This window comes from Cnephaeus nilssonii, assembly GCF_951640355.1.
Source record: "Cnephaeus nilssonii genome assembly, chromosome: 6".
NCBI lineage: Eukaryota > Metazoa > Chordata > Mammalia > Chiroptera > Vespertilionidae > Cnephaeus > Cnephaeus nilssonii.
Window position 1 is genome coordinate 28,180,726 of NC_137077.1, and position 72,089 is coordinate 28,252,814.

Consider the following 72,089-nt stretch of genomic DNA (forward strand, 5'->3'; position numbering starts at 1 on the left):
ATAGAGGTGCAAACTGCACCTTGGGACAAAGGAGACAACTGGAAGAGCTCCCAATGACCAAGGCTAAGACAAGTTGGGCTAGTAGCATTAAATTACCATCTAAACTATAAAATAATTACCTGTGAGTCCATATTGATGTAAATAATTGGATAAATCCTATATAATAAAAGGCTAATATGCAAATCGACCAAAGGGTGGAACGACCTGTCACTGTGATGCACACACTGACCACCAGGGGGCAGGAGCTCAACACAGGAGCTGCCCCTTGGTGGTCAGTGCACTCAGCCAAAGCCGGGCTCATGGCTGGCAAGCACAGCGGTGGTGGTGGGAGCCTCTCCCACCTCTGGCAGTGCTAAGGATGTCCGACTGACGGTTTAAGCCCACTCCCCACACAGGGAGCAGGCCTAAGCCATCAGTCAGACATCCCCTGAGGGCTCCCAGACTGTAAGAGGAGCAGGCCAGGCTCAGACCCCCCACCCCTGAGTTTTTGAAAGAAAGACCTTAGTGGTAAAATGCCATTTTAATCCCCTGAGTGCACGAATTTCATGCACCGGGCCTCTAGTAAATAAATAAATTGGGGAAAGACACAAATCTCCAATGCAGAAGAATTCCAAATAAATTATGTAGATGTTGAGCATCTAGAAGATGGAACATAGCTATTTGCTCTTTAGGTGTAGACTAGACATAGTTACTTCATTTCAAAGAGTATGTTATGGAAAGTGTGGAGGGGGGTTTACTTTACAATGGAGAAACTTGACAAACACTATGTCAGTCAAGTAATGAAGATCAATATCAATAGTGAAAAATCATGTTGCTAGTATGTACCTTTGATAAGATTTGATTAAAATGGCATTTTACCATTAAGGTCTTTCTTTCAAAAACTCATAGCTCCAGTTTAATCATGAAGAAAACATCACTCAAATCCCAAGTTGACTTAAATTCTACCAAATGCTTGTCTAGATCATTCTATTGAATGATGTAATGTGTGTTCTAGATGGGAGCAGGGACAGAAAATGGGAAATTGGAGAAAATTTAAATAAAGTACGGACTTTAGTTAAAAATAATGTATCAAGATTGGTTCATTCATTGTAACAAATGCAGCATACTAATATTAGATGTTAATATTTGTGGAGCATGACATCTGCAAAAATGGTGGAGTAGGGAACTCCAAAGGCCCATTCTGCCACAAAAATAAATTGTTAGAACTTTATTGTAACTATAAAAACTAATTAAATTTTACAGCAACAAAATAATGCTTAATCAAGAAAGCAGGTGAATTTTAATAGCAGAGCCTTGTGGCATTTAACTGACCCTGGCCCCATCCCCTGCTCCCCAGTTTGGTGACAGCCTTAAAGGCAATAGCTTTTCAGAACCTGCCTGGCATAGGTTCCTAATATCGAAGGAAATAGATCTTATTCTAAGAGAATTTTGGTTGTTTGTTTTGACCTGTCTGGTGTTTACTGAAGGACAATCTCAAAGGGCTTGTGTTTATTTCACTTAACTCGGAGCTCTCCCATTGTTTAGGGGCTATTCAGGGAGCATTTGTTCAAAACATGTAAGGTGCCCAGCCGGTGTGAACATTGACCTATGAACTAGGAGGTCACAGTCCAATTCCCAGTCAGGGCACATGCTAGAATTATAGGCTCGATCCCCAGTGTGGGGCAGCCCATCAATAATTTTCTCTCATCATTGATGTTTCTATCTCTCTCTCCCTTTCTCTAAAATCAATAAAAATATTTTTAAAAAAAACAAACATTTAAGGCCAACTGTATTAGCCACTACTTCTGGGGACAAGGGAATTTAAGAGAAAAAGAAGTCCATCTATACCCACAAGTTGGGCGAAAAATGGGCTAATTGAAAAGCCTAGGAGGAAAGGCTTGTAAGAACACACACATGCCCATGGCAGGATCATGTTCAGAAAAGATCCCAGAAGGCAAAAAGCTGTTATCTCTGGCTGACCTTCAGGCTTTATTCAAACAAGAAGTGAAGGTTAAGGCAGAGGTTCAAGCTTCCATGCTGAATGTTAAAGGCATTGCCCAACACACTGAACTGAGGCCATATACAAAACTGGAAGATTTTTAGTTTAATGTTTTTTTTGTTTGTGAGTGTGTTTTTTGTTTCAGGAGTTAAGAAATTTTTTTGTGAAATCACTTGTTGAGCACAGAGAATTCAGTGGGTATCTATAATAATAAAAGGGTAATATGCTAATTAGACCAGACAGCCGAACAACCTTCTGGATGACCTTCCGGGTAAAGCCAGGGCTGTGAGGGCCGAGGCAGCCGCCGTGGCTGCAAGGGCCAAGCGCATTGCACGAATTTTGTGCATCAGGCCTCTAGTATATGATAAAAGCACACAGACTCTTAAAAATTAGTTCAGAAAATTCACTAAACAAGCAACTACTATGAGAAGCAACAACAAAGTCCAATGAAGAGGGCAGAAAATAAAATTTCAGAAAGGCTAAGAAATGTCTTTGAGCCCAATAGTCAAACCCAGTTCTGGCTTGACCACCAAGTCCATGCAATTTCTACCACACCATTCTGCCCTAGATGAGGACTCAGCCCAGGGCTCCACCAGATTCTTCTCCTAGTGAACAGAACAGGGTGAAGGGTGGGGTGAAAGGCTGGGGCAAACTATGGATCCTGAGGAAGAATAGAAGAAATGGGAAGATTTTCACTTGAGGGCAACCTCAGGAGATAGTACTGAAAATATGATCAGACTTTTGATGTAGTCAAAAACAATATCCAGTTAGCATCTCTTACTGATAGTTATGCTTAAAGAATCTCTGTCTCTTTCTCAAGCACAACCTATATTATCAGAAGTTCCCCCACCTCTTCTACCTCTTTATTATGCTCTCTTGTATCTCCCAGGGACTAATACAGGAATTTAAGAGAAAAAGAAGTCCATCGATACCCACAATTATGTCCTATATATAATATCACATTAAATATGGTATTTCTTAAGTAGAAACACATCAAGATTTTATAAAATAGATTCATATTCGCCAGGAAGTTCTATACTGATAAAACAGAACTTATGCCTTGAAAAGATGAAGAATCTAATACATCTTTACCATTTCGCCCAGATTACCAGTTTACTAAACTCCTACTGAGGTGATAAAACAAAGAATATTTTTTTAAAGGAAAGCCTTGTTTATCTATTGAAAATCAGATAGAATGCAACCTACACATGCAGCATTCAGATTTCTCAGGTGAGACAGGGACTGAAATGCAGTATTAACATTTCTTGCTGAAGCACCAGGGCTGCAGCCCTGCCGCCCCTGGCCTTCCCCAAGGAGATTATGTCTGCTGCTCAGTCATCATCTGACACACTGATGATAGGACCAACATCCGGGGGAAGCTCACAGATCTTGGTGTGACTCACATCCCTTCTGTAAGGTGTTGCTCATCGCAGGCCAACTCACTACCACTTATTACTCTCTGAGTAGAAGTGCTCATAACTACACTTATTGCTCGGGGATGTGCCTACAGACATATTACAGGCCTGCTCTGCTCTCTGATGCACATCTGCCCACTCATGTAGAAGGAGCTCATTCAGGCAAAAAGTCTGATTTCAATCATAAATGTGAGCAGAAACCCTAAATATCAGTTGATATGTGAGAAAAATAAGAGAATAGAAGAGAAGCTCCAGGTGAGTTCTCAGAGTAACTTCCCCCACTGAGAAATCTAATGCAATAAATGATGAGAATAATATTAGTGATGATAGCGAATATGTTTATGGGATTCATGTTTCAAGCACTGTTCTAAATTATTCATGTGCATTTTTAAGATTCAATCCTTGTAACAATGATTATTAATTCCATTGATGCAAAAACTGAAAAAAAGGAAAGATGAGTATTTTGCCCAAGGCCCCACACTTAGTAGGGAGCAGAGGATATAAGCCTGGGACATCAAGTACTAGCATCCATTCTCTTAACCCCTGGGCTATATTCCCTTTCAATTAGACTTCTGGACTTTTTTTGCATATTTGTTATGTGGCAGGGACAGTAGCAAGCATTTTACATACATTATTTTATTTAATCTTTATAATAAATCTGTTTGGGAGGTATAGTAACTTTATTTTAAATCTAATTCATATTGTCAGTGAAATTCTAGGAGATATTGTCTAAATCAACTCAGACTGCTATAACAAAACACCATAGACTAGATGGCTTAAACAACAGACATTTACTTCTCACAGTTCTGGAGACTAGGAAGTCCAAGATCAAGGTGCCAGCAGATTCAGCCCCTGGTGAGAGATCTCCCCCAGACTTGCAGACAGCTGCCTTCTCACTGCATCCTCACATGGCAGAGAGAAGACACTCTGGTGACTTTTTCCTCTTACTAGAAAAGTACTAATTCCATCCTGGGGACTCATCTTCATGACCTCATCTACACTAATTAGCTCCCAGAAACCCACCTCTTAATACAATTACATTGGGGGTGAAGGTTTTAATATATGAATTTGGGAGGAACACAAACATTCAGTCCATAACAAATATAAAAAATTAAAATAGAAATATGCTACCATGAAACAAGATTAATATAAAATCAACATTTTTAGAAAATAAATATTTCAAGAGTTTTTCTATCTCTGATTGCTACATTTTCCCACAATCACAAAAATTATGCACACATCAATATCAGATTGGGCACTGCCAAAAATCAGATTATTAGTTAGACATCCCAGTTGTCTGTGTCATAGAGAACTGCAAGTGAAAAAAACATTATCTAGTTCAGAAACCTCACTTTTAAAGAGGATTCAGTAAGCAATGAGAGATGAAGGGCCCACCCAAGATATCTTCACTATATGATTTTGAACGCATTACTTAGCTCTTTAATCTTTAGTGTCTTCCTCTGCAAATTCTCATTTTATGACTCTGATGGCTAAACTGGTTCATGCATATAAAGCTCTTAGCACTATGCTTAGAATATGACTAGTAAATAACACATGACTTTATTCCTGCTATTATTATCATTATTGTCACTGGTGGCAGACAGAAGTCTCCTGATGACCAATTCAGTGTCCTTTTCACATTATCACTCTGATGCATTTTGAGAAATTTTTTTTCTAGCCAATCACCAAAATCACCAATGTTTATATTGTCAAAGAGTTTACTTGATCACGCCAGTTAAGCTTTCATTTGGGAAAATCACTTAAGAAAAACATAGCTTATAGTTATATTTAATATGAGAAACTAAATAATGTATATGAAAGTATTTTATAAACTGTTAAGTGCTATACAAGTAAGATGCTATATATTTTATTGTATTCAATCACTAATAGAGTGAAAGGGTTGAGAAGAAATAGACACATCAGAGAAATAGAATATGATCATGACATCTGTGGGTAATAAGGATGATGTGTGAGTGAGCCAGCATAATGGAAAAGCTTAATATTCAGGAACAGAAGAGAGGCCAGCACTCCAGAGAGATACCATCTATAGGGTAGGCACCAGCCCCATGTGGCTACTTGAATTTAAATTAATTTAAATAAAACATGACTTAAAATTCAATTCCTCAGTGGCACTAGCTACTGTACACATTAGTCATTATCACAAGTGGTAAATAATTACATGTAACTAATGTCTACCCTATTGGACAGAGAAGATATATGACAATTCCACCATCGCATACAATTCTATGGTATGCACAGCCTTAAAGAAATGATGTAGGAAAGAGATTTGATGTTTTTCTAAAGAACAAAAAAAATTAAGAGATTATTTTATTTCATGGTTGACCGTGATTTATAGCTTTATAGTTTTTGATACTTCCTAGGTTTGCCGAATTAGCATATATTATTTCAGGAAACTGTTTGGTGTTATTGGTTTTTAATGAGAAAATACAGCTGTCTCCTCATTCTAACTTAATTCTCAGCAACTGTTATTTACTGTCTCTTCTGCAACAACTCAGTCCTAATCCCCCAGGCTCAATCTTCATTGCTCATCTAGCAAAAAATTGCCCTGAATTAAGATGATACTTTTGATTCCATAAAAGTTTCTAGCAAGCTCAGAAGCCTGCACAGGCTAGAATAGCATCTTATGCCTAGCACTCCATTCAATATGTGTGTCCTTCAATTTACAGAGGTTCATATAACCAACTCTGCTTAGAGGGTTGGCTAATTCTGGTCTCAGAAGACATATTGTTATATCTGAGTCAACTAAAAAGCTTTAATGTACAACTGATACAAGTTATTGGTAAGAATGCCCAAAAGAGAGCTGAGACTATACTATTTTATAGGGTTTGTATTTTATCAACTTGAACAACGTCATGTGTTGAAGCATGATTATAGAGTGATTTTACAGAGTGCCCGTGGCCGGTGTTGCTGCTCTGTGAAACTGTTTATGTTCAACAGGAGAACAGCATGGCCTAACCATGAGTGTCAGGCCTGCTCCGAGCAATATCAAAGCCTCCCTGATCCTGAAAAGTCAGTTCTTAGCTGTCACTTTTATCAGTTACTATATGGAAACATCAACCAAGGACTATAACCTAATCCAGGAAATTATGATGGCTTCCCTGAGGAACTGACATTTAAATTGAGAGTATAAAAGTTAAAAAGTCACTCTAGCCGGTTTGGCTCAGTAGACAGAGCCTCGGCCTGCTGATCAAAGGGTCCCGGGTTCAATTCCGGTCAAGGACACGTACCTCGGTTGCAGGCTCCTCCAAGGCAACCAATCAATGTGTTTCTCTCACATCAATATTTCTCTGTGTCTTTCCCTCTCTCTTCCACTCTCTCTAAAAATCAAAAATATCCTCGGGTGAAGGTTAAAAAAATAATAATAATTACCAAAAAAAATAGTTAAAAGGTCTTCTGTTGTCACAGCCCAGTGGTTAACTTAGCCTTTTCTTCTGTTTCCTTCCACTCACCAACACTATTTTTTCCTACAATTGAATTCTGCATAGAAAGCACATACCAAAGCTGGCTTCTTACACCATTCCAAATCTCCTCTAATGTAAGAACATCCCATGATTGTGGAGTTTCTATGGGTAGTATCTGCTAAACGTTCTTGTGAGAGCCCTAGCTGGTTTTGCTCAGTGGGTAGAGCGTCAGCCTGCAGACTGAAGGGTCCCAGGTTTGATTCTGGCCTAGGGCACATGCTTGGGTTTCGGGCTCAATCCCCAGTAGGGGGCGTGCAGGAGGCAGCCAATCAATGATTCTCTCTCCTCATTGATGTTTCTATCTCTCGCTCCCTCTCCCTTCCACTCTGAAATCAATAAAATATATTAAAAAAGAAAGTTCTTGTGAGAAAATGATGATGATGATGATGCCTGTTCAATTTAAAGGGTAAAGTCAGTGGTAAATAATGCACACCAAAAAAAAGATATTTAAACACATTACGGGTTATTGGACAGGAAATAAAATAATCTAATATTTCCTTTCAAAGCTGTGTTTCTCATGTAGAATGTAATGTTAAAAAAAATGAAAGATTTGGTCTTCAAAGTTAATGACTTGAGTTTTATTGATACCTGAGAAAAAGTGAGAAAGAAAATACATCCCTTTTTCTCCCTTATTTTAAATCTTGTTAGTATAAATGATGTTTAAAAAGTGTATCTTGCTGAATTAATTGATCTCTCCTACTAAGCTCATGTGATCAAAATCTTTAAATCTCATAAAATTCCATGTCTTCAAAAGACTTTAGAAAGTTAGAGAAAATTAAAGCCATGGGCCAATGGGGTGAACATCCCACCTACTGTTAGGTTCCACAATAAATGATGTAAATCAAATCCTTCCATAATCTAGCAAAACTGAAGCAGCCCTCTGGCTATGCATCTCCACTGGGAAGAGTGTACCCTGATCTTTGATGCAGAGAGCCCACAAGGGAGAATCTGGATGACTATGCACTGAGTGATTTGGGACATTTCTTACTACTTAGTCTGGATATTTGAATTCCTAGTGGCATTTTTATTTTGAATATTTACTTTCAAGAGTAAACTATGGCAATAGTAAAACAAGACAGATGAGTTATTTTGCATTTTTCTGGCATCAGTGTACATCTCAAGTAGTCATTTTTGTTGTTTTAGTTAATAGTTCAGATTTTAAATCAACAAATACCTATGAGGACCCCATAATTTGTAAAAAATTATGCTGAGTGCTTTCACCTCATTGCCATGCAATAATGTTGTGGGAAAAGTATTAAAAAGTTTGTTTCTTTTAAGAACAGTTAATAAGAAACCATATTCTTCTACATATGCGTTTGTAAAGCAAAGTCTTACTAACAGTAGTAGGTTTAGCATATGAAACAGCACAGGGATCTCATCTGTGATCAAGAAACAATCTTCAGCCCAGCTGGCATGACTCAGTGGTTGAGCATCAATCTACAAACCAGAAGGTCATGGTTCAATTCGCGGGCAGGGCACATGCCCAGGTTTCCTGCTCAATCCCAGGTGTGGGGCGTGCAAGAGGCAGCCTATCAATGATTCTCTCTCATCATTGATGTTTCTATCTTTCTCTCCCTCTCCCTTCCTCTCTGAAATCAATAAAAATATATTTTTTAAAAAAAATAAACAATCTCCAAAGTACATTTAGTACAGATTCAGAATCCTTGAAAATTCATTCAGAGATCCAAAATGTAAATCCACATAACAGATCTCGTGTATAGACATGGAACCTGAATACAGTTGGAACCCAAATCAATTTCATAAACACTCATAAATATGTCTGTGTGATTACTAGGTACCAAAACCAGTGCACAGCATTTGAACACCAGCTTGAGACTGCAGGGGCTAATTGCTCAAGAACACAAAATACTACCTGGAAATTTTATTTCCCAGTACAATATGCAGTAGTGGGTGTCTAGAAGTTAAAGCACTCTTTGATTTCACACTTCTTTTATACTGCCAAATATTTGCCAACGTATCTTGTACACTCAGACATATTTTTAAAGGTTGTAAATTCTACTAATTAACATGATACAAGCCAGTTGGAAGAGCAGCCTCCCCAGCCGAGGGGCAGGAGAAACCGGCTGACAAGAATACCGCACTAAGTCCGGATCCTCTGACCTGTCCATTTCCTTTCCCCACTGCTCTGTTGTGCATATTTACAAGTGAATTTGCTCAGTATTTCTGTTTTTATAAATAATTATGTGGGTGTATGTTGAAAAGAAGAAAAAATATATGTGAACATTTATTTTGGCCATTTTATTGTGATATGTAGCTAACAATGGGTAAGGTACTATTAGTTGCTATCTGATGTACCAAACATAAACAAACAGGGAAGCAGGCTCAAGATCCTCCCCAGTTCTGGAAAAGAGAGGAACGCGACGGTAACCTGCAAAAAAAGAAAAAAAAATCATATCTAATTAGAACAATAAAAAGAAATTAACCAGCCATGGCCCCGATAGTGCTACTGAGAAAGAATATATGTTTACTAAGCATACCATAAAAACTCTGGCTGCATAGTTATATTCATATTGCATATTAATTTTGGACAAAATAAAATAAATTTCTATTCTGATTTTCTCCTGAATTACACTGAGGACACGGCTCAGTGTCTCCCTTCAAAGTGCAACGTCTCCAAAATTAGCCACCACCCTTCTCAGACTCTGTCTCCTAGGGACATCTCAGATGATGTTAGAAAAGTAAGTATATTGAGACGAGGGCATTGGGAGTACATTGTAAATCAGCCTGCAAGGGGATGCAATATAAAGGCAGCCCTGAAAAGAGTCAAAAAAGGATCATCTTGAGCTCCCAGTCTCTTCTCCTGAGGTGGGAAGAATGAGCCACTGCTTCTCCCTTCTCTTTGATTCCCTTCCTTCATTTTCTTATGGTAGCTGTGACTATTCCTAGCTGAAACATAAAGCTATGATCCATGTACAGAAATGCTCATACATGCCAAGTTTGTCTAATCTTTCTATTGATCCCACACCCCAATCCCATATTCCATATGAGAACACATTCCTGTAATTTCACCAAGAGAAAACATGTTGTCAATATATAAAATCTCATTTATATCTGGCTGTCATGGATACCGCTATTTGGTATATCAAAGTCTGTCTTTGGTAAAAAGTTATAATTGTCAGCACAATCATCTAACTTTTAAGCATATTACCTTTGCCCATGCATAAAAGTGGTAAAGTATATTGCCCAAGAAATTCATTTTCAGCTATTACATTTTGACTTTCCACAACAAAACGTATCAATGCCAATTCTGGCACCTGTATAATAAATGTGAACGTTTCATTCCATCTTGGACAAAAAGCTGAAATATAAAGGAATAGATAGAATCAAAAAATCATAGATACTATTTATAGGGAAAATTTCATAACATCTATTCTCCAAAATTTTTTCTCTTCAATACTTTAATAATAATAGCTTGTGTTTTAGATCACTTAAAATTTTAACTCACCCACTGAGAAAATAATAATGACAACAACAACATTTTGAGTATTTATTATTGCTGAGCAATATTCTAAGAGCTTTAAGTAGATACTGTGATTTGATCTTCACAACAACTGCATCAGGGTAACAGTTATCCACATTCACTGATGAAAATACTGATCCAGAAAGATGCTACATAATTTCCTAAGGGTTCAGATTCACAGCCATTAAATGACAGGTCAAGATCTCAAGTAAATGGGGTCTGATTTCAGAGCAGAAATGTTTCATCATTATGCAATATGACTTCTGTGTTTAGGCCTTTCTTTAACAAAGAATTGAGACATGAAGAAGTAACATCGTTTTTCTATAGCAGGTCCTATCATGGGCAGAGCACCGTGGACAGTTGTGGGACTGGAAGCTGGATAGTAAGTGCTCTAAAGCCAGCTCTTGATCTTTTGTTTGACTAAGTGCTCATTTTTGAAGTACAAAGTTGATGAATCATTTATTTTTCTAGCAAAATAGATCATCCCAATCAACAATCTCTTGTCAAAAAAAGAAATCCAATTGTGTCACAACATGACCCAAATCATCCACTATGTAAGCATAATTTAATGGAATCAAGAAATTCACATCCAGATCAAATATAATAAATAGATCACTTAATAAATACTCAGAGGTTCGGAGGAAAATATGTATCATTTTTCATGGACAAAGGCAATGCCATGCCTGCTATGTCAATAGCTTTTGTTCTTTGAGTTACATCTCCAGAAGCATTGAAGAATTTGTCACTAATTATACATTGTCTGTGGTCACAAGTGCGAATTTACTAGACAGTAATACAGGATTCCCACAAAAATATTGAACTAATGGACTCATGTTGGAATATGACTGTATTACCTTTTCCTCAGAGGGGAAATAATCCCATAAAGGGACTGGTTTAAGAATCAGTTTTTTATAGCTATTGCAAATGTCTGCACAAAATTCTTTTTTTTTAATATATTTTATTGATTTTTTTACAGAGAGGAAGGGAGAGGGATAGAGAGCTAGAAACATCAATGAGAGAGAAGCATCGACCAGCTGCCTCCTGCACACCCCCTACCGGGGATATGCCCGCAACCAATGTACATGCCCTTGACCGGAATCGAAACTGGGACCTTTCAGTCAGCAGACCGACGCTCTATCCACTGAGCCAAACTGGTTTTGGCTGCACAAAATTCTTATACTGATTGATTCTACCTCCTCCAACCCTTCTTTAATATAAGCCCTCTCTCTCCCTCTCTCTTTCTCTCTGTCTTTCATAAACACAATCACATGACCATTCCCAATAGAACTTGCTTACTTTATTTCATACTAATCTGTCTTAAGTAACCTGTATTCCACTTATCTTGAACTTCTTTACTTTTCCTCAGTATGTTTGAATTTTTCCTCCATGTTTTATCACTCACATTATTCCTTTTGCCTTAAGTGCTCTTGTCCTTGATCTCTGTAAAAAATTCTACTGATTCTCCATGAACTATCTCCAATTTTGCTTTTTCCACTACAATTCTTTGTACTTTTCTTAAAGCACTAATAATTCTTTACTATAATAGTTTTACTTGTATCTCAATCCCCATACTGAACTGTGAACTATTTGTAATACAGTTAGTTGGGACTGACAAAATAACACACTTAATAAACCAAGATTTTAAGTTTCCTGATACTTAGCATTAGGCTTTTAACATAATGGGCAGATAGTGGGCATCACAGGAGATTATCACCCAAGAAGAAAAAAACTAATATAACTTCACCTGCTTTTCTGTCAGTGTCATTAAGCCTGTAGCATATTTCCAGACTCTGAAGTGAAGTCCACTATACTTTGGGGATATCAACTGAAAGAAGATTCTAGACTCAAATATCAGTTCCAAGGTTTCTTCCAAGGTGATCTGACTAAGAGTCAATCCCAGGACTCTATACTTGTCTAACTTCCTGAATGACTTCAACCTCAGGGAAGAAATGACAATGTCAGTACTGTACTACATAAAATATCACGAGACCCTGGAACACTGAAAATCTTACCAAAGTCATTTCTTCCATTCCTACATTTCCCTTCTGGCAAAAAATGACTGAATTATGAATCCAAATACTGCATGAGTAGGTTTCTATGGCAGCCTTAGCCTGAGTCAGAAGCCACAGACTTTTAAAATAACTCAAGAAGTGAAGTACAAATGCGTAACATGCTCTATCAGAATAATCACAAGTTCTTCATTTTACATGGAGGCTGGAAGCTAAGTAGATTTTCAGCCCTCAAAATGTCTCCCTTACTTCAGTGATATTGGGGAAAACATAAAAAGGAGGTAAAAGTGAAAAAAGTATAATTTTTTCAGATAAATTTTTGTATCTGTAATCTGAAAATATATCTAAATGACATTAAATTATTATCAAATTGCTTTTGCTGCATATAACACTTTCATCATCTTGAACATAATGCAAAACCTTTGCCTTATGAATGTTAGATACCAAAACTGCCAATATATAATTTTTAAGCTTTTCAACAAGAAGTCTAATAGAAGTTCAATGAAATATATTAGGAGCTCACCATTTTTTTTAACTACACGAGTATGCTGTTTAACTTGATCATTTGGAACACCAAAAATTTCTATAATCACTAATGTGTCAGCTTTGTTAGATGATGAATAAATACTGGGAGGCAACTGGATACCACTGATAACCTGTGCAAAAATATTTGAATACAAGAATTTAACACAATACCAAACTGCATCACCACTTAATTTCAAAATAAAATATATATTGTAAAAAAATTGACAGATTTTAAGTTAGTTTCCCTAAAAATATTTTAAGTATAAAATAATGTAAAATTTAAAATGTACTTTTATCCTCAAATACCAATAGTTGAATACCAGAAACATGTCTAAATTATTCCGTTTTGGAGATATGTGATTATAACAGAATCCACATTGTCCAAGGTTTATGGTTCAACATGTGTTTTTATTTTTAAATTATTTGTTTTAATTGTTAGAAAGCAATCTTAAAAGCATTGTTATGATCACCTTCAGTTGTAATTCAGGCTGAGATAATCTGGTAACATGAACTATTTTCAAATTCGTATTTTATATATACAGCAAAAATTAGAAGCAATATCAATATTCTGAAATGTAAGAAAAAGCATCACTATTTCCTAGATAGCATTTTATGGTAGTATAATTTATATGTTTAGATAATTTATCACAAATTTATATTATCTGTTGTTGTCTATATTATCATATGTAACCTAAGTCTGACTAAATTCAGTATTTCATATGCATATTAGGAACCAGGTATCAGAAAAATGCTTAATGAAGTAATTAATAGTTTTACTTAGCCTTTTATTAGTCAAGGTAATTGTGGAAGCAAAAACTTGTTTTATATTGAGGAATAAAGTTTGAACAAAAATCAATATTTGAAGTCTTCTTAATTAATAAAATGTGCTAATGTAAAAATTTAGGTATGACTTCAAATTTTGAGGATTATACTAAAGAGAAACAAATAAAAATTTGTTTGAAAAGAAAAATAAAGAAGAAGGAAGAGAAAGAAAAAGAAACCCCAAAAATGTGTCAATGTGTAATTTGTCCTTTTCTTCATCCATATGTCATGGCATTACCTAGAAACCAGAGTGACTGTGCAAATATTTAACAACCAGTATGGAATGGGCATTGATCAGTCAGCATAATTAGACATTAATGTAATTAGAAAGAAAATTTATCATAAGCAGCTAGTACACCTATATCAGAGCCTACCAGCTGAATATCAGCTCTGCAGATAATAGACCTTTACCAATATGGAGAAGGTTCTCTATTTGTACACCTCAGGTCAAAAAGAAAATTGTCTAACTAACTAAATAATAATAATTGAATATAAGAACTGAAAAAGAATTTAGAGATTATTGTTAAATAATTTATGCACTCTGATTCACAAAACCCTTTAAGGGACAATTGCAGAGGATGGATGTCAAACAGAAACCCTCAGTAGACAGCCAGAGTAGCTCTGCTTTCATCTCTTGGGCTTATGCATGAATTTGGAACTTAAAATAATGGCTTCATAGTTTTTATAAGCTCGAAAATAACTTACATAATTCAAAACTCTTAGTTTGCAGATGACAAAGACTAAACCAAAAATGTTGAATGACATTATCAAGGGCATCAGAAAGCTAATAAAACTAGGTCTTTTGATTCCCAAGTCATGCCCTCCACAATTTGTACAAGTTATAATATAATCACAAATCTCCTTAGAATAATCAAAGCAGGAGGGAAGACCCACATGACTAGGGCAGCAGCTTTGTGGGAAAATTATTAACCCTGTCTGTTCACAACATGTCACTTATTCCCCTACATGAGACCTCTTATAATACAAACAGATGGCTTTTGTAAACATCTGTGCATACTAGCTATTGTCCATCTTTGCTTTCTTAATAAAAGAGCAAATATAGTCTCATTATTAAGCATGAAAAAGAAATCATCCATTCAATTAACCTGCATGTACTGAGCATGCACTTTGTGTCAGGTACTGTGGATAAGGATTGAAAATACAATCCTTGTCCTTAAAAGACCCTCAGTCAAGTGGGGGAGAATGACAAGTACTGTAAGTAAATTAACAACTATAATACAGTGTGGTAAGTGTCTAATATATTCATGCCTAGGGTGTTATGAAAAAACAGAAGGAAATGACAAAATGAAAATGAAACACAATTAAGTGTAGGGGAAAGCTGCCCAAAAGAAGTGACTCTCATGTCTTAAAAAAACGAGTTAGCACAATAAGCATGTGAAAGATGGAACAATAGTTCAGTCAAAGAAAATAGCATATGCGATACATGGAGGTGTCATCATGGACAGAAAAGGAGGCTTCCCTATGGTTAAAGAACAAGGTGAAAGGCTAGAAGTAGTGAGAGATAGGGCTCAGGAAGTATGACAAGGCCTGACTAAGAAAGCAATCAGGAGACACAAACAAATACTAAGTAGGCAAGATAAGGTTAGCATTGTAGCAAAATCTCTCTCTTCAACTTGTGGAAGATGGATCAAGAGAACTACAGTTATCCGAAAACTCCTTAGGAAGCCAAAAGAATAGATGTGATAGAGGCAACAAATTACTAAAGTAGGACAGCAGCAAATAACATCAGATCAGCTGACTGGATAAGGAAGACATTTAAGGAGTAAGATCCATAGAATTTAGAGATGGTTGGACATAGGAAGTGAAGGAGATGTGGAAGAGGAAAATGCCTCCCATTTTTTCAACCTGAGTTAATGGGGTGAACGGGTTCGACTTAATTCACTGAGATTTAAATAAAAGTATATTTGACTAGAAAGGAATGTTCAGGCTTTACTATTTTAAGTTTGACAGAACAGTGATAAAATAGGTATGGATGTTAAGTAGGCTATTAAAAATATGTTTTTATATTTCCAAAATGAGGCCAGATTAAGGATTTGAGTATTGTTGGTGGTTGAAACCATGAATGTATATAAAAGGACACAAGGAGAATGTTTAGTTTGAGGTGAGGATTAAGAAAAAGCCTTAGGTGACATAAATATTTTAGTGGAGGTACAAAAAGAGGAACCCACAAATGAAAGTGAGAAATAATTTTTTAACAGGGAAGAAAAAAAAAAAAAAGGAGACAGAAAAGCCACAGAAGCCCAGCAAGATTTGTGTGCAATAGGAAGGGATCTTAAAGGGTGGCTGATTCATCTATTCTCACTAGAACTAGAACAAATAGACTAGTTGCTTAAAACAACCAGAACAATACAACTATTTGCATTTTTTCATTCATGCCAAAAAGCAACAGAAAGACTATTTTCAGATATGGAAGGATGCTGAAATAGCACCCACCTATATTATCTATAAAGATTAACAGAAATTTAAAAGGTCTTATAGGAATTCAATGGCACTCAAAATATTAATGCATACTATTGAGCTTATATAATAACCAAAAAAAGGAAAAGAAAAAATTATTAATCTTTCTTAGTTTGTATTAAAATTACAAAAGAGATACCAAAGTTATAATAACACTAGGGGCCTGGTGCATGAAATTCGTACACAGGTAGGGTCCCTAGGCATGGCTGGTAATCAGGGCTGATCTGTGGGGTGACCTGGCACCACCAACTCGCCGACCCCGCCCCCTGCCACCGCTGTCAGTCACCTCCCTCTGTGGGGCAACCAGTGGGGCGATCCTGGGGTCCCTACTGGCACCTGCCTTGGCTGGCCTGGGGCCTGTGGGCTGGGGCAGCTCCTGCGTTGAGCATCTGCCCCCTGGTGGTCAGTGCACATCATAGCAACTGGTCATTCTGCCATTTGGTTGATTTGCATATTAGGCTTTTATTATATAGGATTGTAAAGTAAGCTTAATGTATAATGCTTTGTCAGATTCTAGAAGGAATGCCAACTAATTGACCTGGAGCTGTAGGCAATTTCTAGATGTGACTATTCTAGAGTCACAAAATTCCTAAGAACCAGGAGAAAAGTCAACTATATAGTTCACGGGCACCATTTTCTGCTATGGCCAGAATCATTTTTGTCCCATTTATCTTTGATGTGCTTTGTCCCCACATTAATCTCTGGTAAACACCTCTTAAACTTCTACACATTATCAGATGGGACAAATTGGCTAGGGCCTGTAGTGGATGGAAGTGGTCCCCCAAATCCTGTGACCTCACATCAGTAGAAGAGGGAGCTGAGATGGGAAGAATAGAGGGAGATGCACAGACTGGAGGTTCTAGTATTTCCTGCCCCCCTGACATCCAGTAACAGTGGCTGGAGAGCTTTCTCCTCAGCCAGCAGAGCCAGCAGAGAGCTACACTCAGTCTTAACATGAGGCACAATAAAATTGACCAAAGTACCAAAATTCCAGAATAGAATCTGAGATGATTCATATGGTTCTGTGAACAACTACTTAAATAGAGAGAGGGACCAAGGAGACCACACTCACCCCATTTATTTGCAAACAACAGGTACAGATATAATCTAAAATAGAATTGTTTATAATTAAGTTCAGAGAGAAAGCTTGGGATTTTTAAGGTTTGGTGACATTTTTAAAAAAGGAAACAAAAATAGCATTTAAGTTATAGAAGAATAAGAAAGTTTTTGAAAAGACTTTGTGGGGAACAATACATTTTAAACGACTGTTTATGCTCTCCAAAATTACACAGGATGTAATAATACAAAAGATGAGAGGTGGGATAATAAGATAGAAGTTGGGAGAAGGGTGCTGGGTAGAAATATAAAGTAAACAATATGAGGTAAATAAAAATTGGGGGGAAACTAATAATGCAGGTGAAAATTCACATCTACATTTTAATCAGTAAAGAATAAAATCAAATAGAGAGGAAAATCAAATGCAAAGGAAACAGGAAAAATGATGAAGTTGACACAAATTAGTAAACATGAAGATACTCAAGGAAAGCATATTAATACTTTTAGTTTCTAAGTAATCAGGAATATTCAGAAATATAAGGGGGGATTCTGAACTGCAAAAGTCTAATTCTGAGATTAATGAAAAGCAAATAGCTCCTAGCATTTTCTAGTAAAAGTCCTTAAACTTAAAGGGGATGGGGGGGGAGACCCAGCATATCCACAGGTAATAAGTGGGCTGAACTCAGACTTCTCTCTCACAATATTAAATGCCTAAAGACCATGTAATAATATAAAGGAACTTCAGAGAGAAGAAAGTTTTAACCTCAATATTTGTGTTCACATCATTCATGCAAAAAGTCAACAGAAAGACATTTTCTGGATATGGAAGGATGCTAAAATACCAACCACCTGTGATAGCTGAACACATCGACAGAAACTTAAAAGGCATTAAAGGACATCAATGGAACTCAAAATATTAATGTATACTATCTAACATACAATAACCAGAAAAGGAAAAGAAAAAGTTCACCTACCTTTATTGTAAGTGTAACTGGCTTGCTGTTTTCTGGTGTTTTCTTTGGATTAAACTCTGTTTCAGCATCTCTTAGGAATCGTGGTTTCAAAATATATCCAGAACCACCATTATCCAAAAATTTCCCATTTTGAATGTCCATAGGCAGACCAGGGGTCTGGAAATTTAAGGCCACTGTGAAAAAAAAAGTATTTTGACATGGTCAGGAAATAGAATAGCTAAAAAAACAAGTTAATAGATTTACTGAAACCTAATCATGGGTTATATATCTTCAAACATTTTAAGAGCAAGCCTTATTAGTCAAATAACTCAAGATTCATAAACATTTCCTCCTGCCATGTCTATATCAACATCTGAAGGTGAGTTTCAAAGTTTAATCTGTAAATTATTTTATAGTTTTGAGTCAAAGAATCAAAATGACACACAATATAGATTATAGAACAACTATGTACATGTCAGATAACAGCCAGTGAATATGAGAAAAAAGAAAATCAGTACATTGCTCAAGCTGTTTGGCTCAGTGGATAGAGAGTCGGCCTGCGGACTGAAGGGTCCAGGGTTTGATTCTGGTCAAGGGCACATGCCTGGGTTGCCGGCTCGATCCCCAGTAGGAGGTGTGCAGGAGGCAGCTGATCTATGGTTCTCATCATTGATGTTTCTATCTCTCTCTCCCTCTCCCTTCCTCTCTGAAATCAATAAAAAAATATATTTTTTAAAAAAAGAAAATCAGTACATTAAATGCAGGAAGGGAAGACACCAACTCTATCACAAACTTTCAGAGCAATAATGTTGTTAAAATACAGGAATGCAACCATATAAGCTGGTAAATAGCCACTATATGCAGTATCACCTTCCACCATTCCCAACACTCCACCCCCACCATCCTGACCCTTCTCTCCCCGTCTCTCCAAACCTATAGGCCTTGCCACAGTCCAGTACCAAAAGGGTTAATACTTGCCACTGTTAGTACCAGTGCTATACCAGCTGACCAATTTGGATCAGGGAGAGTCTGATAAGGAAAAATAACAAAGCTACGCAATCTCATTCACTTTTCAACTATGAATGCAAAAGTCAGTGTAATGTGTAAAAGGTAGAGGTTACTTAATTTAAAGAGGCCCTTAGTAAATCTTTCAAACAAAAGACTTGGTCTTCACTCTCTTCTTACATCAATTTTGGTTTTCTTTTTTTCTTCCTACACTTCCCTTACTAACTCTTGATGAATTTATTCCATGCCCCCAACTTTCACCTAGACTTACCCTCTCCAACATGTTTAGGAATAACTTCAACTCTTGAAACCAATGATTCATCATTATTGCTTGACTGCAAAACACCCAGAGCCAAAACAAAATCTTCAAAAGAAGCTCTTTTCAAGAATCTTTTATTAATTTATAAAATTCATTTTATCTTTGCAAAAAACTCAATATCCTGTGTAACATACCCATTTGACAACCTATATTCCAAAATTCTTGAGGATTAAAATTAGAAGAGTCTGCTCTTGTTGCTTTGGGATATATTCTGGTAATGAACTTCATGTTGTGAAGAATAAAATCATGGGCTAAAAAATAAATTATTAAAACATTGTGATTTTCAAATAAATTAAATGAACTACTTTATATATATTATATAATTCTGCAATAATTTCAATAATTTCTATATGTGTTATCTTCACAAAAATATTTGCAATTCATGTAAATCAAAATAAATTTATGCCTTTGTATTTGACAGTGTAATTCACCATTATTAAGAAGGTAATAATAATTTATTACACAACTAGAGGCCTGGTGCATGAAATTCGTGCATGGGGGGGGTGTCCCTCAGCCCAGCCTGCACCCTCTTCAATCTGGGACTCCTTGAGGGATGTCCGACCGCCCACTGGGATCGGGCCTAAATGGGCGGTCGGACATCCCTCTCACAATCCAGGACTGCTGACTCCCAACCGATCGCCTGCCTCTGCCTGATTGCCCCTAACCAGTTCTGCCTGCCAGCCTGATCACCCCCTAACCACTCTCTGCCAGCCTGATCAACATCTAACTGCTCCCCAGCCAGCCCGATTGCTCCTAACTGCCCTCCCCTGCCGTCCTGGTCACCCCCACTGCTCTTCCCTTCCAGTCTGGTCAACCCTAACTGTCCTCTCCTACAGGCCTGGTGGCCCCTAACTGTCCTCCCCTGCTGGCCCGGTCACCCCCAACTGCCCTCCCCTGCAAGCCTGGTCCCCCCCAACTGCCCTCCCCTGTAGGCCTGGTCCCCCCCAACTGCCCTCCTCTGCAGGCCTGGGTCCCCCTCAACTGTCCTCCCCTGCAGGCCTGGTCCCCCCCCAACGGCCCTCCACTGCAGGTCTGCCCCCCCCAACTGCCCTCCCCTGCTGGCCTGGTCCCCTGAACTGCCCTCCCCTGCTGGCCTGATCTCCCCCAACTGCCCTCCTCTGTTGGCCCAGTCATCCCTAACTGCCCTCCCTGCTGGCCTGATTGCCCACAACTGCCCTCCCCTTCAGGCCTGGGTCCCCCCGCAACTGTCCTCCCCTGCAGGCCTGGGTACCCCCAACTGTCCTCCCCTGCAGCCTGGTCCCCTTCCCAACTGCCCTTCCCTGCAGTCCTGCCCCCCCAATTGCCCTCCCCTGCTGCCCTGGTCCCCCCGAACTGTCCACCCCTGTAGGCCTGGTCCTCCCCAACTGCCCTCTCCTGCAGTCCTGGTCACCCCCAACTGCCCTCTCCTGCTGGCCTGGTCTCCCCCAACTGCCCTCCTCTGCTGGCCCGGTCACCCCTAACTGCCCTCCCTGCTTGCCTGATTGCCCACAACTGCCCTCCCCTGCAGGTCTGGTCCCCCCAACTGCCCTTCCCTGCAGGCCTGGGTCCCCCCCAACTGCCCTCCCTTGCTGGCCTGGTCTCCCCCAACTGCCCTCCTCTGGTGGCCTGGCCACCCACAACTGCCGACAACTGCCCTCCCCTGCAGGCAATCTTGTGGTGGCCATCTTGTGTCCACATGGGGGCAGCCATCTTTGACCACATAGGGGCAGCCATCTTGTGTCCTGGAGTGATGGTCAATTTGCATATTACTCTTTTATTAGATAGGATTTTATGCACACTAATCATTCACCTGAGAAAAAGTGATTAGATAACATGTTTGGGGGATTTTTTTGGGGGGGTGGTTTACATCCAAATTAATTTCACTTTCACATAAGGATATATAAAATTCCAAAGTAAAATGCATTCATTTTTTTTAAAAAGTAGTATCATTCCAGATTTTGCCTTACTTTGGTTTTCACACTAGGACATAATCACATGTAAGTCATATAAAGCTATATGATGCTATTATTAACTCAGTTGAATATTTAATAGATTCCCAGGGTAGAATGGGACCTTAAAGTTATTCAATTCAGCTGCCAATCCCAACCACCACTACATCTTCCCCCAAAATTCATTCCATTTCTGTTTGCATCCTTACACTGAAAAAAAAAAAAATTGCTATCTCCCAATGTTTCTGATTATTTCAATTGTTTTTCTTACTGAGATAAGGTCTATACTTGTAGTGTACATTAACACACACACATAATTTATTTGAATTTATATATTTTTTGTTTCTACTTATATATTCTTTATGTTTCTATTTTTATTTCTTGACACTTTATTTTTTTATTTCAATCATTTTTTTAATTTTTCAATTTTAGTTGACATGCAATATTATATTAGTTTCAGGTATATACCCCAATGATTGGACATTATATAACTTACTAAGTGATCATCCCGATAAATCTTATATCCACCTGACACCATATTTATTAGAATTTTATTGGCTATATTTCCTATACTGTATTTTACATCTTCATGACTATCCTGTAATAATTAATTTGTACTTCTTAATCCCTTCACCTTCATATATTCTATTTAAATTACTTGTGATGCAAAACTAATTTACACCCTCTACCATTGGACACTTCAATTTTTTTAACACAATTTTTTGTTTCTCTGAGACACCTATTCTTTCTAATATGGTGACCAGTTATGGGATAAATGATTAATGCCTATAGCCAGCCCACTGTGTTTGCTAGTCAACTAGAACAGAACCATTGCCATACTCATCCTGAATATTATTCTTTAGGAAGCACTACCAAGCAAAAAATTAGTTACTAAAGTTAACACTAATTACAGTTAACTTCATCAGCTCTCATTTTTAGAAGTTATACACTCTTTGAGACAAAAGTGTATTTTGAAGCTACTCATATTTAAATGCATGTGCATCCCAGTATCATGATCCCTTATCCAGTGCTAAGCTAGATGTTTATCTTTAGGTAAAATGTGTTCTTCTGGGCTTTATTTTTTCTCATCTACAAAGCAATAAGCATGAATAATCACTATAGACTCTTAACATAATATGCTTTTGTTACTTCTGAGATTGACCTTTAGAAATAAAAATATGCTGTTATTACTAATACAATTCATCTTCATTTTAGATAAATGAGAAAATCAAATTTTAAAAATAAGAAATAAAACCACATATAATCTTTTCACTAAAATAATAACCACTGATAACATCTTGGTATAAATATTTCCATTCTTTTGTCATATGTTCATATTTATTTTTAATTGAATATTATTTATTCCCTTTTATGAACTTATTTTTATTTACTAAAATAACATGAAAATCATTCCACTTCAATAATATTCACCTACCATATTATTTTTAATGACTAAAAAAATATATGTATGGACATTGCTGTTTCTTATTTTTTCTTATTATAAACTTAACTAGAGGCCTGGTGCATGAAATTCGTGCAATGGAGGGGAGGGGGGTCCCTCAGCCCAGCCTGTGCCCTCTCACAGTCTGGGACCTCTTGGGGAATGTCCGCCTACCGGCTTAGGCCCGCTCCCCACACAGTCCAGGACCCCTCACTCCTTACCGCCCGCCTGCTTGCTCCTCCTTACTGCTCAGCTCACTGCTCCTTAGCACTGCTACAGAGGCAGGAGAGGCTCCCGCCACTGCTGCTGCACTTGCCAGCTGTGAGCCTGGTTTCTGGCTGAGCGGCGCTCCCAGAGCACACTGACCACCAGGGGGCAGCTCCTGCATTGAGTGTCTGCCCCCTGATGGTCAGTATGCATCATAGCGACCAGTCGTTCTGGTCGTTCTGCCTTAACGGTCACTTAGGCTTTTATTATACAGATGTTTATTATGTTTTTAATAATGATGGACATCCTTGCAGTACACCTTTGCCTATATCACTAATTATTTACTATTGACTTTGGGTTCAAGAAAAATGCTCTATACTCTATCCAAAGAAATGGTGATCCTACACTTTTTAACTCTACTCAGAATTACCCAGTCCCTTTTCAGTGTTTGAGCAAGTGTTTAATATAATGAGAGTGAGAGAATTATTACTCCTTTTGTTGTACCTAAAGGTCCTAACCCCATGAACAACAACAGAGAACACTCAATTGTTTGAAAGGACAGGGAACAATAAAGTAGATCATTCAAATTCAAACACTGTTGACAAGACTTTACAGTGAAAAATATATTTGTATCACAACCCAACACACACACACAATTATAATTTATAAATAAAATACTTATTCTCACTGCATACATATACTACATTACATTACATTACATTACATTACATTACATTACATTACATTACATTACATTACATTACATATGTTAACTTTGGTCCATGCCTACTGAAGTGATTTTGGTCACTATCTGCAATTTAAAAACAAAAACATCCAAGATCTATAATATTCAGGGTCTTTCTAATAGGAAGTTTAAGGAGATGAGCTAAAATATACCTCCAAATGCATGGGTACCAGTGGCCAACCTAATGAGGTTAACCAACAAATATATAAAAATCCACATTTCCAAACAGCCAACAGCCTTCCACAAGTCAGTTGCAGGTGCCAATTTTTACACAAGATGGTAGATTGCAATTTCTCAGAAGCACTTTGAGTCATCTGACTGTTGAGTTAGCGACCCATCACTTTTTAAGTTGAGGATATTCCCTGCCATATAAGTCTGAGAAGAGGGTAGGGTCTGCTTCCCATTGTGTTTCCCAGGCTTTGTTGCATCTGGGCTCTACCAAACAGAATAACCCACCTCCGATTTAGAATCAGAACACAGGTAAAAGAAGATGCAGAGACAAATGTCCCTCTACAGGTGTGCTGTGGCAATGCGCACTCAGCTCAGCCGCCTGGTAGGCTGGCCTGGGTGCAATTTCCTCCCTCTCCTTCACCTCAGACATACGACAGCCTCCAGGTCTACTTAACTCTACCTCTTAGATCCTAAGTCCAAAGAGTTCACTCTGGCTCCACTCTCACCGAGGCCTTCATCCTCTCTTCCCTGTAGACAGTCTCACCCTTATGGGGCTATCGAGGCATCTTTCAGAAACACACCAGAAATCATGTAATTCCTGAGATTTCAATCTTCTCCTGCTCCCCCTTTGATTTCAGGACAAAGTTCATGTTACTTGTAAATTTGGTTCTGCCTTTCTGTGCAAAATTGTCATTCTCTGCCCTCCCATGTAAACCACTCATCACAGCCCCAGTCACCGAGGTGTCCACACTAGACAGTCTCAATCAAAACTTCATGATTTAAAGAAGTTGACTATTGGTTGAGTTCTGTGAAATAAAACTTAATGTACTTGAGGCATATAACCTTTTTAAAATATGCTAAATATGTTGAAATTTTATGAGAATGTAATTTTTAGAAATTCCATTGACCCATCTTGAGACCTTAGCAGTGACTATAACAACATTTAAACATTTCATCTCTTTGAACCATAGGAATTTACCTCTTAACTTGGAAAGTTTCCGAGCTGTTGACTCCTCAATAGAATTACTTTCATAGAATTGTTGATACTCTCTTGAATAGCTAAAGTTTCTGAACTTCTCAGCTTTAGTATAAATGACAAGATCAGATAGGGCCATGGCCACTTTTACCTTCAAGGTGTAAAAATAAAGCAGTAATTTCACATTTTTGCACTAATAATTTGAATTTTTTTCCAACAGAGAAAATATGCATTCAAATCAACAATTTGGGTCTTTTCAAAAGATTATCTCCTCAAAAACTATTTGAATTGGGTCAATGTGATTATATTTTATGACAGTACTTTATGTTAAGATGAAATAGCTCAAACCTAAAAATCTCAATTAATGTAACTGTTATTTTCTTTTTCCCAAAGACTTCAGTTTGCTGTCATGAATTTGCAAATTTAGGAATTTTAGTCCTGAGTAAGTCATATTTCCAGGATGATATAACATCTTGGAGTAACTTCTGTTGTAGAGTATACATTGGCTCTTTTACAGCCCTGCATCTATATGCTCTATACTTCTGTTAGCCGCTTCCCAAGTTTTGTTTGGGAAAAACATTTTGTGCTCATGCTAAATCTATGTGCTTAAGTATCGATAATATGAACTGGGCCTGACTAATCAAAGCTTTGCCTTCCGTAGCAACACTAATAGGTTCAGGGATGTGCAAATAACTGGGTCAGAGCCAATGTACAAAAAGAATTTGCTTGGTCATCTGAGAGCTAGATGGGCCTGCCACTGGATTGGAACCTGAAAGCAGATACAGTCTTGCACCAATATAGGGAAAGTGAGTCTAAAGTTGGAGAAAAAAAACAAAGTTCTGTGGACTTTGCTGGAGAAATGATACCAAGTCTTTCCTGAAAGTAACATTCCTTTCCCTAAACTTTTCATTTATGCAGGGCAATTATTAATTAATTGCACCAAAAATTAATAACTTTTACTTAAAACAGACAAATTTGTTTCTATCACTTGCAAGCTGATATGCCTTCTTATGTCATGTTAATTTGTATACTTATAATACTACTAGAGGCCCAGTGCATGAAATTCATGCACGAGTAGGGTCCCTAGGCCTGGCCAGCGATAAGGGCCCATCTGTGGGGCAACTGGTGGGGCAATCAGGGGCTCCTGCTGGCAGCCCCCTTGGCCAGCCTGGTGCCGCCCCCTCACTGGCTGGTCCCTCCCCCGACCCCCCGCCACCACCTGCTTGCCAGGGCGACCAGCAGGGCAATCAGGGGGCTCCCTGATGGAACCTGCCTTGGCTAGCCTGGAGCCTGTGGGCTTGGGGCAGCTCCTGCATTGAGCGTCTGCCCCCTGGTGGTCAGTGCACATCATAGCGACCGGTCGTTTCACTGGTCATTCCATGATTCAGTTGATTTGCATATTAGGCTTTTATTATATAGGATATTTTACAAACAGTGATTTTCTTATCTCTGACAGTCTGATCTTCTTGAAGGCAAAGACATTATATTGTTTGTTTCTTTTGTACACTGCGCAATGCCTAGCACATAATACCACATAATATTTGTCACTATAGAGAAAGAGATTAAAACAACAGGAAAAGAGATAACTTTTAAAAATTATTTTCTACTGCTAATTTTTCCCAAAAATAATTGAATGATAAACTAAAGTTTTTATAAGGAGAAAAAATATTTCTCTCAAAAAAATATTTTAATTCTCCACCAATAAGAAAATAAAACAACTTTTCAATCACTTGTAAGATTTTCTCAAATCATGATCTCACCTTCTTTTTCCTGAAAAGTGCAAATCCACCTGTAGTCTTTGACTCTGCTTCCTTTTCTGGACTGTTTGTTAAAGTAGCCAATGGTCTTGAACTTTTGGCTTTGTCCGCTTCCTCTTCATGATCTATATCTTCAAATTCTTCAAATTCCTCTACTTTACCATGCTTATCCAAACCTCTCCTTGAATGGGTTTCTATTAAAGTTCCTATTTTCTTGTTTCTAACTAATATTTTGAATTTTAATGCCTACAGAGAAAATTTGAAAAACAGATACAATTACACATTTACAGGTAAGTTTGCATTTGTAACAGTCATTGGAAAGTCTTTCATCAGATTTGCAGTTAGCTCACAGTAGTAACACATGTAAGAGATCCATCTTTTCCATACCTCTATAGGTACCCTAATAGACACCAGTAATATTATAGCATTGACCAAAATTCACCAAAAAATAAGCCTGTTATGATTGTTGTAGATTCATTTCTGACTTCAAAATTAGAGACTCAGAATCCTGAGTTGTGAGACTGGAATATGCCTCTTTAACAAGTCTCCAGGCATTTTTTTTTTTTTTTTTTTTTGGTACATTGAAGACTGAGTGCAGTATGATAAAATCACTTTATCTCTAATTCCTTATTTATTCACTGGAAAGCATTTCCTTACTTTAGTATGGAAGCAAAAACTTTAATGAAAACTGTATATCCAAATGCTAAAAATGGATTTTTAAATAATAGGAGGAGGAATTCTATTCCTATAAAGCTAAAATTATTATAACTTACTGAATTATATCATGATTCTTATACTAAATATTTCATGGTGTTTCCAGCACTTTGCACAAGTTATTTAATGTTTATTTTCTGTCACAATTGGACAAATTTAGCCTGTGGGCATTATGAGGTGAAAGTTTTTCCGTATGTTCAGTTTCTTTTGTCTGTCTCAATTCTATCATGAACCCTGTGCTCCTGTCACTACTGTCAAAACACCTTCATCTTTAAATTTTTCACTCAATTAAATAAAATGAGTAAAAAATATAAAGAGAAATATTAAAATATTAAAAAAAGACTGTTCTGCACCAAAATGATGACATAGCAAAATTAAACTCTTTGTTGTTAAACAATACTATCCTGCAAAAAAAAAAAAAAAAGTTCATTTATCATCTGGTAAAAACTGGGGCCAGCAGAGGAAACTAAGAAGGAAGGGCCAGAGAAGAATGAAGAAAGCCTCAAAAATGTGGAGTTAACACAAGAAAGTGCTTTAAGGAAAGGAAGGAGGCAGCCCCAGTGTTTGATGCTGTTAAGGGAATAAGTCAGATAAAGACTGAAATAGGTCCATTAGAATTTATCATCAGGAAAGTATTTGATGACCAAAATGAGATATTTACCACGGTGCAGTTGCAAGAGGAATCCCGATTAGGTAGGTTGTGAGGAGATGAGAAAGTGAAAAATGTGGTTAAGACCAGGAATAATAAAATAAAATAAATAGCTGGAAATCAAACTGAAATCCTGAGGGTAGGATGGGGGGGGGGGTGCCTTTTTTAAACCAAATACTAGCATATGCTCAACTGAACATGGAAAGGGACCCATAGAGACAGTTACATTGAGCAGATTAAAATAGGGAACCTGCCACCCAGGTGCTGAGGCATTGGGCTGAGGTTGTGAGGATAAATACATAGACATTTCAATTTGTACACAATTCTTAACATACAAAATATATTCACCTAAATGTCCATAGAAACATTTCTAAGCAACACATTGCAAAGATACACCTCAACAAATAATCCAATTTAAGCATTCTCAACGATCTCTAACCCAGTTTCATGAACCAATAGCATAGTGACATATTTTTGTTCTTTTGGTCTTAACCTGAGCTTCTATGATAAAACGTTACCTCTGGTGAAGGTAGTTTGTCTGAAAAATCATCAAGCATATCAGACAGCAAGGCATCTCCCAAAACAGACTGCAAAATGTCTGCTATCACTTCTTGTTGGGAAGGGGAGCAGTGATTTTCTAAAGAGAGCACCACTGGGTAGTCAGATGTCTAAAAAATGAACCATTACTACAGTTATTTCTCAGAACGCCTTAATAATGTTAATGTCGTTCAAAGAAGCACTTAATCTATTTTACCCCTCCTAATGTTCAGTACCTTTGGAAAATAATCATTTTTTAAACTGAAAGTACGTTTAAGCTTGACAAATCAGAGAACGTTAAATCTATAGGAAAAGAAAAATGATTACTGTTTGCACCAGAAGTATAGGGAACAACTGAAGCATACAACGACAGATACTTATTTAAATCAATAATGGCATATCCATTTAAAGAGATAATATAGATCGGTTAAGAAGGAGGTACAAAAAAAAAAAAAAGGAGGTGCAGCTATATACTAGTACACTGCTGTAGAAATATGTCTATAGTCTTATGAAGAAAAGCAGTTGCCAGAGAATATGAGGCTACGCTTTTATTTTTCAAAGTACCGTACATACGTATGTGTTTATTTATATGTGTTTAAATGTGAGGGGGAAAACTTTAACACTGATAAGTTAAGGAAAATGTTAATTTTCTACTTTTTCCATTTTAAATGCTAAAATCAAAACTTAATTGTTTTATCATTTAAAACAACAATAAAGATATTTCTAGTTTTTAATAATATAGGAGATATATTAAAGAAGGGTGACTCTACAAAGACATTTTCTGCCCTTTCTCACCACTGTAAATTTGAAATTTGCTACAAAATAGAGAGCATCACTCATTTTTGGATCTTATTCAAAATTATTTTGTCTCCATATATGATCATCAGGACACAAATTTACCAACTTTATAAGCAAGCCAGGGAATTACAGGGTCTGCTGCATTATCCCAGACATTTAAATAGGATATATATTATACTTATTTAATGGATCAGAATCTTACTTTCTTGTGGCTGCTGTAACAGATTACTAAAACTTGGTTGCTTGAAACAACAGAAATATATTCTCTCACAATTCTGGAGGCCAAAATTTTAAAATCAGTTTCACTGGCTAAAAAAATATTTCCAAGTATCAACAAGCTCCAGGGCAAATCTGTTCCTTGTCTCTTTCAGCTTCAGGTGCTGCCAACATTCCTTGGCTTGTGACCCTATCACTCCAATCTCTGTCCTCCCTCCCCAGTGTCTTCACATGGCTTCCTCCCCTGTGTGCTTGAAATATTCCTTTGTCTCCCTCATAAGGATACATATGATGGCATTTAGGGCCCAAACAGATAATCCAGGATTTAAAAAATCCTCTCATTCAAATTCTTTAGCTTTATCACATTAGTAAATACCCATTTTTGTAAATAGAGTAGCATTTAGAGGTTCCAAAAATGAGAACCTAATTTCTTCAGGGACCCATATTCAGCCTACTACAATATACGTTCTTATACACACATGTGTAGACTCCATCTAATATAAGAGAACATGTAAAACATTTTCCAAAAATAAAAAGTGATTTTGAAACTAGGTAAAGTGATAGCCTAGCAGATGGGGAAAGCTCTTTTTTTTTTTTTTTTTTTTTTTTTTGGCTTCTGTGGTGGTCCTTGGCTCTAACCTCTGGAAAGGTCCTCTTGTCTTTTATCCTTCGTGGCCACATCTGAAGTAAGTATTGAGGAGTTTGCTTTTCTTATAGCTCACTTCCTGACCCAGGGTTGTTTTCATGCTCACCTGCGTCACACTTGTGTTTTGTTTTGGTTTTGACAATACCATTAACTTTAAAAATTAGTTTTCTTATGTATTTGCTTCTAAATAAGTTGCATGTGCCAGTATCTATGCCCAAAATTATGTCCTCAATCAAGTTACCAAATCTACTTTATTTCATTGCTATCTCTTTCCCAAGTTAATGGTAGAAAATCTAACCTTCAACCTCATCTTTGCCACAAAATTGACTTATGCTGTTCAATTGAGAAAGTTCATTGAGTCTTGCTGCTCAAAGCCTTTTTTTTTCATTTTGTCTCCTTATCTTTGAAATCTTAGAGCTGTAAGGGTTTGCATCCTTGCAAGACCTTTGACTTTTAAGATTGTCTCTATATATTTTTTTCCCTTCGTTACCCACCCTGGATTAAGTGAGAGAGTTTGCTATACACATATTTGGAAAAAGTATTGCAAGTTCAAAGGCTTTGAGACATGTCTGAAAAAGAGTAAGAAGGCCAGAATAGACAAGCAAACAAGGAAGAAAGGCCAAAGGATAGGAGAGGTAACAGAAAACAGGGGATGTAGGATTTTGGGAGTCCCAGTGTGGATTGTAGCTTTCATTCTGAGTGGGATTGAAAGTTTTGAGAAGGGGAATGACATGATCTGACTTACCAAAAAGTCACTCTGGCTGATACATTGAGATGAAACTGCAGGGAAGGAAGAAGAAAAGCAAGAACATTGGATATGAAGTCATTGCAATAATCCATGTGAGAGGGGATGGTGGTTGACCAGGACAGTGACAATGAGAATGGGAAGAAGGGATTAAAGAAAGTAGAGCCAACAGGACTTGCTAAAAAACTGACTGAGATGTTGGAGAAAAGGAGGAGAGAGTTAAAGTTGACAATAATGATTTATTTTAGGCTTAAATACATAGAAGTTACCATTCAATGAAATTGGGAAGACCATGAGAAGAGTGGGACTGGCAGAAAGAGGAATATCTGAAGCTCAAATCTAAATACCTTATGTTAAATATGCCTATTAAATATGCAAGTAGAATGTGTGTGTAGTTGTCTGTATTGGTGTAGAGTTCAAGCAGGAAGTTAGGATAAAGATATAAATTTAGAATTATTAGAAATTGTATGTTTAAGAAAATCAATGCCATTCATCAACATTTTAAGAAATTTTTCATGTTTTATATTTTGTGAATATTTACTTACTTTATACTATATTTCTAATAAATGATACAGCAATTTATTTAAATTTAAGTTATGTTTATTTTTAGTACTTTTTATTTTTATTGATTTCAGAGAGGAAGGGAGAGGGAGAGAGAGAGAAACATCAATGATGAGAGAGAACCATTGATTGGCTGCCTCCTACATGCCCCCTACTGGGGATTGATCCCGAAATCCAGGCATGTGCCCCTGACCAGAATCGAACCTGGAACCCTTCAGTCTGCAGGCCAGTGTTCTATCCACTGAGCCAAACCAGCCAGAGCAAGTTATGTTTATTTTTATAGTTAATACACTGATCTATTTAGGAGAACTTTAAGTTTATCAAATTTATGTCTAATTTAATAGATATGCATTAATTTATTAGCTATACATTAAGTATTCAGTAAGATTAGATTAAATATCTTCAATTTTACAACAATTGAACTACTTAAGAAAGAAATCAAATATACTAAGTTAACAAAAACAATTTAAAATATATAAAGGTGCTTAATTCGCCAAGTATGTAAATGGGGCCAAGTATTCAAAACTGAGTGATTATTAAAACCTACCCAATTTATAGGCTTTGGATTTGTAAGCTGACTTTAGAAGCTCTAGAAAGAACTGGATCTTTGAATCTAGCTTTAACAATTGAATAGTAATTTTTAAATCCAAAATAAATTTCTAAACATTTTTGCTGTAGAAATAGTTGCCACTTGCCCAGCCATTATGCCTCAGTGGTTGAGCATAGACCCATGCACCAGGAGGTCACTAATTCGATTCCTGGTCAGGGCATTCCTGGGTTGGAGGCTCATTCCCCAGTATGGGACATGCAGGAGACAGCCAATCAGTGTTTCAATGTTTCTCTCTCTTTGATGTTTCTCTCTCTCTCTCTCTCTCTCTCTCTCTCTCTCTCTCTCTCCCTTCTCTGTTTAAAATCAATAAGAAGATATTTTAATAAAATAGTTGCCACCATAGTCATTAAAAAAGTCAACAATGGAGATAATACATTTTTAACGCGTTTTATTTTTGTATCTTGAAAGTTAAATAGTTGAATATTGGTAAAATATTTATTATTATATAGAAAAACTATTATATAGAAGAATATTTCTCAAACTTTTTTCATACATTAAGAAATATATTTATGCTGAAACCGGTTTGGCTCAGTGGATAGAGCGTCGGTTTGCGGACTGAAAGGTCCCAGGTTCGATTCCGGTCAAGGGCATGTACCTTGGTTGAGGGCACATCCCCGGTAGGGGGTGTGCAAAAGGCAGCTGGTCGATGTTTCTCTCTCATTGATGTTTCTAGCTCTCTATCCCTCTCCCTTCCTCTCTGTAAAAAATCAATAAAATATATTTTTTAAAAAAAGAAATATATTTATGATGAAATAAACACACATTTTATATAATTAAACAAGAAGTTCCATGAAACATGTACCTTACTACTGGAGATTAACTTTGATAAATCTATCATTAACTATATACTGCATGAATTTCATTGCCTACTAATGGATCATAACCCATAATTTTAATTATCACTAATCCAAACTAATACCAAGAATCATAGAATTTTGAAACATGTAAATTATATTATGTTTAAATATAATTTAATAAAGATACGCACGTACTATGAATGCATATTTTTGTATGGCTTGAATAACAGTTTTAAACAAGAGTTTGCTGGTGAGTGTATAACCATGGTACACAACAGGTTCATTTTGTGATCCATCCCAGCAATCAATTTCCAGACACCGGCATCCTTTCACAAGGGCACTAGCAAAATGTAAACAAAATAAAGTCATTCCTGGATCATTAAAAATGTTAAAATGTTCCAAAGACTACTTGCAATTTCGCAATAAATGTGTAAATGAAGTCATAACAAAGGTAAGTTGTTGTGTTGAACTGAACACACTTCTCTTCTTCTTTACTGTGAGCATGGCCTAACATGGAGCAACTATGGGCCAACCACAGTTCCAGCACCGCCAAGAGGGTGCCATGGGCAGGGCTATGGGCTCTGACTCCTGCAGTTTCTACCTATTACTTATGCTTGAAGTTCTATACGTCTCATAGAAAACGTTTGTCATACAGTTCACTATCAATAAATATTTATTGTCACCCTAGCTTGTTTGGCTCAGTGGATAGAGCATCGGCCTGCGGACTTAAACGCCCAAGGTTCGATTCTGCTCATGGGCACATGTCCAGGGTTGTGGGCTCATCCCCAGTGGGGGGCGTGCAGGAGGCAGCCAATCAATGAGTCTCTCTCATCATTGATGTTTCTCTCTCTCTCTCCTCCCTTCCTCTCTGAAAACAATAAAAATATATTAAATAAATAAATAAATAAATAAATAAATAAATATTTACTGTGTTTATATTAGAAAAAACTGAGAGCTATAGATATGTAAGAAGAAAATGGAAGGCAGACAGAAGTGATCCTCTAAACAAAGTCTTAGAAGAGAGACAAATGAATGAAAAGAAGCTGATCTGAAACATCAGAATCTTAGATGTGCTACTCATGTATCAGGGAGATGGTTTTTAAAAAAAAAGGTCCCTGACATACATGAAGACATTTTTCCCATAGAAAACCAAGTTAGCATTTGTTTTCCAAAACAAATATTAATTTAGCCCACTGTGTCCAGGCCAGCGGTTCTCAGTCAGGACAATTTTGCCTCCTAGGCAACATTTGACAATGTGTGGAGACATTTTTTGTTACCATAACTGGGGATGGAGGAGAGGTTTGTGACTGGCATCTAGTGGGTAGAGGCCAGGAATGCTGGTAAACAAAGAATTATCTGACATAAAATGTGAAGAATTTGAGAAATGTTTCCCTGAGACATAAAAACCTGCAGAAGAGAGTGTGCTCCCAGCACAAAGTACTTGATGTGGAATCAGTGATTCTTTCAACAGAAATACAGAGTTCCGAATAAACCACTCGCAAAAAATAGACATTTTAGATCTAGTATTTCTTTGGGGATCATTTTAGTCAACTTTTCAGGGAGATGACTCCAGCAATATTTAGGTAGGAGTGTAACTGAGGAGAGATAAAGCAATTATGACACTGAAGTTGAGGTGTTGAATTCAGGGAGAAAACAAAAGAAAAAAGAAAAAAAAAGGACCTTATGTTCCTTTGGGAATAACATAGATAAAAGATGAAAGTGACCTGAGGAGGTAGGGCATTAAAGGGGAAGAGAATTAATAAATTTTATTTATATTGGAGGCTTCACTAAAGCAATATAAAGCTAAATGGTTCATAAGTTATTTGTTGAGGTTTTGAGGTGGTTTGCTTTTTAAGACCATTTTGTCTTACTTTTTAAGTGCACACTGCTTTATTCAGGCATATAGAGATGCACTGTAATGTAAAATCTCAGAGTGTCTTAGTTCACTTGTCCCAGTGTTGGAGGAATATCCTGAGAACCCTCTTCTAAGGAAATCTTGTTTGACCTGCTGGTAGTTCCATGGGCAAATAAGGTGGCCACCTAATTTTAAGTACAAGTTCTAAAATGGGCTATATGTGTAGAAATCAAACTGAATTTATTTCTCAGCTTATGTGTTTATTTATTTGGATTTTAAATTGTAGAATGATCAATATCTGTTTGTAAAGTTTGGTAATTTCCAGGAAAGAATGTTTGTTTTGCCCTCCTCTCAGTTATTGTCAAAGTATATTTTTTGCCCTGTTTATCAACACAGATATCAGTTGCTTGGGGTGCTAACAGAGAATAATCTTGAACTCTCTATTGGGAAAACAAAAGACAAAAAAAAGAAACTACCAAAAATTCAGTTGTGGAAAAAAACTTTTCATGAATGACAACCTACCTAATATTGATTGTTGCTACATACTTCTCTCGATAGTTCTGATTTCATCCTTGGATCCAAACAACCTTTACCAAATTATATATATTGACTCCTTGATAAGATTCCCAGCAAAAGTGATGTGAGTTACTCAGAGGAATATACAAGAAAGTATGTAAGAGAAAGTCTCCTCCATTGGTGAAGCCATTTTCTACTATTTCACATTGACCCCTTTTTGGGGAATGAATAATAAAAATTACTGTCTCTGTATAGAAATGATCCACTTAAATAAGTTTGAGGGACTTTATATGGATGAAAATATTTAATGCTATTAGGACAGTTTATATTAGTTTTTCTCTTTTAAAGATGAGACAATTAGGCACAAGGAGTTTATGTTTGTCACATAATTAACAAATGAGAAAAAGTGAGGAAAAATCAGTACCAAAAACTTAAACATTAATAGGTAAGCATTACATTATACCACCTCTCGTGAACAGAGAAATTTTTAAAAAATTGTCTTCTAAAATGATCTAAAATGATATCTTCCACAAGTGGGTAGAGAAATAGAGGAAGAAATACAATTAAATTTAAATTTAAATATTCAGTTGGGTGTAACATATTCTTGGAATTAAAAAGTAATTATATTTCTAAATCAACCTGTTTAAAATTTATATTTTTAATTAAACTAATAAAGTATGGATAGAAAATTCTATAATGAATGGATAGCTATGAGTTGGGCTATTCTTACAGAATTCTAAGTGGATACACTTCTGAGTTTGTAAAGATATGTATTTACTTAGATTTTAAGTTGGAGTAACAATTTAACTGGGAAAAGGAGGTCAGCAGGCAGAATTAGGAGGAAAGTGAAAGATTACATAGTCACCAAAAGGTTGGGTCTCCAAGATATGTACAAATCAAAATGGCTCTTCCCTATGTGATTGCCTAATATTCACAGCCTGCTTTTACTGCGAATTCCCACCAATGGAGGCAGACACCAGAGGGAAATTCCAAGGGTTTTAAAATGTAATAAATTTAAGATCCAAATAAATACCTTTCATATCCCCAAATGTCACTTGGCCCCAGTAGTTGGTCAGATATCAAGTATGTATTATGTGAACTTGAGATAAAATAATCACTTAATGGATGGTGCATATCTTGATAAACATTATTAAATTCTTTACTAAATAGTAGGCATTCAGATGAACACAGGTATCTTGTAAAACCTTCAAATGACATCTGGCTTGCTTGCTTAACTATTAAAAAAAAGAAGTAAAAAGGTGTAATAATATCATTAGCAGTATAAACATTATATCTCACTTTAAAACATATTCAGTAATAGAGCATGTTTCATTTAGAATTAACATTAATATTATTTTTGTCTTTGGAAACAAATTTTTCTAAGCAATACCCTTAATTCTTCAACATTAATGTACAGAATGTATTATTCAATTACATCTGATTTTTTAATATATTAAAAATATACACAAGTACAAATGTCATAGATCAATGAATTTCCACAAGCTAAACATCTAGCTAACAAGCACCCAAGTCACAGGTCACAACATTAGAGCACCCCAAAAGCTTGCTTCCTGCTAACATTCAATCTCTCCCCACAACCCACCCAAGGGTATTCAATGGTCTGGCTTCTAACAGCATATCTTCGTTGTCTCTTGGTTTTGTGCTTTCTATGAATGATCTCATACAGTTTGTATTTTGTGACTGGTTTATTTTACTCAACATCATTTCTAAGATTTATTCTTTCAGTTAGACATTGTTTGATCCCATACTGTATAGTATGCCATTGAGTGATTACACCACAATTTATTTATCGATTCTATTTTTGATGAGCATTTAGGTAATTTCCAGTTTGGGGTTATTACAAAAAGTGCTGCTATAAACAATCAGTACATATCTTTTGACACAAATGCTTAATATTGAATTGTTGGGTCATTTGTACATTACCATCTTCAGTAAGTTATCTCTAAACTTTTATACACAGTATGGTCTATGCCAAAATTATCTACTTAAGCAGAACACTGGCTGTGGAATCAGACAGCTTGGGTTAAACCTATTCACTTGTTATGTAATGAGAATGTTATTTAACTTCCTCCTATGTTTGGAATGATGGTAATGAGAGTACTTATCCTATATATGAGCTCTAAGTTGGTTGTTGTTGTTTTTGTTGTTAATAATTCAGTTCATCCTAAAATAAGAGCTGGTGTGAATATTCGTTTTAGACTAGAGAGTGATCCTTAACAAAGAATTTTATCGCCGGAATTTATACTATAGAAATAGAGAGTCAAACAAAGATCAGTGTGCAAGCACGCTCACACTTGCATTATTTATAAATGCTTAATAAGAGGAGGGAACAAATTAAAGCCCAAGATATAATACAATACTAAACAGCCTTTAAAAATAATGTATCAGAAAAAAAAATATATAGTGACAAAAATAAATGTTTATGATATCATAACAGTGAAAAACCTAACATTCAAAAATACTATTACCATTTTTGTATAAAAAATAAAAGGAAAAAATGCATAGAGGACACTGTAGGCATGCAAGCTTTCTGTGTCAAAGCCATGTAAATTTATGGGAACTTGTGGGGCAAATGCATCATATATTATCATAGTAACGGTTGCATAAATTGATTCTTTTTCCCAGTGCAATTAGCAGTAATTGGCTTATAGCCCTTTTGAACTAAAAAAATAATTAAATAAAGTTCTCTGGTAATGGAATAGAAATCAAACTCATTTTGTGTCCTTTAAAACTACAAGATTGTGATGAGAACCTCATGGATTTTTAAAATCCTCATTTGCTACATGTCATATACCAATATGGGATGAGTTGAGAATCTTGGCAACATATAGGACTCTAAAATCATATTTAAAATTGGCCTTAATACACCTCTAAAGTGATCAGTAAGCATGTATATAAAATGCAAAGACTTGGCTGTGTATGAAACCAAGTGAGGCAGAGGACATTCCAAAAGATGAAATGGATGAACAGAACAGTGCAATATTATAGCTAAAATGCAAACACAATTCCAAGATGTCATTGCCACCATCTCATTATTGTGTTGTATCTTTTACCACCTACAGGTAGCAGTGCCAAAATATGTCTTTTTGAATATTCACTAAATCAGCTCTACTAAAAGTGCTTATCAGTGAATTTCTAGTCATTGATGATAAAGAGCTTGAGCCAGAATATAAATCAATTCACTACTCCCTTAGAGAAAGTCTTTGCTGCTAAAAAAGGAAGAAGAAGAAGAAGAAGAAGAAGAAGAAGAAGAAGAAGAAGAAGAAGAAGAAGAAGAAGAAGAAGAAGAAGAAGAAGAAGTTAACTGAATTCATCAGGTGTGGTAGTATTGTAGTTGTTTTACATTCTGGTGCAAACTATCTTGTTGCAAACCTAAAAAAGTTTTAATGGTGATCTGATCAAACTCCCATTTGCTGGCACTGCATTTAGTCCTATTATGCTTAAAACCCTCCCAAGTCTTTAGGTAGAACTGAGTCATGAAGCCAAAATCTTAATAAGGACTTACAAGACCGGCATGATTTGATCCCTGACTATCCCTCCAAATTCATTTCACCCTCATTCTCCAAGTTCCAACCACACTATTCTCTTGTACCTTGAATTTTCCAACTCAGGTCCAACACTTTTCTTCCCTCAACTCAGACATTGCTCACACATTTTTGTGACATGACTAATTATTTTTCATCATTTAAGCCTAAGCTCAGATGTCACAGCCTCATAGAGGAATCTCTTAAACACCCAACCTAAACTAGACTTCCTGGGTGGTTTACTCGCTCTGATTTTCTGTTTTATTTTTTCACATTACATAGCAATCTTTGAAATTACACTTTTGTATCTCTAATTCTTCATTGTCAAAATTCCTCCAACCCCCATCAAGAATATAATAGATCTAGTTTGCCTTATTTCCCACTATATTTCCTCCCCTAAAAACATACTTGGTTACCACAAATAAATATTTGAATAAATTATGAATGGGTGACTCAATGAAGGAATCAGTTTGGTTCATATGCTATATGTTAAACACTGGTAGGCATAAACCAACTTTCAAAGGCAGAATTTGGACTTTCATACCTCCTTGTTAAATAAATATTTTGAGCTACCAATTAATTCCTGTAGGATTAAACACCATGCTTTAACTTATTACTTAGGCAACTATAAAAATAATTTATTATATAATGTTTCCATTATTTTATTTAAAAATTAGCATAAATAAAAAATTTTGAAGTTTTTCTAATCCACTGAAAGATGGAACAAAAATAAAAAATATATGAAAGCTCATTGGTCTAGGCAGCAATTTTCAACCTTTTTCATCTCATGGTACACCTGAAGTAATTACTAAAATTTTGCAACACACCAAAAAATATATTTTTTCCCAATCTGACAAAGAAAGATAGGTATAATTTCAATACATTCACACTAGACAGCTATTTTTGTGTTTGCTTCTGTCATTTTCTTAATTTTTTTTTTTTTTTACAATCTAAAGCAAAAGAGGTCAGTGCCCCTGACTAAATAGTCAGGTATTGCATGTTTTAAAAATTCTTGTGGCACACCAGTTGAAAATCACTGGCCTAAGTGGTCATTTAATTTAAACCAGTTGACTATATTCAAAAATAAAGAAAAAGCAAAATTTTGAAAATGTGTCTAAAATATTGTAGTTAATTATGTGTATAGACAGTGGAGAAATTAGTGATTTTGTAGTATTTTATGTCTTTCCTATAATTGTTTTCATTTAGCTAATTTATTCATGTGTTTTTTCAATAATATAATGTGTAAAGATTGAAGACTACCCATAACTGGATTTTTATCTTATTAATGACTATTTAGACAATTTCTTCTATTATAGTACATATAACAGAATCTTCATATTGCTTTTTACCACTAAGCTTATCTCTGAACATTTGACAGATATATAAAAGCGGTTAAAAGAAAGGAGCTGGAAAATGAAATAGGAAAGAAATACCATGTAGCTTTCTAAAAGATATATATACATGCTATAAAATACAAGAATAAAACTACCAATATTTTATATTATCCAGAAGAAATTTGACCCACCCAAAAATTTGAATTTGATAACTGTAGTTCATAAAAAAATGCTAAGAATGTAAATATTTGATAAAACTTTGAAATGCAAGCCTACCTTCTTCAACAGGCTCATATTTTTCAATGATCTCAGAAGCAATTCTCTCACTCATGTTAACTATATACTGCTCTTGTGTCAAAAAGTCATCCAGATTTTTTTCAAAAAGAAATTTCCGGTTTTCAGAATACACATTGAAAATCTCAATAATTTCTTCTCTGTATACAATACTTCGATAAATTGATCTAAATTCTTCTATGGTGATTCTTCCTTGCTTCAGCCTGTCATTAGCCTACTAAAAAAAAATCACTAGTGGGCTCACATTGTGAATATAAAAAAATACACAAACAATAAATTAGAATATTTGGTAACATACAGAACAACTTATTGAATCTTAGATTAGATTAGTATCTCAGATAAAATATATAAAACTGCAGGAAGGGGTGCTAAAGTTGGGAAAAGGTTAATGCATCACCACCACTTAAAACCTAGTGGCTGTAGCAGGAGTAGAATAAGGTTTGGAAAAAGATGAGTATTCTAGTATGTTTTTGAAATACACATTTTCTTTTCCTATTCCAGTCTCTGTCAGGGCCTTCTTGAAACCATGCTAGACAGTATGTATCCCATGCTACTAATATGCAGCCTGCACCATAAATGTCAGAGAAAATCAGAGGCATGCAAGATCACTAAACGACAGGTGCTGCAGAAATTAGGTAGTGCCTGAAGGAGGTAGTATCTGCATATCATGAAGGATTTGGGATAGTGACAAACAAGGTAGGTTGCAATAAGAACACATGGATTCACCTGGCTGTTCTGGAATTTTCATTTTTGAACTTTATGACATAAGAGAAAAAATTAGGCTGGGTCCAGTTATTAAAAGCAACAGCAACACTGTGAGGTTGAGTGAGAAAATGACTAGCAAAAGCAGAAGTTTAGTCTCATTATCTGTGCAATACTAATTGGAAGAGATGGAGAATTGCATCTAAGGCAGTGGTTCTCAACCTTTCTAATGCCGCGACCCTTTAATACAGTTCCTCGTGTTGTGGTGATCCCCAACCATAAAATTATTTTCGTTGCTACTTCATAACTGTAATTTTGCTACTGTTATGAATCATAATGTAAATATCTGTGTTTTCCGATGGTCTTAGGCCCTAGAGCAGCGGTTCTCAACCTGTGGGTCGTGACCCACAGGTTGAGAAGCACTAGCAGGGTCCCCTAAGACCATTGGAAAACACAGATATTACATTACGATTCATAACAGAGAGGATATAATCCAATAGGATAAAAACTAAAGAAGAAGTGACGTCCAAGTGAAACCCCTTGTCCTCTCCCCCTGGCATTTCAACAAGTTAACAAATTATAATTCAACAAAGAAAGCCCTGCTCAACACAGATGCATGCCTGAGAGACCCAGGCACTGAAACATCTAAAGGTGGGCAACCAGGACTAAACAGGGAGACCAAATAGGAAGAAGTGCAGCCCTACATCGGGGAACTCACGGTTGGGCCAGTAGCAGAGGCTTTCTTTGGCAGAGAGAAGCATGCAGGGTGGGGAGGGAAGTGGGCAGGTGAGGGAGCGACAGCAGGGCAAGTGGCAAGGGAGCGAACAGTGTTTGTTCAGCAATTCTTCTCCTGGGTATATACCTGAAAAACTCAAAATCATGTATTTGCAAAGATATAGGCAACCCTATGTTCATTGCAGCATTATTCACGGGCCAAGACATGGAAACAACCAAAGTGTCCTGCAATAGAGGACGGGATAAAGAAGATGTGGTACATACACACAATGGAATGCTACTCAGCTGTAAGAAGAGATGAAACAGTGCTGTTTGCAGCAACATGAATGGACCTTGAGAACATTATGCTAAGTGACATACTAGTAAGTCAGTCAGAAAAAGCTAACAACCATATCATATCCCTCATATGTGGGATATAAAACTGAAAGTTGTGAACACAAACAGCAGTGTGGTGGTTGCCAGAGGGAAGGGGGTGAGGGGAGAAGGAGGTCCTAATATAAGGTGACAGGAAAAGATCTGACTTTGGGTGGTTGGCACAGGGTGCAATATACAGATCTTGTAACATAGAAACCCACACCTGAAACCTGTATGTTCATGTTGACCAATGTCACACTAATAAATTTAATTTAAAAAGCAACTAAAGAACAGGTGTCAGTGAAAGTATGAAGGAAGAACTCAGAAGAACTTAAATATTAACATTTTAGACACATAAGGGAGAGAAGTCAGAAATGTCTAGTGTTGGAAAGAGTTAGAATAACTAGTGGAATAATAGTAACACAAATAACAAACTGAGCACAGAAAGTTCACCTTTGGGCCTTTAATTTCAAAAGAAGCTATGCATTTATATTTTAACTTTCTCATTACACTATAAACAGATTGAATGCAAGGAACATGGGCCATTGTATTTTGGTAAAAAGCTAACAATTGGTAGACAAAATGGACTAACATATTCATAGCTCCACAATATGTGAGACTTTGGACATATGAATTAAGCTCTCTGAGCTTCATATTCTACATCTGCAAAATGGGGATAGATAATACTACCTATATCATCCAGTTGCTGTGCAGATTGGAGATGTACAAGATGGTCAGTTCTAGATTTCAATGTATTGTATGTCTTATCTATCTCTGCTTCCCTCACCTCATCCACCCTAGCATCTCATCTTTTGACAATTTGGCCTATACAGTGAACCTTTGGGTACAATAGGGGACAAACATGCTGGAAATGAACTCTTCATTTCATGAGGAAAAGTTCAATGGTGATTACCAGAGAGTTTGATATGAGGAATTCAAGAAGCAGTCTGAGCTGGGAATCAACTATGAAGTTTTGCAGAAAAAGCTGTTTCATTTTAAACATTAAAGTATCTGGGCATCCAAGCAGAGACTTGGTTGGAGTGGAAAGAGAGGATTGGTGTGTTACAGGAGAAAACATGACAATAAGGATTTTGGAGTCAGACATACCCAGATGTGAGTTCCCACAGTTATATGAGATATGAACAGATTACATCAATGTCTTTATCCTCTATATCCTTCTGTATTAAAAGATGCTAACAATAACCTCCTTGAATGTTTATTTAAGAATAATGTGTGCAAAAACCTAATATAGTGCCTAGAACATGGCAGATGATGAACACATTTTATCATGTCTCTGTATATAGTTTTGTTATTCATGATAGAAAACTTAAATTTTGTTCCCATGAGACCAGTAATTCAAGCCACTGAAAGTCAATAAGGTAGTGCATAGGAGGCTACAGAACTCACCTCCTCCCACAGACACACCAAATCTACAGCTGCATATGGTACAATTTTCTCAGAAAGAAATCCAGAAACTAGTGAGCGAATCCTACACATGGGGTGGATGAGGGGAAAACCCACATCAACAAGGGTAGGAGAGGCGGAGACGTAATCTGTCTATCATCTCCAGCCCCAGCAGGGTGACCTATAACCTGGATGCAACTCCCAACTCCCAGTTTCTCCCTGAGGAATGAAGGGTTTGGACCCAATACCTAGTGCCCCAACTTTTAAGATTCCCACCTGAGAGACAGGCTCCCAAGATACCGAGCTCTGAAAGCCAACTGGGCCTTGAGTCCACAAGACCCAAAAGACCGCAGTAAACAGTTCTTCGTGGCTCCTGAGGACTGGTGGCATTCCCCCTACACACTCTCACCCCTCAGCACAGAGGCAGGACAGTGAGCACCTGGTGTTCTCCTGCAAGAGGCCTATTTGGATATCTTAAAAGCTCTACAGAGTCTGAGAGACATGCTTCTGATCTAATACACATCTAAGGGCCAAGTCTGCCATCTTCATGCTCCCCTGCTGCCTCACTTCAGATCACCAGTGTCTCCCTGAAGGAAGCTGTGCACACATCTGGCACCCGGGCTTTTGCAGCTGCTAGTCAGGGGATGAGCTCCTTGGTTGCCCGGCTCTGGTAGCCAGTGGGGCTTGCATTTGCAGGTGCTACAGGTCTGTGACAAGCAAGGAAACCATTCTTGACTGGCTATTTCCCCAGGGCTCAGCACAGACACAGCCAGAGTCAGAGGCACCCAATTCCCAGGCTGTCTCTGAGGGAGGCCAGGTTTAACACAACAACAACAAGGTTTAACACAGCTGCAGTTCTCCAGAGACTTTGTGTGGTCCTTCTGCTCTGCTCTGGGTTGGAGGTATCCCACTGGAGGGAATTTACGGCCTGGCTCTGGTGGACAGTGAGGCTTGTGTTCACAGGTTAAGCAGAATTGTGGCAAACAAAGAAAAAGTCCCTGGTTGTCTGTTCCCCTGGGCCTCGGAGCAGAGAGAGTGGACTGATGCCTCCACCCATCTCCCAATCCTTCCCTGAAAGAGATCTATTTGCATATTTTGCCTGAGGGTCCAGCTTCCAATTAGCCTGCAGCCAGGTGCTGAGATCCTCCCTTTGGGACGCTGGCAGGTCTTGGCACACACCCTCAGGGACTAGGAGCCACTAACAACAAAGTGGCTTTGGGAAATCACAAAGGTTGAGAAAAATAAGAGCTAAGGCTGAGCTAAACAATGAGGTTTATCTACTAAATGAGACAGCTTCCTTAAGACTAGCAGAGGTGAATGCTCCATCTAAGGCACAGAAACCAACAGTTAAAAAAATGTCACAAGGAAAATGTTCCAAACAAAAGAACAAGATAAAACCCCACAAACAGACTTTAATGAAACAGAGATAAATGACTTATCTGTCAAAGAGTTCAAATAATGGTCATAAATATAATGGCGTTTCCTCAAAATTTTTCAAAATAGACCTAAATATGTCCAGCAATTCCACTTCTTGGTATTTCTCCAAAGGAAATAAAATCACTATCTTGAAAAGCTATCTGCACCCTTGTGTTTATTGCAGCATTATTTACAATAGCCCAGCTATGGCAACAACCAAAGCATCCATCAGATGAATAGATGAAGAAAATGTGACATGTATATCAGTCATGAAAAGGAAGAAGATTATGTAATTTGTGACATTATGGATGGACCTTGAGGGTATCATGTAATGTGAAATAGGTCAGAAAGAGAAAAAACAAATACTGTATAATCTCCTTTTATGTGGATCTAAAAAAAAATTGAATTCAGATACAGAGAACAGATTGATGGTTGCCGGAGGCGGGGACAAGAGAGGGCCGTTGAAGGTGGTTAAAAAGTATGAACTTCCACTTATGAGATAAATAAGTTATGTGGATGTAATGTATAGCCTGGTGACTAAACTCAATACTGTATCATATATTTAAAAGTAGCTAAGAGAATAATCTTAAAAGTTCTTATCACAAGAAAAATAATTGTAACTATGTGAGGTGATGGATATTTACTAAACTTATTGTGGTGATCATTTCACAATATATACATATATCAAATCATGTTGTACACCTAAAACTAATACAATATTATATGCCAATTATATCTCAATAAAACTAGAGAGGAGGGTAAGAAAGTCAGTAAGATTCCTCAGGAAGGGTTGTAAAGTAAAAAGAAAAAAAATTAAGAACTGAATTTTAAGAAGAGAGCAGAAGGACAGGTGAGAAGGAATGATCGAAAATTTTAAGCAAAAACTAGGTGACAATGATGTCACAGAAATCAGAATAGAGAGAATTTTAAGAGTAATAATAAAATGCACATAGAGGCTTCACCATTGAAAATAGAATTTTAGAAATAAATATGTTTCCAAAATTGATGTGAAAGCAAATTTTATTGCAGTAGATGATGGAAGAAGTGGAGAAAGAAATGTACAGTAAAGAATTCTTTCAACTTATCTACTAAAAGAGAGAATGTCATGTTTAAAAAAGGATTTGGTGCTACATATTTTTCAGATAAGATTAAAAATAAACTCGGTTGGACTGTGGTAGGAACTCATAAACTTTAAGTGGAATCAAACAAAAATATAAGTGGCTGAATCAACCCAAGTTGCAGATTTGTAGGGCCAAAGCAACAGGGAATTCTCTACCTTGTCTCCCTGCCTTCTATCGTCTAATGCAGTGGTTCTCAACCTTTCTAATGCCGCAGCCCTTTAATACAGTTCCTCATGTTGTGGTGACCCCAACCATAAAATTATTTTCGTTGCTACTTCATAACTGTAATTTTGCTACTGTTATGAATCGTAATGTAAATATCTGTGTTTTCCAATGGTCTTAGGGGACCCTGCTAGCGGTTCTCAACCTGTGGGTCACGACCCACAGGTTGAGAACTGCTGCTCTAGGGCCTAGACTCTAATCTATTCTACAGTGCTGCCATATGTATCCTAAAATACACACTATGTCTCTACTCAAAAACTTCAATGGCTATCCATTTTCTACAAAAGTAAATTCAAATTCTAAGGCCTACCATTCAGGATTTCTTATCTGGCCAGAACTGGCATTTGTAGCTATTTCTCATCACTCCCCTTCATGCATCCTATACTCAGATCATGTTTGATCACCTTTTATCCCCCAAGTACTTTTTGTACTCTACTTTATACATGTTGCCTCTCATTCTTCAAGGTCCAAAAAGAAGGCCACCTCCACCATGGCATCTTTTACACAAGCCCAAGTTGGAGTCTCTGTCTTCTCAGGTGCCCTGTTAGTATTACCTCTGATATTTATTATAATCTACTTATAAAATAATAATTTCTGCCTTGCTTTTCTTCCTTATGAAAGAGATAACACTTTATTCATGTTTTATAGTTTCTAAGTCTCTAACTTAGTGCCATGTACATAATATGATTTAATAATGGTTGTTAACTGTTTAGAGAATTTAAAGACTTAAGGTAAGCCCTATAATAATATAAAATTTTGAAATTAAGAGGATACTATTTTATATTCAACCAACAATTCAGAGTATAATCTAAGATTGGTTATGTGCATTGAAATTATACAGATTTCCTATAAAATATCTTACATGCTACAAGTTAATGATAAAAGCAAAGAAGACCTAGCCAGTTTGGCTCAGTGGGTAGAGCATCAGCCCGCAGACTGAAGGGTCCCAAGTTTGATTCTGGTCAAGGGTACATAGCTTAGCTGCAGGCTTGATCCCGGCCCTGGTTAGGGCCCCTGCAGGAGGCAACCAATCAATGTGTTTCTCTCATATCGATGTTTCTGCCCTGGCCCCTGCCTCCTCTCCTCCCCCTTCCCTTCTACTCTCTCTACAAAAAAAAAAAAAAAAAGGAAAAATATCCACAGGTGAGGATTAACAACAACAAAAATTAATAAAGGGATTTTTTTTAAATTAGGGAATTGCTGCTCAAGCCATGACTCAATAATTTTTTAAAAAAAGTTTAGAATATTTTGCTATGTTCATAGTATTATAAAGGGGTAGACAAAATTAAGTTTACAGTTGTGAGCACACGAAACAGAGCTTATTCTTGTATTATTTATTTATTACTGTATTATTTACCTTATTATTATCATCATTATTATTTCATTATCTTATGATTTATCTTTTAGGTAAGGCTGGCTGACAATTTAACCTACTTTTGCCCACCACTGTATATTTTTTACTCAAATTTTATAATAAACATTGACATTGTGAGGAAATAAATTCATGTCAGAATTGATGTCAGCTTCTTAGGAAATCAATAAATGTAATACGACTTTCTATATATTTTTTTAAATCATAATGGACATACCTTCAACTAATTTACTAATTTACTGAGTGCCTACATTTTGCCAAGCCTGGTGCTAGGTACATTGCAAATGACACCTTATTTGACATTCAGAACAACCCTGCAAGATAATTATATTAGTATCCCCACTCTGCAGATTAAGGCTTTCGCTCAGAGAGACTGCTGACTTGCCTTGCAAGTATCACACAACTCGTATCTAATAGAGTGAAGAATCTCCATACCTACTGATCTTGCTAATAACAGTAGCCTTGGGTCACCAAAATAAAGTTCATTCTGATTCATTTTATTTACTGTGGCTAAAAGGTGTACCCGTAAAGTGAGGAAAGATTAGCAGCAAAAGTTGAAGCAGAAGACTGGGATATTTAAGAAACTAAATCTTCAGCCATCCAGAAAATTCAGTTAGCCAATACACCTTCCTTAAGAATTCTATTTAATCAACATTTTAATAAATATATGGCAGTTTAGCTTAAGGCAACAAATATTATTTATTAGAGGGCCTAGGGGAATTATTTTAATAAATAAAAATAGTTTGTCATGGCCATCAACCTCAATTATATGTAATTTATGCTTCTAAAGTACTTGGGGTCAGTTTAAAGAGGTTTTTGAAGTATGTTAGGCAATCTCTGCCTCTCTAATTTTTATAATTACCATTGTTTTTATAGCCACTCCAAAAAGATTTTGCTAAACAAAATAGACCATCAGCTTTGTCATATCTGAATAATTATAAATTTCAATTAATGAGCTATTTCTTTATTTTTTATAAATGTTGAGCTTTCTACATAATGCTTTTGAATATGGCATGCATTTCACTCATGTGCATTTCAAACAGATATCTCTATCTCGAAGAAAATTCAAAGCAACCTGATAAATCACTGAATAAAACAGTATTTCACATTTGACAGAGATTTAATTGCCACTTCTATATTATGTTGAATGTGAAAGGATGTAGCTGTTTCTCCCCTTGGACAATAACACTGGGGAAAATTTCTGTGTGTAAAGGTCTTTCACAAAAACTTGTGTCCTTCAGATGTAGTATTAGGCACTAACTGATTAAAATTCGGATAGCTTACTGCAGCACACGCTACATAGATTCATTGAAACAACTCAAAAGCATTTGTCTTTTACTGCCGTCTCCTGAGTACTACAGCTTTTCTGTTTGAACCTCCTCTTTGTGGTTTCTAAATATGGGGGCTACATCTTATTGGGAGAAGTGTTTGTTGGGAGGCAATTCTCCATAGGTCTTGTGCTTCTGCACATTTTCGGAGCAGAGGCACCAGTATTCTTTCTTCAGGACTAGCTTTTCAAGGATGTTTGCATAATGAAGATATAGTACATCCCTCTGAGAAATAAACAGGTTTGCTTACTGTCTGCAATGAAAATGCTAATGACACCCTGCTGAGCAAAAAGGTCAGACTGACATACTGCCCATAATAAAAGATGTGGGTTCCTCGAGCTTGAGGTTCCTCTCTAGGAATGCAGCCCATGGCATGTATTGTACATGTCACCTGGCCTTCCTCACATCATCACACTTTGGGAACTGGGGCTTAGAAAAATGGCATCAAAATGCTGATACTCTGGCAAATGCTATTTTTGTGAGTAACAAGCTGTCTTGTTTCTCTGAAGAGGAAGCCTGCCTCTGCCAGCACCTGTGAAACTATATAAGACTAGCTGGTTAGCTTGCCAGTAAGGGAACATAAGCTTCCCAGTTTGTGCTAGTGGTAGCAATTTCAACATAGATTGTGTTTCAGGCTACTCACATCCAAAAAAAAAAAAATCAAAATTAGGATATCTAACTTCCTAACTATCTGGATTGGCCAGTCTAGTAGTCTTTCCTGATTCACCAAGAAATGTGCCATTTGCAATATTTGCAAAACTTGGCTAAACACTTGACTTCTCATTTTATTCATGATCTTCCCTCTGTCCTCTAGTGGGAAGACAGCTGAGCCAGGTTCCCTTTCTACCAGATCTTCCTTAAGCGGAGAACTTTGGGCATGACTTTCTACTTTGAGGTGAGTAAATACAAATTATTTTCAAGATTACCCACTTTTCTATAAATCACTGACATATAATTCATAAATCGTTTCATCATGTATATGATTTAATCTAATCGCATAACTGATCTTAATCTAATGTCGACATTCCTGTATTTTCAGTAGATTCTTCTAAACTGATAACCTGGTATTATTTCAAATTTTATCAACATCTGGTTTTACATCCTATCTAGATTCTATCTTGCTTCTAAGTATATTTAGCATAATTAATTGTTTTAATTCTTAAGAAACTAATTTTTCATATGCATTTTCTGCAGAAAGCATCCAAGTAGCTATTGACATTTTGCTATATTGGGTTAAGTCCTTTCCAGAGTAGGGTAGGCAGGGGCAGATAGCATCTCACCTTAAAAATATACTTCACATGAATATAATTACATTGAACATTAAATTTTTCAAGTAATTTCTGAGCTTTTTCTAGGTTAATTTTTCCACCTCTAAAGTCTTCTCGAACAATTGACAAAAACCACGTATGAAATACAAAAGAAGGAAGTTAAGGAAATTCTCACAGAAAGTCATGATGTACTTAAAATGCCTAAAGAAATATTTGATCTCTCTTCAGTTTATTTTTGTTTTTAAAGAATAGTCTATCCTGTGCTTATATTACAAGGTAATTATATGATAAATAATATTTAAACAAAACTAAGTAGGTATTATTCTTCAGTAAAGGTATGAAAGGGCATAACACAATAAAAATTATAGGAAAATAAAAATAAACATTTATGAAATCAGTTATTACTTGGGAAATACAGTCTATTGCTTAAAGATATGGACTTGGGAGGCAGCTGGACTTCAAGATATCCCTGTCAGCCCTAACCGGTTTGGCTCAGTGGATAGAGCGTTGGCCTGCGGACTCAAGGACCCCAGGTTCAATTCCAGTCAAGGGCATGTAACTTGGTTGCGGGCACATACCCAGTAGGGAGTGTGCAGGAGGCAGCTGATTTATGTTTCTCTCTCATCCCTCTCCCTTCCTCTCATCTGAAAAGTGCTCAATTTAATACTTAGAGAAGGTAGGGACAATAAATGAGTTCACAAAACATCATTGAACACAGTTTCTGCTACTGAGTGTTCAATAAATAGTAACCATATCTGATATGGTTACTGCATTAGCCAAATGCCCAGCTACACACATGCCCAAAAAAGAAACATATGCAGTACCATAAAAAAGGGTTTAAAATGCCATAATAAGTGTATATTTGGTATGAAAGTAACCAAACTTATTTATTATCTACAGATACACTACAAAAATGAGAACACTTCCATTTGAAAAACTAAGATTGAAAAGAACATGACAGTCTTAAAGTCATGAAAGGTATTGGTAAAAAAAATTGTTCAATAACCCACTCAATTTCAGATTGTTAGAACTAATGAGAAGCCCTTCAATTTAATGGCTAATACTTACTATGGTACAATTCATGTTCTTATAAGAAAAAGATACTGGAAGCTAGGGAAACTCAGAAAAAACTCAGAACAGATATGGAAGGAATAAGTCTATATGTAAATGAGAGGGATTTAAGTTCAGGAGTCCTCAAACAAGAATGAGAAGAGAACAAAGGGGATAAAACAAGAGGAAGATGAGAAAATAGGAATAGAAAGGACTTTTGAATGGATATTTCTCCATATTTTCATGACTTGGCCTTCCCTTTCTCCTTGCTTAGAAGTCTCTCCACATTAGGTGTTGTCTCGGGTTCCGGATATAATTAATTCTGCCTCTTTGCAAGAAAGGAATCTCTTGATACTCATCAGCTGTTGTCACTGCCCCTTTCTAGAGAGAAAGAAGAGAAGGAAAAGTGATTTACTGTCCTTGTTCTTTGGAGATGACTCACACTTCATTCCCATAGAAACAATTCACAAGATGCGCTCCTTGCACCTCACTACCCTGGAAACTTTCTGGCTTATTGCTTATGTTCTGACCATCTCCAAACCCACAATGTTTATAAATGCTGCATCTCCTGCTGTCTGGCATTTTTCCGTGAACTGCCCCCAAATCTGGTTTTACTTTTGCTATCTTGTTCAAAGCCCTCAGCCCTTTCAGCAGACCATGCTTCCAGTAGGTTTAAGACAGCTATTCTGATAGCCTGAGTGTAAGTCAACGCCACTGTGGTCCCAGAAGGTGCAAAGTGCTGCAAAACACTCTCTAGCAACTCTGGGATGCTTCTCTAGATCCCTGACAATATATAATGTATGTGGAGACACACCCCTTTTGAAGAAGGCTGTTCGGAAGGCTAAGTTCATAATATCTCCAACATACAGATAACTGGTTGGCTGGGCACCATGCTGTCAAGTGACTGTCATTTTTATTTTTTTGGTCTGAGCACCCATTGTGATATCATCAAAAGTTCCACACTTCATAGAAAAAGGTTCTTTATGACTTCATCAGGAGACTCGGAGCTTGCCAGGCTACCTGTTTTCATGTTTAGACACAGTAATCTTAAGCTCGAATGTTGAACACCTTGATGGGAAAGGTGACTCATGGAATGTTTTCTCATCCTTTGAACACGCTTTATTTCAGAAGCTTTGCTTCTGCTGCAACCAAACATGTCACTTGCTGTTCTGAGTAGGAAAGAGAAAGAAAAAGCAATCCGCAGACTGTTAATACAGGCTCCTCCAGGGGAATTTGTAAATGCCTTTGATGATCTCTGTCTGCTTATCCGTGATGAAAAACTTATGCACTATCAAGGTGAGTGTGCAGGCCATCAACACTGCCAAAAATATTATGTTCCACTCTGCATCGATGGAAATCCAGTCCTCTTGTCTCACCACAATGTAGTGGGTGACTTCCGGTTTTTTGACTGTCACAGCAAACTTTCTTTCAAATTCGACCTGCTTCAAAACCAGTTAAAAGACATCAAAACTCATGGTATCATTCGGAATGAGACAGAATACCTGAGAAATGTTGTTCTGTGTGCCTTGAAGCTGTACGTGAATGACCACTATCCAACAGGAAACTGCAACGTGCTGAGAAAAACTGTGAAAAAAAAGGAGTTCTTGATAGCGTGCATTGAAGATCACTGCTATGAAACAGGAAATTTCTGGAATGGCCTTTGGAAATCTAAATGGATTTTCCAGGTGCATCCATTTCTAACCCAAGTAACAGGAAGAATTTTTGTGCAAGCTCACTTCTTCAAGAATGTCAACCTTCATATTGAAATCTCCAAGGATCTGAAAGAAAGCTTGGAAATAGTTAACCAAGCTCAACTGGCTCTAAGTTTTGCGAGGCTTGTGGAAGAGCAAGAGAACAAATTTCAAGCTTCGGTCTTAGAAGAATTACAGGAGTTATCGAATGAAGCCCTGAGAAAAATTCTACGAAGAGATCTCCCAGTGACCCGCACTCTTATCGACTGGCAGAGGATACTCTCCGACCTGAATCTGGTGATGTATCCTAAATTGGGATATGTCATTTATTCACGAAGTGTGTTATGCAACTGGATAATATAAATGATTGCTCCTGGTAATTGTCTCGACCTGATTTAGTCATGGGTCTGGGAATGGTTATTTTCCTAACGTTAAGAAGCCACTGGAGAAAACTGTAACTTGGCAAATGCAAGTTTAAATTAGGGAAAAGTGTAATGAGTACGTCTACTCGGGAGATATTCACCAATGAGGCAAGAAAGGCGTTATGTAAATGTGCTTCAAGGTAGTGATCATCATGAAGTCACATTTATTAGAATCTAAAATAGCTTTATGGAATGTGGCACCCCAGAAGTATTATAGAGCTGGTCAGTATTAAGACTATGTGTATGTGTGTGTGTGTGTGTGTGTGTGTGTGTGTGCGCGCGTGCGTGCGTGTGTGTAGGAATGACTTTTGACTTTCTTTGAAACTGGAGAAGGTATGCAAATGATACTTCATATTATTCAATTAAGTCCTACACCAACCCCGAGAGGGTGAATTTCAATAAGGTTAGATGTTCCATGAAACCAACAGATATCAAAAATCTAGCTCAGATGAAGAATTATTAGTAGACTTGGATCCACTGCCAACACACACACACACACACACACAGAGGGGGGGGGAGGGAGAGAAAGAGAGAGAGAGAGAGAGAGGGATCTTTATGTCAGGCCCTGTGTTAAATGACTGGCACACAATTTTTCATCATTGGGCTGTCACTGGTAGTAACCCAATTTTACAGAAGAAGAATTTAAGATTTTGAGTTACTTAATTTCTCCAGGCATGTAGCATGTGACAGGTGTGTCTGACTCTAGCACTTGCACCTTTAACCCATAAGGTATTAGAATTCTTCATGGACACCTGTCTCATCAAGAGTTATAAATAATGATCTAGGCAAGCACTCCACCCAAAGGACACCCTCAAAGGAACTGGAACCGGTGGGCTGCTATTTCCTAGCCAAGACAAATTACCTACATGGTCACCTATCACCATTCCCAGCAATGTTACCAACCACTGTGTCAGCTCTCAGAGAATTCCAAATTTAAACTTCTCAAATAAGATTGCAGTAGAGCCATAGATAGATCCCATTCCCCAATTCTGACTTATCCAGGAAGCAAAGTATATTTGGGATCCATGCAATTGAGAAAATGTCTAATTCTACCAAGTGTTGGAGCAGAGAAGATCCTATGCAAGAATGTCTAAATCTCAAGCCTCTCTTCCCCAACTGGTAGTTCTTAGAGAATCACAGAAAAAATTACCCAGGTCTATCTTTAAAAATACAGCTTCCCCTTACCCATCTTCAGATTCTGATTAAGTAGGTCAGGGAAGTTTACATTTCAAACAGGGGGTCCCAGAACTACATTTTAAGAAATATTGCCCTGACCTGGCCATGTGGCTCAGTTGGTTGTAGTATCACCCATACGTCAAAAGGTTGCGGGTTCGATTCCCTCTCAGAGCAAGTAACTAGGTTGCAGTTGGATTCCCTGTAGGGGTGCTTATGGGATGCAACCAATCAAAAGGTTGCGGGTTCGATTCCCTCTCAGAGCACGTAACTAGGTTGTAGTTGGATCCCTGGTAGGGGTGCTTATGGGAGGCAACCAATCTGAATGTTTCTCTCTTTTTTGTTGTTGTTGTTTTTTAAAATATATTTTATTGGTTTTTTTACAGAGAGAAAGGGAGAGGGATAGAGAGTGAGAAACATAGATGAGAGAGAAACATCGATCAGCTGCCTCCTGCACATCCCCCACTGGGGATGTGCCCGCAACCAAGGTACGTGCCCTTGACAGGAATCGAACCCGGGACCTTTCAGTCTGCAGGCCGACGCTCTATCCACTGAGCCAAACCAGTTTCGGCTTTTTTTTTTTTTTTTTTTTGCTTTTTAATCTCAATGTTTCTCATATCAACGTTTCTCTCTCTCCCTTCCTCTCTTAAATCAATAAAACATTTTACCAGGTGACAATTAGGAAAAAAATATAAGAAAGATTGCCCTAATCTTAAAGTAACACATCTCTGCTTTCTATTTACTTAATTAAAATAATAGTGCAAAACTGTTGTCTCATAAAGTCATTTCTACTCTTTCACTGGATTCACAATGCCAGAGACCAAGGATAAACTTTTATCTATCATGACAAAAAGTTAAAAAAAAAAAAAAACTCTCTAAAAAAATACAAACAGCGAAATAAAAAAAGAATTGCCCTCTTTGCATTAAAATATACCCACCTGACAAATTCTTTAGCAAAAACTTGAATTGATATTATGGTTATATATGTAAGTGTTCATTTCCCACATCATTCCAGAATAGGACTCAGTGGTTTATGGGACAATCACAGAGGCAGTTAGCTTCTACTCTAAAACACAGGGTTTTAAAGATAATATTTATTGGTGTTCCTGGATATAAAAGTCCCATGTACAAATCATAGAAAATGATTAAAGTATAAAGCATTTTGGCCTATTTCCTTCCACCCAATTTTATTGAATTGTTTTAAATATTAAAACTATACAGCATATAAAAAATTGTATCTTGATTTTTAACCATAACTTCCTATATCATAAATATTTTCCCATGTCATTAAAACTCCTTGAGGACATAATTTTAACTATTTACAAGATATTCATACTGTTCATGAACCATAGCAAGACAACCATTATTCATACATAATTTGAATTTTTGGCATTTTATTTCTGTTATTAATTAGCCTATAGTGAGTATCTCTGTGCATAAAGCTTTGCCCTATTGTGGATTATTCCCTTTAGATAAATTCCCTAAAATTGCATATTGAAAAGATATGAAGATATCAATGCTCTTAATACATATTACAAATTGTTTTCCAGAAAGATTTAACAATTTATAACCTCATCAAGAGCAAAAGAGAATGTCTAGCTCATAATAATAATCTTGGCAATACTGAATCAATTTTTTTCTTTGATAGGCAACAAACCTTAAAACAATATAAAGCAAATAAAAAAGCATTTCACTAACTTATGTGACACCAATAGCATTTCCATAATGATATTATTTGGTAGTTATTTTCTTTATATGGAGGCTGGCATAGCCAGGAAATCTACAGTTACCACCTTTTCTCTGTACCTTTATCACACATACACACCTACTAGTACATCTAAACCTACACTCTGAACACAAAAATAAACACAAGCCTACGCATGTACACATGTACACAAAATGCTTCAGATCCTGAAGACTCCGTGTAGTATTGTTTTAATATTCCAGTGTCTGCCCTACCCTAAGCCCATTTCCAACTAGAATGTATGCTCCATCAAAATGGGAATTTTGTCTATTCCAAGTATGAGGTCCATTATTGTCTGTCTTATGGTAGGGAATGAATGAAAGAACAAAGATAATAAAGATATGCAGCATGGTAGGTTTCATTGGTCTTAAGGTTTTGTAAACTACTAGTACTTGTTCCTTTAGAAACCATGTATTCCTCTGCAGGTCCCCAGGACTGATGTTGTGATCCCTCATTCTAAGGCAGTTCATTACATTCTGAAGCTACCATTGACTGCCTCCTGCTCTGAAGCAATCCTTTGGTTTTATTTCCCACTCCAAGTTTAAGATAATCCGGTTCTTCAAAAGTTATATATTTCTTTCAATTTTACATAATCTTCTGTCAAAGATTTTCTGCCCTTTCCTTTAGGGGGCTAGTCGAATGACTATATCATGCTTTACTCATGCAGAGATCCATGAAGGGGCATACATACATCCTTATACTTGCTCCCACATCAGGTTGAGTCCCTGCTGTCCAGGACATGCCTTAGCCTCAGGTTGCCTTGAGATTAAAGCAGGCTTAAGCTTTCCTTCTTTGTTTGAACCTTTGGCACAATGTACAATACCCAACTACCCCCATCTACATATCATGCAGGTCTTGGATGACAAATAAAGCTCCTGTTAGACACTGAGCATATTTACAAAGTTCTCATAGTTGATTAGATTTTAGTGAATCAATATGAAAAGTATTTTCAGATCACTGCCACTTGGCTAATTTTTGGCCATGTTGCTGATTTATCACATCTTCTCAACTTTCTCATGACACACCTATTAGGTTCAGGCTACTGCTTCCTAAATTCTAGCGACACCCATCTCAACTCTGCATAAGTCACGGATGAGCAGTTAATTTATTATTTTTTATTGACTCCTATAGCCTTCACCATGAGAGGCTTTCAAACTTTTCTACTTGACTTACAGTCTACTTGTTCATCATTCCTTCACTTAGTAAATGACATTGTGCTTCAAAAAGAGTTCCTACAGCTTCCTTTCTCTACACTTAACATATATCTAGCCCTGACCAGTTTGGCTCAGTGGATAGAGCATTGGCCTGTGGAATGAAGGGTCCCAGGTTCGATTCTGGTCAAGGGCATGTACCTTGGTTGCGGGCACATCCCCAATAGGGCATGTGCAGGAGGCAGCTGATTGCATGTTTCTCTCTCATCTATGTTTCTAACTCTCTATCCCTCTCCCTTACTCTCAGTAAAAAATAATAATTATATAAAATTTCTTCTCCTTCCAAATAGTCTCTAAATAAATTATGTATTTTTCTAAAGTTAACTCTTTCTCCTCTGCACTTGACCCTAAATCCTTGATCTTTTGTCCTCCAGGCTCTTGATTCACCAGTTACCTTTTCACTCTTTTTGTTGTGGTACTTGTTGACTTTCTCACTTTTTTAAAATTTATTTTTAATTATATTTGACATAGAAAATTACATTTGTTTCAGGTATACAACATTTATATACCTTATGAAGTGATTACCATAATAAGTATAACACCCACCTGGCAACACACATAATTATGACAATATTACTGACTGTGTCCCCTATGCTATATTTTGCATCCCCATGACTAATTTTATAAATGGCAGTTTGTACTTCTTGATCCCCTTCCCCTTTTTGGCCCACCCCCCAACCCTTCCAACCTTCTTCATTCTTGACTCCTCACTTCCTCTCTCCCATCTTGGCTCTTCTATTCTATCAACAAACATACTCAGTTACAACTATCCTAAAAAAACTCCCTACAAATGCCTTAGGTCCTTCTACCATAAAACTTTTCAAAATAATCATCCTATTCTTTTTTTTTCCTACCTTACCACCTGATTTTTTTTTTAAAGGACTGGATTTAATTAAGAGACTTTTATTCTAGGCATTCTACCAAGCAATTTCATCTGCCTCATTGAATCCTTATAAGAATCATACAACTGGGAATTATTTTTTACAGCTTAGCAAACTAAGAATATCCTTAAGGAACTTTGCCAAATTGACACAGCTGGTAAGTGACAGAACTGGGATTCCAATTCGGGTCTGTCACACTTTAAAACTACTACTCTTTATACCACCTCATGCTGCCTTAACTCTGAACCTTCTAGCTTCCAGTGCAACAGTCTAATAAAAACCTATCTCAACAGTTTTCAGTATCACAATTGTTTATTCCAGTGACCTTCCCTCAGTTATCACCATGGGAACTTGACTATTTCTTTATCCTGAAAAACTCTTATTTCCTCAGTTGTAACTGCTTCTTAGTCTCCCCTTCTGTAATCCCTCTCATTTCTCCTCCCACCTATACCCTACACTCAAACATAGGCATCCTCCAAACTTTAATTCTCCATCCTCTTCTTTTTACATTATCACCCTCATTCACCAAGTTTTTCAGCAACTAGCCCATTTTTTACAGCATTCATCATATATGACAGCACTGATTAAACTCCAGTACTTATTGTCTATGGCCTAATACTAAGTAGCTCTTCTAAACAGAGCTTTTTAATAGAATATTGTATCTTTTTTTCTTCCTTCTTGGCTTATATTTGTTGCTTATTTTTCTACTATTTTTTTTACTTTATTAAAGAATTTGTCACTAAGCAGTATATTCTGAGAAACAACCTTGAACACCCTCTATCAGAGCAGCTTTGCATAAACACCTCTCTCAGTTATACTTGAACTCCCAAGAATATCCTACCTTGACACTGTTCCCCCTTGGTCCGCATTCACTTCTGCCATCCCTCCAACCCTGTTTCTCCTGTGCTCTATAAGTAAATATAAGACATCTACTAAATAATTATACAGATGACTCCAATCAATTTGGCTTTGGGCTCCATTTCCACATTTCGAATATTACATATAAATTCTACCTTACAGTGTCAAAATCAACATTTCCAGAACTAAGCTTTTATTATTTTCCACCTCTCTCTTCCTAAAGCAAATTACTCTTTCTTCTTTTCTACTCTTAGAAGTAATATCTTGCCTTCAATGCAAGGCCAAAACATCAGGGCTCCTTAACTTCTTTCGTATTTCCTAAAATTCAATTAGTCATTGGGTATTTTGATTTCTGTCTCTGCAAGTATTTTTCTTATTTATTCCCTTTGATACCTTATCAATAATATTTGTTACTTTTCACTTATCAAGTTTTCTAACTGGTCTGCCTTAATTTTTTTTAAATAACCAACCTATTCTATGAAGTCCTGCCATATTAATTTTCATAAACCTCAAGTGGTTACTCTTATCACTCACAATCTTGATCAAACACGTTTAAAAAATACCTACTGACTAGGGGCTACATTTCAAATTGCCTGGCTTAGCATTCCCAGGTCATCCATGATCTTAATGCCCCTCCTCTTCCATGGATCTAATACGGTTAAACTGGACTTAACCGTCTTTCCCAAGAAGTCTAACAGAAGCTTCACCAGAATTTCTCCCTACATTTTCTAAATGTGAACACATTTTATCTCTAATTCTGCCTTGATATTTGTCAACCATAATTTCAATATTAAATATACATATTTGTCTGTTTCTCTTAAGGGGATTTTTATTTTATTCATATACAATGTAGTGGAAATCTATGAAACTTTGAGTCAGAATATCTAAGTTCATGTTCTAATTCTACCAATTACTACTTTTGTGACACTGGGCAAAGTTCAAATATATAGCGTCTTTGATATTTGTTTTATCTGTTAAATGTGGGTTAAATGCACTCCTACCATGATGTTTCACACATGTTATGTGAGCAATGAATGGTTGGTGAATAAATAAATGTCCAAGAGAAGAGAGTTTCCATCAGTCTCAGGTTGGCCAGAGCTTCCCTCGCAGTATTTTCCAAAGATAAGAGAAAGTTTCTGGGTGCATCAATCCTCAATCCAACCGAACTCTCCGCCTTTCAGAAATTCTAATTTACAAATGCCTCAGAATTAGAGGTTCAGCTTTGCATTTTAGAGATCTTTCATAGTGTCTGGAACTATATTTCCCTGAGAACTCATTCTTGATCTGTATGCCCATGCCATATTATATGCCACATGGGCATACAGATCCCTTAAGGAGGCTCCAGGGACAAGATTTGCCTTCCAAATTTAATGTGTACGTCCCAATAGGAAACAGATGCAAATACAAATCAGATAGTTTAAAGAAGGTATAATGAGGAGATTATCTACAAAGATCTGGGAACACAAGGGACAGTGGAATAACATAAGAGCAGTTCACATCTTGAGTACAAGATTAGGAAGTGGCCACTAAAATCTTCTGTGGAGGGATACGGCAGGCTTGAGGAGACCACCCCTTAGCCAAAGACCGAAGGTCATAAATGTTCTTCTTCCTCCAGCTTCTGCCAGAGCGCCCCGCCTGTAAATCCAATAAAAGACCAGAAGGCAAGAGGGTCCATTAATTCAGTCCATGCACAGGAACCTCCCAAGGCTAGTCATAGAGTGGTGAAGAGAAGACAGTGAATCTGGGAAATCAGAAGATACCACACACACATTCATTCGCCTGCATGTGATTTCTGACACAGTACAGGGTTTGTTTTTAGAATACCTGGGATTCCCCAAGTATATTTCAACCATTTGTTCATTTAGAAATGTCATTAGTTTAAATAGCTAGTAGTTTGTAGCACTAATTAGGAATGTGTTTGTAAGGATTTCAAGTATTTTTTCTGTGTGTCTTAGTTAATTTTAACTTGAGAAAAACAACCTTTTCTAGGTTATAAATGTAACACTTGCCTGAATTAATTTTATTACACAAATATAATGCTTATCACACTGTTCTTCTCTCCTTAGGCACTATTTTAGCCTTACTTTTTAATATGTAAAATGCCTTCACTTTGCAAGCACCATGTTCATGCTCCCAACTCATATGAATAAAATTTAAAAAATTATGGTGTGAGTAGGATTTACTAATTGGACAGGTTTGTTTTTTTATTCCCTAGGAATCTGATCTGTGACCCTAAAAGCTGCAAATGCAATCTTCAGTTCAAAAACAGTCATGGAATGAGAGGGAAAAGAAAGAGAAAAATTTCATAAATATTGTATGTTTTTTAGCAAAGATACATGAGCAGTATCCCAATGTTTCTCAATGAGTATTTCCCACATTCACTTCAGTACTTATTTTTATATCTCATTCTTATATAAGCAACCTTTAATCCAACAGCTCAAATTCTTTTGAATGCATAAAAAATATTAATAAAGAAAAACCAGGGCTCTTTTGCCAAACTATTACTATAGCATAACAAAGCCCTAAAGTTCAATGGGTCTTCAGTGTTTATTTGGAATTAAATTATCCATGTCTAGCTGTGGTAATCTTATGTCAAACTGATCTCTTCAGAATTTCTAGAAATCCTTGCAGAATGTCATAATCTCTAATGGCAAAGCTTCAAAAAATAGGAGAAGAAAATCTGTGACCGTGGCTGTTTATAGTTACACTAGAGGCCCAGAGTACGAAATTCATGCACAGGAGTCCCCTCAGCCCAGCCTGGACCCTCTTCAATCCAGGACCCCTCAGGGGATGTCCGACTGCTGGTTTTGGCCTGATCCCAGGGATCGAGCAGAAACCGACAGTCAGACATCCCTCTCACAATCAGGGACCGCTGGCTCCTAACTGCTCACCTGCCTGCCTGCCTGATCGCCCCTAACTGCCCCCACTGCCAGCCTGGTCACCTTTAACCCTTTGCACTTGCTTGCTTTTTTCTCGATTCCTTTATTCTACTCAGGATTTAATTTTTTAAATACCCCAGCTTTTACAAAGCACAGCAGTAGAATAAAAAACTGGAGTTTCTTTTCATACAAACTTATTTATTTGGATTTTTTTATATTTCAAATTATTGTTGCTGCTACCGATGCTAACTGTGTTGAGTCACACTCGACATCCGAGTGCAAAAGGTTAACTACACCCCTGCTGGCCTGGTTGCCCCTCACTGCCCCCCCTGCCAGCCTGGTCACCCCTAACCGCCTCTGCCTGCCAGCCTGATCACCCCTAACTCCCCCCGCTGGCCTGGTCGCCCCCAACTGCCCCCCTGCTGGCCTGGTCGCCCCCAATAGCCCCCCTGCCAGCTTGGTTGCCCCTCACTGTTTCCCTCTGCTGGCCTGGTCACCCCTCACTGCCCCCCCTGCCAGCCTGGTCGTCGTTTACACTTGTTTTTTTGCCTGCTGGTCATCGTTTGGTTGCCCCTCGCTAACCCCCCTGCCGGTCTGGTTGCCCCTCGTAGCCTGCTGTTTGGTTGTTACTGTGAGGGTGTCATGACCAATTTGCATATTACCCTTTTATTAGTATATATAGCACCATGCTGTGCATTTTCTTGAACTCCCAGCATACATCTATTCACAGGAAATGTGACTGATAATTTGAGTTAAGCTGCATTAACTTACTTAGCTAGGTCCTGGACATACTTCTACCCCACCCGCCAATATCCCATTGTCATACTGTATTCATTTTACCTGGGAATACCTCATATCAAACCTTTCAGAACCTCAAGAACAATTTGACCTGGCTACCCAACTGGTCCAAATATGTATCTCAGCTTCCTTCTTTCTAAGGGATTGCAATACCCTTATATTACTGCAAATTATTTAACTCTCTCCAAAATTATTTTGTAAGACATTTTCACTGACTTATTACTAACTCTGTTTCCATTTTTTCTTCCCATCACTGAATTCCTTATTTTAAATTAGTTTTCAAAAAATAGTTTTTAAAAGATGTATGCCTTAAAGAAAATGATCTTATTTTCATTTACTTTGGTGACTCCATCACAGAATCTGGAACATAATGTGTGTTTAAAAGATATTTGTTGAATAGACAGATGGATGATTAAATGGATGAATACATTGAAGGCAGAAAATAAACTCTATTGCAGTTTCCTTTAAATACAGATACCTTTTGCACTAAATATTTTAATTTTTAAGGCATCAAGAGGTGAATGCAGACACAAAGGATGTTCTACGGTTTAAAAAGAAGTGCCTGGGATTCAGTAAACAAACAAGTTCAAAAATGTTACATAAGCCCCCACTGGGAAAGTCTCATATACATTAAAGGCTCTGAGATAGTCTACCTCTAAAAAAAAAACAATTTAGGTGAGTATCACCTGAAAGTCATCTTTGATTCTTCCTTTTCCCCCTCATCATCCTTATCTAATCTATTTGCAAGGTCTCTGAGTTTGACCTCCAAAGAAATATCTGTCCACTTCCCTCCACCACAGTTGCTATGGCAATGGCCTTTCTTACAGGAATATTGCAACATCTTCCTAATTTGTATCTCTGCTTCCACTTTTAGTCTCCAGAATCAGCTTGTAAAAATATACATTGATCCCCTGCTTATTCCTAAGGCATACCAATAGGTTTAATTTGCTTAAAGTAAAATCTTCATATGTGGTCTAGAAGGCCTTAGGACCTCTGGCCCAAGGCTTACTCTCAACCTCATCACCCACCACTCTCCTCTTGCTGACCACTTTTTTGTCCACTAGGCTCCCTTCTCTGCCTTTTCCATGCCAAGCCCTTTCCTACATGAGGCCTTTGTACTTGGTTCCCTCTGCCTGAAAATGTCCTTTAGCTCTTCTCATCATTAACTCCTCTTCATCCTTCAAGCCTCACCTCTCAAGAAATGGCCCTTCCTAATTACTTCTCACAGCATCCCCAAATTTATTTCCTTTATGGCACTCATCATCATTTTTACTTCTTAAAAGTCTGGCTTCCTACATCAGAATACAAATGCCTATAGGTCAGCAACTTTGTTTATCTTGTTTATCAGAATATCCTCAGAGTCTAAATAATGCCTGACACATGGTAGGAAATCAATATTTGCTGAATAAATATGTTTATTCATGGAACCCACTTTCAAATAAAACTTACTAATATTCCACAGAACCCATTTTGGGGAAGTCTAGAGTGGACTGAAAACTTAGCATTTTTTCATAAAATGTCCATGTATATCTTTAGGGAGTTAAGAATTTTTATCTATATATATAAAAGCCTAAGCAACTTTTACAACCAAACAACTGGAACAACCAGTCAACCACTCGCTATGACGCACACTGACCATCAAGGGGCAGACGCTCAATGCAGGAGCTGCCCCCTGGTGGTCAGTGCACTCCCACAGACAACCTCCCGCAGCCCCTCCCCCCAGCCTGCCATCCCCCATCAGCTCCTGGTGCTAAGCCCTTCATAGAGACCTGCTTCTGGGGTTGGGACATAGCAGAGCAGCTTCCTCTCTGTGATCTATTGAAAGTCAGCCCTCAACACAGGGTTTGTCTTGCTCCCGTCCTCTCCTTTCCCCAGGGGCCGCCCACCCACCATGGTGGCAGTGCGGCATGAGGGAAGGGGGAGGGAAGAGGCCGGAAACCGCATGGTGGTGGGGCATCCATTCCTTCCGTGCCCAGCCCAGCGACCACCGCCTCCTCTCCGACCCTGCCAGGGCCTTTGGGCCCCAGGCTGGGACGGGGAACCTGGGGTGGGTGGCGGCAAACACAGCCCTTTCCCAGGGGGGCTGAGGGCTGCCTCCCTCCTTGGGGTCAGTGGCCAACCTCCTGAGGTACCTCCCCCAGCTGGCCATTGGTGCGCTTCCCCCCCCCCCCCCCCCGCATGCATGAATTAGTGCACTGGTTCTAGTTTCTATATAATGAGCTTTTTAATTCTGACATAAAATCATTACACATGTGTTAAAAAGTCCATTACAATGTATATATCAGGGCCTATTAGGTAAAGATTATATATCAGCCATGTTAATATATTTTCATTAGCCATTGTATGTTCTAATTTCTATAAAGAATTCTTTTCTTGGGGTATTGCTTAATAACTGATTCCATCCTGTCTTAAAAAAAATCCATGTTCCAAGCTTCTGCTACCAGTGGTCGGCAAACTCATTAGTCAACAGAGCCAAATATCAACAGTACAATGATGGAAATTTCTTTTGAGAGCCAAATTTTTTAAACTTAAACTTCTTTTAATGCTACTTCAAAATAGACTCGCCCAGGCCATGGTATTTTGTGGAAGAGCCACACTCAAGGGGCCAAAGAGCCGCATGTGGCTCGCGAGCCACAGTTTGCCAACCACTGTGTTAGCCCGTCTAAGCTTGGAGAAAGTTTCAAAGGTCTTTTGAATTTGGTTTTAGTTTTTCACTAAGAAATTGATTGTAATCATCGTACAGCTTTATCTCTTCATTTACACATTGGGAAACTGAGCATTTGAGTGCTTTTTTTCAACATCATGCAACTTTAATGCTATGGTCCTGGTCAAGTGTTGTTTTCACATTTTGTCCTATTTTCCCTATTATCCCAAAGTTCACAAGGCAGAAATTAGAAGTATAGATGAGGGGCTGGATCCAAAGGATGAGCTGGAGCAACACCTAATTTTAGAGAGGATGCTTAGAAAGACCCAGCCCCATTTCCTTTACCGTGGTGGTCAGCTGTTCATTATGAGGAAAGTGAGATTAGATGCCAAATTTATTTCTCTTTTATCTTCTGATAATTGGAGCAACTTATCCTAACAAGGACATTGCCATTTATGTTGCCAAGTTGCCTGCAAATGGATGGTATCAAAAAAGAAATAATATATAACTTCTTCATAAAACAAATTAACAATAATGCTCATATGTTTTAGCAGATCTTTTAAAATTATCATCATGTGGTTGGTGAGTGATAAAATTACACAGGTCTTGAGTGAAAAACTGTAAAAAAGGAGAAGTAAATCTTACACATATACAGTTTGACACAAAAAGATGCTTCAGTCAACTGGAAGACAGCAATCCTACTAGGAAAATGGGCAAAGTACATAAACAGACAATTTACAGAATAGAAAATCCAAAACCCTACAAAAAAATATGATAGAATCAAAGAAATGTGAATTAAAACAGCTAATATTTTTTGTTACATCTATTTTTAAAAGCTTGTTTAAGAAACTTATAGTAAATATGTGTGTTTGTGTGTGTAGCAATTCTTATACATTTCTGGTGGGAAGTCAGACAAAAGATGCTGTTCTCAGGAGCAACCTGGCATTATTTAGTCAAATTAATATATGCATACCCTATGACTTAGCAATTGTTCCTGGATGTATTTTCTTCCAAAATTCCCACATTTGTCTAGTAGGGACCATGTACAAGGATTGTCATGGCAGTGTTGCTTGTTGTGGCAGGAAGTTAATAGCAATATGGAAGTCCATCACTGGTGCATTAGAAGGTAAAGGTGGTTGATGCACACCACGGACGACCATGGACAGCTGGAAGTAATGCTCACAGAGCAATATGGGTGGATCTTAAAAACACACTGCTAGATTAACAAAGAGTAAGGCATGGTGCAATTCACATCACAATAACAAATGCAGAAATTAAAAATAGATGCTCACTACTATACCCATTTTTCAAGAATACATAATTTTAGATCCAGAGACATTGACGCATGCAACAGACTCTGTATTTCAAAGGGAAGGGGTGGGGGGCAGGGAGAGATTAGCCAAATAACTTATATGCGTAACCCATGGACACAGATAATAGTGCAGAGAAGGCCTGGGGAAGCGACAGCTGTAATATTTTCAACAATAAAGATAAATTTTAAAAATAATACGTTTTTAACCCTTTGCACTCACTTGCTTTTTTCTCGATTCCTTTATTTTAATGCTAACCATGTCAAGTCACACTCGACATCCGAGTGCAAAAGGTTTAATGTACATGAAATGTATTAGAATAGTTGCCTCTGCGGGATGAGTGAAAAGAAATGGGTTATGAGTAATGGAAAGAAAAAAATTGAAACATGGGTGAATAAAAAAAAACTGAAACAAGAGAACAAGGAAACAAATTTTAAAAATTAAACAAACCAAAATAAGTAACCACAAGCAAAAAAAAAAAAAAAAAGAGGAAATTAAAGAAAAAGTAACCAGAACTAAAGATTGTTTTACTTACTCAGAAACAGCATGAACTTAAAATCCCTAAAGATGAAGTGAAATGTCCCCCACACGTTCCCTCCCCTCACTCATCAGGGAGAGAGCACCACACTCCATCGCCCGCTCATGCAGCTGTGGAAGACCTGCAGTGGAAAGACAGAGGTCGAGGACTGGGGAAGGCTGTGCTGTGAACAAAGCCAGCCAGATATGTTACTCGTGTCTGAGATTGAATTCCTCAAGATAAATACAAACTGAAACTGGGAAGGAAAATATCTGTTTCTTGTCTGGGGGGGGCGATTGGAATAGATGGGTTTGGCTTCATAGGCTGTGGTGGTACCAATGCATGGTCTAAGAGAGATCAAGAGGCCAGGACTTGTGAGGAGGGTAGCATTCTAACTGAAATTAGAAAGTTAGTGTATTTCTTACCAGGTCAGTAGATTATGAAAGTCTGACCATAAAGACAGAGCATAACTTTACTGTGACTTGCACAACATTCTAATCATCCTATATAAGAAAAGCCTAATATGCTAAGTGTCTGACCAATCGTTCAACCGTTCAACCAGTTGCTATGACGTTCACTGACCACCAGGGGGCAGACGTTCCAACCAGTAGGTTAGCTTGCTGCTGGGTCTGACTGATGGGGACTGGGCGAGATGGGCCAGACACGCCCTGGAGCCCTCCCCAATCGTGCACCAGTGGGGTCCCTCAGCCTGGCCTGTGCCCTCTCACAATACGATCCCCGCAGGCCAGGCTGAGGGACCCCACCGGTGCATGAATCTATGCCCTGGGCCTCTAGTTTTTTAATAAAACTGCTTTGTGGAGTCAATTACCTGCTTCTCCAGGTTCCCTCATTCTGGTCTTCAGTTTTGTTCTCTATTTTGTTGCCTCACCTAGTTTCCTGATGATAAAGAAAATAAGCAGAAAGAAGTTGCTGAGCTATTCATTTGAAAAATTTTACTTTTTATATTTCAATGAGTATGTCAGAAAAAAACAAAATCCATTTATCTTTAAGCAGAGTGCTGCATTCAAAGGAATTTAGCTGTAAAATGATTAGCGATATTTTTCTGGGGAATGACAGTATAACAAAAGATCAGTTGACGCTTTTTAAATAGGTACTAGAGATGCTTTGTGCCCTTGCCACACAATCACATGTACTCTCAGGATGCCCTGGAATTTCTGCACAAAGAACAGACAGCACTAGACTTGATATTAGATAGCCAATTTACATCTACCCCAAGAGATGTGCGTCAGGGAAATACAGTGCATTTCTACAGTTAATATTGCAGCAGTCAAAAATATTATGGGCATTTTTATAGCCAAACTCAAAATATATACAACTAGAGGCCTGGTTCACGAAATTCATGCGTGGGGGGTGGAGGGGTGGTCCCTCAGCCCAGCCTGCACCCTCTCCAATCTGGGACCCCTCGAGGAATGTCCAACTGCCCGTTTAGGCCCGATCCCAGTAGGATCGGGCCTAAACGGACAGACAGACATCCCTCTCACAATCCAGGACTGCCGGCTTCCAACTGCTCGCCTGCCTGCCTTCCTGATTGCCCCTAACTGCTTCTGCCTGCCAGCCTGATCACCCCCTAACCACTCCCCTGCCAGCCTGATTGATGCCTAACTGCTCCCCTGCCAGCCTTTTTGCCCCTAACTGCCCTCCCCTGAAGGCCTGGTCACCCCTAATTGCCCTGCCTTGGAGGCCTGGTCCCCTCCCCCACCAACTGCTCTCCCCTGCAGGCCTGGGTCCCCCCCCCAAATGCCCTTCCCTGTAGGCCTGGTCGCCCCCAACTTCCTTCCTCTGCCGGCCTGGTCACCCCCAACTGCCCTCCCTTGCAGGCCTGGTCCCTCACAACTGCCTTCCCCTGCTGGCCATCTTGTGGCGGCCATCTTGTGTACACATGGGATCAGTCATCTTTGACCACATGGGGGCAGCCATCTTGTGTGTTTCAATTTGCCTATTATTCCTTTATTAGATAGGATTAGATAGGATAGAGCAGAGGTCCTCAAACTTTTTAAACAGGGGACCAGTTCACTGTCCCTCAGACCATTGGAGGGCCGAACTATAGTTTAAAAAAAACTATGAACAAATTCCTATGCACTCTGCACATATCTCATTTTGAAGTAAAAAAACAAAATGGCAAAAACACCTGCATGTGGCCCACGGGCTGTAGTGAGGACGCCTGGGATAGAGGCATGGTGCACGGGTGGGGGCCAGCTGGTTTGCCCTGAAGGGTGTCCCGGATCAGGGTGGGGGTTCCCTTAAGGGGTGGGGCTGCCTGGGCGAGGGGCCTGTGGTGGTTTTCAGGCCGGCCACTTCCCCCAGCGACCCAAGCGGAGGCCCTGTTATCTGGAATTTATTTATCTTCTACAATTGAAACTTTGTAGTCTGGAGCGGAGCCAAGACTCCTGCTCGCTCCGTGGCTGCAGCCATTTCTGTTGGAATTTATTTACCTTCTATAATTGAAACTTTGTACCCTTGAGTGGAGGCCTGGGCCCGCCATAGTGTGCGGAAAGCTTGGCTTCCTCCATTGCCAGGGAAACCCAAGCCTCCTACTCTCTCCGTGATTGCAGCCATCTTGGTTGGGTTAATTTGCATACTCCCTCTTGATTGGCTGGTGGGTGTGGCTTGTGGGTGTACAAAGGTATGATTAATTTGCATATTACTCTTTTATTAGATAGGATAATGTTTAAGCATATTATTAACCCTTTGCACTCGCTTGCTTTTTTCTTGAGCTGCTACCAATGCTAACCGTGTCGAGTCACACTCAACATCCGAGTGCAAAAGGTTAAAATATGGCTTTTATACCCTGATGCCAAAATATGGCTTTTATACCCTGGTGCTTGGAATGGCTAACATAGGAAAATATGGAAACAGTAGAATGCAAGATTCCTGCCCAACCCCTCTGCCATCGCCATTCATCAAATCCAGAGTTAGAAATCAATGTCAGCTGTCCATCAAATAAAACTATACCCCTCTTCTGCATTCCCACCCTATTAGCTTACTCCTGGAAAAGTGATTGTGGAGAAACTTCAAATGATACCAACAGTAAACTCTTTCCAAAGGCCTACAGAACACGGGAATCTCTAAATCAAACTGAATTCATCTGCCATCGATGGAGTAAAGCATAAACCATAACCTGTAATGTTTTATAACCTTGGACTTAAGACTTAAAGAATCTACTTTCCATTGATTCATCCTGTAAGTGATTGCCTGAAACACTCCTGGGCCAGGAACTGTGGAATTTGAAAAGTAATGTGAGTGATGATCCTCGCTCCCCAGGAGCTCAAAGTCATAATGCTGCAATACTACAGAAACAGGAAGAATTATATGTCAAATAATTAGTGTCCTTATAAAGAGTGATAGTTATTACTATTTAATAATGAAAGTTCGGGTGTTATCTCAAGCTTCCTAGCATTTGAAGATAGTAATTTTAAGGAAGCATTATTGTGACACTAGAGGCCCAGCATGCACAAAATTGTGCATGGTTAGGGTCCCTAGGCCTAGCCTGGCCTCCGTCACATGGCCTCTGCCGCCCTGCGACACTGCGTGAAGCTCCCCACCCTGGGACGCTCTGTGATGCTCGCGGCCCCTCGACTGCTCCGCGAGGCTCCCCCCACCCCTCGAAGCTCGCCCCTGGATGCTCCGCAAAACTCCCCCAACCCCACCACTGCTCCGCGAAACTCCCGTGCCCCGTGACTGCTTCCCAAAACTCACTGCCACCTGGGTGACTGCTCCGCTAAGCTCACAGCCACCCCTCGAAGCAGCCTGCCACCGCCACTCAAGTCTCCAGTCCCGCCCCACCACCAGCCCGCCCCCCTCATGGTGAGTGGCTCAGGGGCTGGGGGAGAGGAGGGGTCCAAGAGGTGCTCCATGCACTTCATGGTGACCAGTTGCCCATTCGGTCGTGACGCCACCTAGCTCTTTATATATATTAGGATTAGTACCTTTGCTCCTCTAGATCCAGATAAAAAGAATTTTAAAAAGTAATAGTCCCCTTCAGGGGAAGCAGAGTTTTGAATTCTCGATTCCCTTGTCCTAAAACGAATGGCTTTTTCTGATTCGAGTCCAAAGAAAGTGAATTAAGTTGGCTTACCCTCAAGTGGCAGGAGATGGCAGGTTTGGGGTTCTAAAGGTAGAGATAAATGAGGCTAATACAAGTCTGGCAGAGGCAGCATACTATTCCCACCAAATGCCAGGAAGTGTCAAGAACACTGACACGGCTGCTCATGCAACCAGAGGAAGAATTACTCCCAACCCCAACTACATGATTGAAATTGGACGCTCTACTTTCCTTGCCTTTAAGTGTCATGAATCCATTCATACCCATTTGGGGAAAATAAATTAAGATCGACTTTGCAAGAAACATGAATTTTAAAAGATCCTCCCAATGACTTATTCTATGAAATCCTGGATGGCTTATT

At 37.9% G+C, this 72,089-nt stretch overlaps 2 protein-coding genes across 2 annotated transcripts; one reads left to right on the forward strand and one right to left on the reverse strand.

The window, feature by feature from the left end:
- Positions 1-9,178: 9,178 nt before the first annotated feature.
- Positions 9,179-40,602, reverse strand: PLCZ1 (phospholipase C zeta 1; the record flags this gene model as incomplete). The annotated part of the gene is made up of 11 exons (XM_079775426.1): positions 9,179-9,264; positions 10,045-10,194; positions 12,889-13,021; positions 18,221-18,393; positions 19,658-19,774; positions 24,995-25,184; positions 26,905-26,994; positions 28,630-28,779; positions 33,217-33,361; positions 36,426-36,627; positions 40,548-40,602. 11 exons carry the CDS (start codon positions 40,600-40,602, stop codon positions 9,179-9,181), a joined length of 1,491 nt encoding a protein of 496 aa, XP_079631552.1.
- A 12,089-nt stretch (positions 40,603-52,691) lies between these two features.
- On the forward strand, positions 52,692-53,591 carry CAPZA3 (capping actin protein of muscle Z-line subunit alpha 3; the record flags this gene model as incomplete). Its single annotated transcript, XM_079775278.1, has 1 exon — positions 52,692-53,591. The coding sequence occupies one exon, from the start codon at positions 52,692-52,694 to the stop codon at positions 53,589-53,591; it is 900 nt and encodes a 299-aa protein (XP_079631404.1).
- Positions 53,592-72,089: the final 18,498 nt, after the last annotated feature.